Source organism: Cryptomeria japonica, chromosome 10 (assembly GCF_030272615.1).
Source record: "Cryptomeria japonica chromosome 10, Sugi_1.0, whole genome shotgun sequence".
NCBI lineage: Eukaryota > Viridiplantae > Streptophyta > Pinopsida > Cupressales > Cupressaceae > Cryptomeria > Cryptomeria japonica.
In genome coordinates, this window is record NC_081414.1 from 350,228,770 (window position 1) to 350,300,858 (window position 72,089).

The window sequence follows — 72,089 nt, forward strand, 5'->3', positions numbered from 1 at the left end:
AACCATATGCAAATCAAGTAAATTAATGACTCGAACTTCTTGGAGAGAATTTCTACATAATATCAAATTCGCAGAATGAAAAATCATTATGGGAGACAAAGTTGTATAATATAAATCCTGTCAAAAAAATCAAAGGAGAAGAATCGACTCTACCTAAATGGTATGACGACAACTAAAAATAATCAAATCGATTTAACAACACAATTGTCTCAATTTCTTAAAAAAAAAAAGAATGAAGGGTGTTAGAAACATCTAAACAAATTTCAAGGCAAACTAATTATATGTAGTTCGACCTATTGAGAGTTTGCAAAGAGATGAGCTTGGGCAATTAACAAAAGAATCTTCTTGAAATCGATTTCCAACAAGCAAAGGGGAAGAGTTAATCCAAATCAAGGGTTCCCAAATATCAAGTTTGCAAGGCGTGGTCTGCAGAAGAGAGGTTTTAAATCATACAAAACTTTAAACTACCTAATTATATATATATATATATATATATATATATATATATATATATCGCCTCCTTCCTCTTACCAAGCAATACAAATTGGGAGTTTGACAAATAATATTTGCAGTCTTCTACTAAAAAGCCACACGACACTCCTGCCAGGCGTGGTGAGGAGGGGAAGAAGTGAAATTGGCCCTTCATGCAAAACAAGAACATCACACCTGCAATTTTGCTATGGTTCGCTGTGAATAAAGGAGGGAAGGGGGTGATTTTTTATCAGCTTCAAACCATACAATTCTTATAATTGCCTATCACCTACACTACCAGACATATAAAGAAAATACGGTGAGGAGTAAGGGAGGTGGTTTCCAGAATCTACAAACCAAAGATAAAATTAAACAACTCCAAATCGCCCCATAGCAGATTGATTTTTCTGCAGAGATAACCAAAATATTTTCAAGAAAAAAAAAAGGATTAGCAAACATATTGAAAGAAAAGAACATATATTTTTAAATCGCCTCATGGAGGAAGAGGGAAAGGTGTGATTTTCTCTTACAGTCAAGGTAAAATATAAGTCAGCAACACACAATTCTTTAAACCTATCAAATCAACCTGACGGAATAAAAAAATACATTCGAATCGAATTGAAAGAAAGCCTAGTTGTGATGAAGAGAAGCAATCTGAGGAGAATGAAGAAAAACAAAGAAGAATTGGATGAGGAAAATAGGACAGTCAACCCTATATTTATAATTGTTTTGGCTAAAATTGACTTAATGCATGAGATTTTTATTGAAATGCATGAATTATAACAAACTAAATTGGGAAGTTTAACTAACCTACTCAACTCATGCATTCATGGCTTTATCTTCTAAGATCTCAGTTTCGAATATTTAATTATAATTTTAATATTAAAACTACGCATGGTTATTATTATATTTTAATATTATATATATATATATATATATATATATTATTCTTTTATTATTTTAATAATACCTATGCATGTCGAACAATATTATTAATTTTTTTAATAATTTATCTTTTATTATTTTATTTTTTTAATTTAATATTAAACCTGCACATGCCAATTTTATATTTTAATATTATAATTTACTAATTACAACCTTTAAATTTATTTTTAAATTTTTATAATTCAATTTTGAATAAATTAATTATTACATTTTATTTATTTTATTTAATTCTTCAATCGATTTATTTATTTTAATTTTCAAAGTTTAATTTATTTAATTATTTAATTTATGTTTGCACAAGGTCCCATTTCGTGAGTTGTTGTCAGCGAGCTAGAAGACCCATCCTCGGTCATATGTCTGTCTTCGACGGTCAACCCTCTAATTGCCTCACACTCGACAAAAGATCATCAAAACACATTATATTCATCATTTCATTTTAAAATCTAAAAATAAAAATTAATAGCATTAAATATCATCTAACATCATTAAGCACATCCAAAAATCAAAACAATATCATTACGCACATTTATTAGCATAATAATGTCAATAGTATCAGTGTCTTGCAAGTAAAAGTAATCTAAAACTAAGTGGTCTAAATCGGGTCGTGACATCCTTCCCCACTAGGAAGAGACATTGTCCTGATGTCTTATTACAATAAAAACATGCATGAAAATAATAATAACTAAGTCCATCAAAGTAAATACGGGAAATAATGCTCAATATCCTCGGTGTTTTCCCATGTGGCACTATCCTCTAAATATTGGTCCCACTGGACCTTATACTGCATGATCTCTCTCTCATGCAACTGAATAGTACGTCTATCAATGATTTGAGTGGGTTCCACTAGCACCACCTCTGGGTCTTGTACCTGTAGTGTACGCCAATCAAGAATATGAGAAATATTGGGATGATAGGACTTAAGAAATGAAACATGAAAAATATTGTGGATCCAGACAAGATCAGGTGGTAAGGCAAGTCGGTAAGCAACTGGATTAACCACTTCGAGGATGTCAAAAGATCCAACATATCTAGGTGCCAATTTTGAGGACTTCCCGAAAGAAATAGAGCTCTTTTGAGGTCTCACCCTCAAAAAGACCTTATTCCCTTCTAAAAACTATCGGAAGGTCCTATTCTTATCTACATAGCTCTTTTGTCTATCAATTGCTTCCTTAAGTCCAGCCTTTATTGACACCATTTTTTCTTCCATCTCCTTGAGTAATTGTGGTCCAACTAAAACTTTGTCTTCTACTCGGTACCAGCTGACAAGTGTTCTACACTTACGCCCATAAAGAGCCTCAAATGGTGCCATGCCTATAGAGGAGTGATAGGAGTTTTTGTATGCAAACTCAACTAAGGCAAGAAAATCCTCCCATTTGTATTGCTGATCCATACAGTGCATCCTCAATAGTTCCTCTACTACCTGATTTACTCTCTCAGTTTGCCCGCCTATCTGAGGACGATAGGTTGTGCTAAAGTTTAACCTTGTCCCTAAAGCTGCATTCAAAGTGGTCCAAAACCATGAAGTCATTCTTACATCCCTGTTTGAAATTATTGTCTCAGATACCCCATATAATTGAAAAATCTCCTTAACAAACTTTTGTGCCAGAGCTACTGATCCATCCTTAAGATTACTAGGTATGAAATGAGCTACCTTAGTCAACTTGTCTACACAACCAATATCATGTCATGCTTATGCCTGGACATAGGTAGTCCTTGAATAAAATCCATACTGGTCACTTGTCATTTATAATTTGGCACATGGTGCAAAAATAATAACCCTACCGGATGCATATGCTCAGCCTTAACTCGTTGGCATTCAAAACATTACCTCACATAGGCTATCACATCTTTCTTAAGTCTCAGCCAAAAGTATAAGGGTTCATGACTGCAACCATCTTATTCACTCTAGGGTGTCCAAAATAAGGAACATTGTGCATTTCCTCCATGATCAAATCCCTTAACCCTCCTTTGTTGGGAATGTACATTCTCCTCATTTATCTAAAAAGTCCATCTGGTTCTAAGGTGTATCCATCAAAATGGTGGTCGAAAGGATTAGTCTCTAAGGCACTTTTGACTAAGTCATAGTGCTCACCCCCTTGAAGATTATCCAACACCTGTTGTCTCAAGGTAGTCCTTGTAGTTGTTATCACTGTGAAGTGCCTTCTCCTGCTTAAAGCATCAACCACTCTATTTTCTCTCCCTTTGATGTAGTCTATCCCAAATCATACTCACTTAAGAATTCTAGCCATCTTCTCTGCCTTGCATTTAGATTTGGTTGGGTAAAGATGTACTTCAACCCTTGATGATCAGTTTTTAGCTCAAATGGCTTACCTAAAAGGTAGTGTCTCCATATTTGGAGAGCAAGGACAATAGCGACCAATTCTAAATCATGTGGTGCATAGTTGACTTCATGTTGCTTCAACTTCCTGGACTCATAAGCCACCACTTATTCATTCTACATTAATACTTCTCTTATTCCTTCTCTTGACACATCAATGATAACTGTGAATTGTCCATTTGGGTCAAGTATGGTGAGTATGGGTGTTGAGGTTAACTTATGTTTTAATAATTTGAAGGCTTTCTCACATTCCTCTATCTAATCAAATTTTCTTCCCTTCCATTGGAGTGCAGTTATAGGAGCTACAACCTTAGAGAACCCTTCTACAAACTTCCTATAATATCCAGCTAACCCCATAAAGCTATGGAACTCACATACATTTCGAGGGGCTGGCCATTCTGTGATTGCTTTGATCTTCTCTGGATCAACGAAGACTTCATCTTCAGAAATGATATGCCCCCCAAGTAATGGATTCTTTTGGAAGAAGGTACATTTGGACAATTTACCATAGAGCTTGTGTTCCCTTAATCTTTGCAAAACTATCCTCAATTGCTTCTCATGCTTCTCTATTTATTTGGAGTAGATAAGGATATCATTTATGAAAATCAAGACAAAGTCATCTAGACAATCCCTATGGACATTGTTCATAAGGTTCATAAAAGTTGCTGGAGAATTTGTCAATCCAAAGGGTAACACTATGAACTCATAATGTCCCTAGCGAGTCCAAAAGGTCATCTTATGTATATCATCATCCCTTATTCTAAGCTAGTGGTATCCGAACCTGAGATCAGTCTTGGAGAACACTATTGCACCTTTCATCTGATCAAACAACTCAGCAGTTATAGGGAGTGGGTACCTATTCTTGATGGTGACTTTGTTCAACATTCTATAATCAATGCATAAATGGAGGCTGCCATCCTTTTTCTTGACAAATATTATGAGTGCTCCCTGGGATGATACACTTGGTCTAATTAGGCCCTTGTCCATTAACTCTTGCAACTGTACCTTTATCTCATACAAATCCATAGTGGTCATTCTATAGGGTGCCTTAGATTGAGGTTTAGCCCTTGCGTGTAGATCACTGGTAAAATCAAATTCCCTATTGGGTGGCAACCCTGAAAAATTCCTTCAAAAAGACATCTTGGTCTTGAAAGATAGGTTGTGTATCAAGTCCAATTTTATCCTCCCTTGGATCCTTGATATGAACTGCATAGATTTCACAACCCTTCCTTTGGGCCCTCTCAAGTTCCATTGCTGAAATTTGTCTAAGTTGCAAAGTCTTCTTTACCCCTTGTATCTCCACTTGATTTCCTAAATCATCAAGGCACTTTATAAGTTTATCCTTGCAATTTACTATGGCCTTATGCTCAATCAACCAATTTATTCCTAGGATGACAGCATAACTTCTTGATGGAGCTACATAGAGATTTACTTATGTTAGTAAGTTGGGAAGTTGCAATTCATTGCATGCCAAACATCTGTCTACCCTCTGCTCTGCCCGATTTCCATATTGGACATTATGAGGTTTTGACATATAACCAAGCTTAATATTTAATTTAGATACAATCCTAGGATCCACAAAACATTCAGTAGCACCTGCATCTATAAGAATGGAAATTGCATAACCAAAAAGTTTACCATTAAATGAAATAGGTGAAGCTTGGAAATTTGCTTGATGGTTGTCAACTATGGCATGAATCTGGTGTTACGGTTGCCTCTACCCTCCTATCTCAGTTGTGCATTGATCGCACTAGTTAGCATAGTGGTTTTCTCCACAAATGAAACATCCACCTCTAGGTCCATTCTTATACTCTGGCTTATCCTTCCCATTGTTATTCTTGTTGTTGTACCTATTATTGCCATAGTTATTGTTCCCTTTGTTATTGAAGTTATGTCCCTTACTATCCCTTGTATTGTTCTTCTTCAAGTTTTTGATATGTTGAGTTCCACCCTTCTTATTATTATTTTAAAACTTCCTCTTTTTGATTTCTAGGTTTTTGTTCCTAGCTTCATATATCTATATTAATTTTTGTTCTTGCATAGTTGCCTTCTCAAATGTTGTTGCCATAGTTTTAGGACTATGCATTTCAACTTCCACTCCTATCTGAGGTTTTATTCCTAAGATGAACTTACAGACCTTGAAATTCTCATTCATCTGATATTGTGGTACATACTTCAGTAGGTGAGAAACTTTTCCCAGTATTGAGTTACTATCATGTCTCCTTGAGTCAATTTCTGAAACTAATTTATCTTACTATTAAAGAAGTGTTGTGGAAGCCACCTCCTTTGGAATAGTTGGAGGAAAATGTCCCAAGTAAGTTCTCCGAGTTGAAAGTTATTATGTGCTCTCTCATTGTCCCACCAAGTAGCGACTTCACATGAAAGTTGGTAGGCAACCCATATTGCTCTAGTCTCATCAGATAAGTCTCTAAGCTGAAAATATTTTTCCATCTCTATAATCCATGCCTTTGCTCCATCACCTATGGTTTTCCCATCAAATATGGGTGGAGTAACTTTCTTGAGGTCTCTTCCTAGTTCTTCTGATATCTTCCCTTTGCTAGATTCCTCTTCCACCTTAGGTTGCCTCACTTCTTCTATCCTAGGTCCTTCATTGGTAGGTTCTTCATTGGAAGCTAGCTCATTCCTAGGAATCCCATTGATAACCCTTTGCATTTCTTTCTCCATGTTATTCATTCGGGTCTCTTGATGGTTGAGGAGCTCAAATATATGATCCAACCTCTCACTCTAGAGTTATTGTGAGGTCCACTACTGCTAGGTCCAACTTTGTTCCTTTTTTTCACCATATTGTCCTATTAAGTACCCTAAAAGTTCAAATAACTAAGTCTTAGGATAGAAGGCACAAGGTCCTAGAGTTTAAACCCTAAGCTTTGATACCAAAATGTAAGGACCCACTAGTCCTAACCCTAATTTAACTTGCATAATTTGAACCGTAATTACAATCTAATTAAATTCCATTAAATGCACATGCGGGATTTAAGTTAACTGACATGCATGCAAATAATTAAGTGAAACTTAACATTCATGTGGAGCACGTTTTACATGCAAAACTTATCATGCAACATAGAAATAGTGAAGTAGAAGTGAAGTTCACATGAATTATCATGAAATTAAATTAACATGCAAAAATCATAATTAATGTGCCATAATAAAGTTAACTAATCGAAATTAAATGCAAACATGCATGCATACATGAAAGGAAAATTAACCAAAGAAAACAAACTATGCACAAAAAGACGCATGGGTGAACCCACAATAATGGGTTACACTTTTTTGCCAAGTTTGACACTTCAATTTTCATTTTTTTTAAAAGCCTCACATTCGGACACTTATTACTGCTAAACCATAAGGAATTTACAGATGATGTGAACTAGTGATTTGTGACATTTTGTGTGTAGATTCTAAATTTTTATTTTTTTTTAAATTTGAATCAATTTATTTTCATTTTTCTATCTCCCTCAAAAACTAGTTTTTTACAAAAAAAAATATTTTTAAAGAGTGATACTCATTTGGTATGGCATAACTTTTTTTCTAAAATATATATGAATGTGATTCTTTTGAATTTAGTTTCATGACATACATATCTAATGTTTCCAATCGGTTTCATAACATTATCTTCAATATTTCATATTTTATTAAATTTTGAAGTCGAGTTAACTGTAATTTTGACATATGTTCATTTGGTTGATCATAACTTGTTGTGTATGTATCCAAATTCAATTTTTATTTTTTTTGTTGGAAAGAGGACTTCAATACCTAGTACACAAATATTTTTCATAAAAAAATTTCACTTGTTTTCTATTTTTCCATAACCGTTGAACTCGGAAGTTGATGTTTGGTATGAAACCTATGTTTAGTTAATCTATAAAAAAAATTCATAAAAAACTCTTTATATATTAAAATAATAGTCATTAGAAAGCTTGCTTCGAGTAACACTATCATGCATTTGGGTTTGTCAAAATTCATCCATTTGAGCCCCCAATTTGAGCTTCGAACGCCAAAAATTTGTAGAAACCATGAGAGGTTTGGGGGGGGTCCAAAACCAAGCACATTCAATAGAACATATGGTCTATCAAAGGGAGTTCAATCGAACCCCCCTTCTATCGAACCCCCTAATGAAAATTTTGTGTTTTATGCCTTTTTGGGTTCGATTGAAAGTGGGTTTCGATCGAATGTGTTTTTCACATTCGATCGAAAGGGGGTTTCGATAAAACATGGCTAAAATCGAGTTTTGGACAAAAGAGTCAATTTTTTTCGTCTGAAAAAGTGTAACACACTATTGTGGGTTCACCCGCATGTTAGTGGATTAGTAGGTTAGTGGTTTTTCTCTTCTTTCTATTAGTTACATATTACATGGTGACTTTCTATCACATTTACATCATTGGACCTCATAGGTCTTTTACATAACTTTTACATGTGACCATTATGATCATTTATAATAAAGATACATTATAATATACATCTTTCAATTATTACATATATTTTCTTTGATTCTCTATCTCTAGATGTGTCATCTCCATTTCCATCAAACTCACCTCCATCTGCAAATCTGGAAGATTGACATATGACCAAGCATTTTATCCACCCAACCAAATGAATCTCACGCTTCCCGAATGCTCATGATAAGCTCTTGTCCCTCAGGACAGAGTATCCTCGCAAACCAAAACCAACTAGCAGGATTGGAACCTGTGCATGTATGTAGAACTAACAACCAAACTGTTGAACTAGCTACATGTGTTATGGCAAGGAGAAAAATTAATAATTTATTGGCCAATTTAACCCTATTGGGGTAGGTGAAAGAAAACACCCTTCCCTAGTTAATCCATAATCAAGAACACTTTTCCAGTCATCCATCATAGACAGAAGAATTAAATTAACCCCTCCCGGATTAATAACATTTATCTTTTTATATTTTATTTTGTTCATAATCATTTCCTTTATCCAATAAATAATCAATTCCTTTACATACATATTTGTGTATATTTATTAATCTCTTTGTTTTTATCGGTTATGATAAGAAAACCAAATCTTAAAGTTAATCAAAAGGCATAATAAGGAAATATAATTATAGATTTCAATTTGAGTAAGGGAAAAAATGGCAAACTATCTGCAAATCAAGTAAATTAATGACTCGAACTTCCTGGAGAGAATTTCTACCTAATACCAAATTTGCATAATGAAAAATCGTCATGGGAGACAGAGTTGTATAATATAAATCCTGTCAGAAAAATTAAAGGAGAAGAATCGAATCTACCCAAATGGTATGATGACAACTAAAAATAATCAAATCGATTTACCAATAGAATTATCTCAAATAAAAAAAAAGAATGAAGGGCGTTAGAAACATCCAAACAAATTTCAAGGCAAACTAATTATATGCAATTTGACCTATTGAGAGTTTACAAAGAGATGAGCTTGGGCAATTAACAAAAGAATCTTCTTGAAATTGATTTCCAACAAGCAAAGGGGAATAATTAATAGAAATCAAGGGTTCCCAAATATCAAGTTTGCAAGGGGTGGTCTGCAGAAGAGAGGGTTTAAATCATACCAAAATATTAAACTGCCTAATTATATATATATATTGCCTCCTTCCTATTACCAAGCACTACAAATTGGGAGTCTGGCAAATAATATTTGTAGTCTTCTGCTAAAAATCCACACATCACTCCTGCTAGGCATGGTGAGGAGGGGAGGAAGAGACATTGGCCCTTCATGTTAAACAAGATCATCACACCATGCAATTTTGCTATGGTTTGTTGTGAATAAAGGAGGGAAGGGGGAGATTTTTTACCAGCTTCAAATCATACAATTCTTATAACTACCTATCACCTACATTGCCAGACAATAAAGAAAATACAGTGAGGAGTAAGGGAGGTGGTTTCCAAACTCTGCAAACCAAAGATAAAAGTAAACAACTCCAAAGCGCCCCATAGCAGATCGATTTTTCTATAGAGATAACCAAAACAATTTCAAGAAAAAAAATATTAGCAAACACATTAAAAGAAAAATAACATATTTTGTAAATCGCCCCATGGAGGAAGAGGGAAAGGTGAGATTTTCTCTTACAGTCAAGATAAAATATAAGTCAACAACATACAATTCCTTAAACCTATCAAATCGACCTGACAAAATAAAGAAATACAGTTGAATCGAATTGAAAGAAAACCTGGTTGTGAGGAAGACAAGCAAACTGAACACTCACTCAGCTTTTCCAAGTTCGATTTGAGTATATGATTTCCTTCAAGCTATCTTGCAGATTGAGAGCAATCACAAGAGAATGAAGAAAAACAAAGAAGAATTGGACATGAAAAATAGGATAGTTGACCCTATATTTATAATGTTTTGGCTAAAATTGATTTAATGCATGTAAGATTTTTATTGAAATGCATGAATTTTAACAATATAAATTGGGAAGTTTAACTAACTTACTCGACTCATGCATTCATGGCTTTATCTTATAAGATCTCAGTTTCGAATATTTAATAAAAATTTTAATATTAAACTATGCATGGTTATTATTATATTTAAATATTATATATATTTTATTCTTTTATTATTTTAATAATACCTATACATGTCGATCAATATTATAATTTTTTTAATAATTTATCTTTTGATCTTTTATTATTATTTTTTTCTAGTTTAATACTAAACACGCCCATGCCAATTTTATATTTCAATATTATAATTTACTAATTACAACCTTTAAATTTTTTTAAAAATTTTCATAATTCAATTTTTGAATAAATTAATTATTACATTTTATTTATTTTATTTTATTCTTTAATTGATCTATTTATTTTAATTTTTTCTAAGTTTAATTTATTTAATTATTTAATTTATGTTTGCACAGGGTCCCATTTTGTGAGTTGTTGTTGATGAGCTAGAAGACCCCTCCTCGATCATATGTCCACCTTCGATGGTCAACCTTGCAATTACCTCACACTCGACAAAAGATCGTCAAAACACATTATATTCATCATTTCATTTAAAAATCTAAAAAAATCATTAGCATTAAATATCATCAATATCATCTAACATCATTAATCACATCCAAAAAGCAAAACAATGTCATTACGCACATTTGTTAGCATAATAATGTCAACAATATCAGTGTCTGGCAAGTAAAAGTAATCTAAAACTAAGTGGTCTAAATCGGGTTGTGACATGGGTATTGCACAAAGTAGTCACTTACACATCTGTTTCAATATTGTATGAGAAGTGTTGTATGAAAGGTTTTGCTAGACCACCCCATGACTTGATCCTAGGTGGAAGTTGGGAGAACCATTCCATAGCTTGTCCACCTAAACTTTGTGGGAACAACCTCATTAAGTATGTTTCTTCTCTTTATACCTCAATGCAAGTTGTGAAAAATTCTCTTATGTGTGCCTTAAGATCTCCCTTGCCTTTATACTTAACAAATTTTGGTGTCATGAAATATGGCGGAAATGGAATGCTTTTGTCAAATGGATAAGGACATATGTCTTTCATTGTGAATTCTTGCTTTTATGCATTCATATTTGTCATTTGTTTGTGCAAATCCCTAATTTGTTGTTGTAAGTCATTCTTAGGTGGTGTCTTATCTCTTTGAGTTAGTCCCATGCCTGAGCTACTGAGCGGAGGATGAAGGATATAATGCATGTATGGATGATATTGGTCATAGATGTATTCATATGGAGGAGGAACATAGTTGTAGCTAGCATATGGACCACTTGGTATGGTATTATAATACAAAGCACTAGGTCGAGGTCGATTATACATGTCATGACTATGAGGATAGGAGGTATCGTAAGAATGATCTTAGATATTGCCCCCAAATCTGACGTGGGGTCCCCTTGTGTCATGATTTTGAATGTTCCCTTGAGTGTAATTGTATGCACTGGTATGATCATGGGTGTTATCATGGGTATGAGCATGTGTATTAGCATTTCTTACTCCATGTAAGAGGACAAATGTGGGGTTGTTCATGATAGTTCCTAGCAAAATTGGTGTGAGTATGAGTGTTGGTAACTTATGGTTTTTGAAATAAGGATGGGGGTGACTCAGGTACAAAACGTTCTCTTCTATTACCACCATTATGTCCTCTAGAATATGCATTTGTTTGATTCACTTGATTAGGATCCTCCTCTATAATTTGTGACACATCAAAATTATGAGGTATTCTTGTTCCACTTTGTGTCATGACTTGAAAGAAGTATTATCTATCTCTTCTCATGATTTCTTCAACCATTCTACTGAACCTCATATCTATGATAGTTTCTTCAATATCTGCGGAAGTAATAGATGCATTGTAATGTTGTCATTGTTGTTCTCATTATCATTGTCTAGTATATTTCTGCGATTCTCAAATGGATTGTAAAATTCATCTCCTTCAAACTCATAGGTACTCATGTTGAGGGATATTAGAGCTTCTTCGACTTCTCTTTTAGACTTTTGGGAATGGGTTTCAACCATGAACAAAACCTTGGCTAAAATGAGAGATGGAAGAAAATGTGAAGACTATGGAAGACCAATAAGGAATATGAGATGGAATAAATATAGGGTTGTCTTGCAATGTAGAAGAGTGTAAGTCCGAGATAAATGTGATCTGAAGTAAGGTGTGGCTTCCAAAGAGATGATAGATCTCTTGATGAGGTAAGTTGACCTTGACTAAAGAGGATAAAGTGGGACCCTAAGATGATAGATCTAATGTGGGAACCACCTAGTGATGTTGTAGTATGTTTACAAGATATGATTAGGACCACAAAGCAACCTTTTGACTCTAGTTTGAAAAGTGTGTATGAGGACTACAAATGATGATTGGAAATGACTGAAAATGTGTGACAAAGTCGTGATAAAGACGAGTTGACTAAAAATGAAGCCCTAGAGGAATTTGTCTTAGAAGCTCTTTTGATCTCGGAATAGAGACAAACTATGAGTTCACAAACACAATTTTAAATAGATGCAGACGTGTTTTTGGCAAATCTTGCAATCTGTCTCAATTTTTTGCAATTGTTGGGTGTGACTAGATCTTAGTGTTAAATGTTTTGTGGCAAGAAAACACAACAAACAATGAAGACACAATGTCTAAAGGTGTTATTGTCAAGTTTTGATTGAAATGTGTATTTCCAATAGGCTGAATCAAGCTAATTTCCATGGCTCTAGCACAATCAAAGACACATCAAACAATTTCTTAACCTAAGGTGAATGTTCTCATGGCAGTAACTTCAGCCCATAACTTGGAATATTTGTCGTTTAAAGTGTAGGGATGCCTTGATGGGTGTATTCACTAATTTTGTCTTTTTTGTGAGTGGACAGCTAGGGGCCTCCAGGACTGGAAGAATGACCCTATCACCCTCTACCTAGAAATCTACAAGTAGCTTATGCTAAGTCGAGGATTTCTGTCTCATCTCATGGGAGCCTTATGGTGAGTATCTTGGGGGGGGAAACCAACCATACCCTTGCATTGAAATTATCATGATGTTTGGTCAAAATAGGGGGGCACTACTCTAAAAGTGTCTAGTCATGTTTCGGGGTACTGGTGGCTATACATGCGACATTTCACTCAAATTAATGAGGCATCCTAGTCCTTGCCAGTTTTTCACGTCACACAAACACTAGAGACAAATGTCAGTATAACACATCGACACCAGGTGATAAAAGATTGTCGTCTAAAATGACAATCTTTTATATAGCGTACCCAAACAAAATAACACTTGGGTCGTTCCCCCTCATAAGATGGGAGGCAAGCCCTCTAAAAGATAATAAAAATTTATCTTACACCCAAGGTCCAATGGAAGGCAAGCAGAGAGGATACTGTTGTTATCACTTTTAGAGTTCTAATCTAGACACAAGCATGCCAAAGGTATAAGACACTTCAAGCAACTTAATTAACCCTCGACAAACAAATAAAAGATCAAGAAAACATGTGAGCCTAATTAGACTAGGAATTGAAATGAAAAGACATAAACTAATTACCCCTACAATAAAAATGATTAGTAGTTTTTGATAAATTACCCCCACCTGCAAGCACACTCGTTAGGTTAATTTTAGAAAATTCAAATCCAAATGTGGAAAAGGAGGCCTTCAATAATATGTTTTTTTTTTAGTCAACAAGATATTTGTTGGAAATTTGGAGGAATTAATTATGTTTTGCATTGATGTTTTGTCATTGATGTCAACACTAGTTATTTTGGTTGCTTTACTGGTATCCTTTTGGTCCCGGTAAGATGTTTGGTTTTTGGTTGGTAAGATCATGATGATCCGGTATACTCTAGTATGTTTTGGCTTATGGAATTGGCTTACATCTATTATTCATGCTACTCAAATTCATGTTCAGTCAGTTGGTTTTTATTTGGTGATTGGATGCTATCTTATATGCTGATAAGCTTGGTTTGTTGATACGGTGAGGGTTTCACTGACAAAGCTTTGTTGAAGATCTTTTGATGTTATGCATAAGTGGTGTTGGTGCGGCTTCTAGTAAAGATTCAAGATGTTGATGGTGAGCGTGTTCAAGACTTGGCTAATTGGGATCATTGCTTTAGCGTGTGCGGACCTAAATTGGGTTTGGTATTATCTAGGTTATGGACTGACTTAATGTAACGTGTTGATTGGTCTTCTCGATGTTTTTTCGGGATGACTTATGGGTTGGATGATATTTGTTTGGTCTCAAGATGACATGTTTTATAATTATATAATTGGTTTTATTATCTAGTGGCCGACCTAGTTGTTTGTGGTCAAGGGTTTGTATATATATATGTGTGTATGATCTCATTGTAAATCATGATAGATAATGAATGGAATGGTATAGAAGCGAATAATATAATAATCATTCATGCAAAGGATTTAGTTGATCATTAGTGATCGAATTGGGTTTATGTGAGAGGATTAAGTCCTCCGGTATTGAGCTTAACCGAAACTATACTCAGGCATAGGATGCTATTATTGTAGTTCATTCTTTCTTCCGAATTGTAGTTTGGATTTTTATGTAGTCAGTGAGACTCCTTTCATAATGAGCAGTGTGCTCTAGGTTGTTGGCCTTCCTGCAAGTGCACGACCCTCAATTTGTAATCACATAATTACTGCAAAAGTATTATCTGACTGTGGGTAGGCTTCCCACCATGGTTTTTCCCTTTACCGGGTTTTCCACGTACAAATCTTGGTGTCATGTGGATGGTATCTATTCTCTAATTGTTGCTTGTGCATAATTGGTATATCGACTATTTCGGTAATTGGTTTATGTATTCTGGTATTGATCTTATGTGCTTCGATAATAGAGTTTTAATTGCTTAAGGTTTCGGTAATCTGGTGACAATTGATTCACCCCCCCGCCCCCCTCTCAGTTGTCCTCCTGTTATTTAAATTGTCTAACTATATTGATTTCTTTTTTCAATGATTTTTACCTCAAAAATTAAAATGCAAAGAACAAGCCACTGCTAAAATTCTGAGATATTTCTGAAAATATAATTTTTGTAGGAAAATACCTTGATTCAAGCCCTAGAAAGCAAATTTATTGAAAAAAACCCTAATTTCTAAAGATCTAATTTTTCACGAATTATTTTGCATCCAAATTAAAATCATTAAAAAAAGACCCCATGTAGAATTCTGAGACCTTTCTAAAAATGTAAGATAATCCAAAAAAAATCACTAATTTGCTCCCAAAATTAATTTTTATGAAAAATCATAAATAATTCAAATTTGATCCCAAAAATCTAAATTTTGGATTGACCACTTTTGATACCATTCCAAACATAAAAAAAAATTGGTGTAGAAATTCCCAACCGTTTATGAGATCTGATCAAATATTTCCAAAATCCTAATCTTGTATCCAAAAACCTAGTTGCACAAGCTTATTCTCCAAATTGTTTTACAAAACAGTAATATAGGTTTAGAAAAACCATGAAAAAAAATAAAAAACATAGATCTAATAGATATCCATGTCCCACCGGGCATGCCAAAATGTGTGAGGTGAAAAATGATGATGACAAACTATTGCAAAACCATAAAGATCCAACCACAACAATCCTAATTCTACAATAAAAACATTCACCATACACCAATGAAGAAACCTAAAAACATGCAAATTAACAAATTGAAACAATAATACAATTCACATGCCAAGTATGGTTTGATCTCCATTGTCTCCTATCTCCATTGATCTTGTTTGATATATGTAATGGTGCAAAAATGGTGAATGATAGATCAAGAGGAAAACTACCCTTTCCCTCAAAGAGAGATGAGAGTTTCACTATTGATTATCCTTCAAACACTTTTCACCATGTTACATTAGAAAGAGGAGAGAATAATTCACTAGATTCAATCTCTCCACATGAAGATGGTAGATTGAATTCTGAATGAATTGGGAATGTTAAGTTGATCCCCTCTTCGTTGTTTGAAATGGAAAGGAATTGATTAAATTATGTAGTGCAAAAGTGACAACGAATTTATTATAGCTTGAGATCGGAATATGGAAGTTGTACACCTGGATCTGACAGTATTATGTCGAGATGAAGTTGCCCTGCGAATTTGAGGAAAAGTTGCCTGAACCGTGGCGAGAACGTACACGGTCCTCCGAAAAATCTGTGAAACGAAAAAGGGTTTTTCTGCCTTTGCAAATGAAGCCCGAATCCAAAAGTATAACTACACACCTGCAACCTACACACAGAAAAGAGAGGAAAATGGGTTGGGATTGGGGGTTTGCCTTTAGGTCAAACCCCAGTTTTGGAATTAACCAAGTAATGAAAGAAAGTACTTGCAAGTAGCTATAAATGAAAGACTGAATTGTAAATCATCTCAAGGGAGGTTGTAGTAGCAATGTTGATAGAAATGTTTGTGTGGAATTGAATGTTGAAATCAATATCCTCTTCAATGGTTGAATCCTTGACTTGAATGCAACACCTAGCCTTGAAGGGAGACTTGAGAATGCTTAATGCTGAAAAAGAATGCTTGAATGCTTGATCACTTGTGCACACTCCAATCTTATCCAACTTCAACTTATTGAACTTATGCAAATAAGAGGATGAATGCCCCTTAAATACATGTTAGTGTTGGCATATGTGCAGAGTTGGTTGACATGATGATAATGTATGTTGTCATTGATGTCAATATGCTGAAGTATGAACTGGTATATTGATGAAAGCAAATTGGCAAGAGAACCGGTATGATGGTATGAAGTGAACTGGTATGATAATGTGAAGAACCAGTATGATGATGTGAATCAGTATATGCGAAATGGTGAACCGGTATGTTGGAATGTGAACCAGTATCAAGGTTTCATTTGATATGACTACCAGTTGGTAGTCTCAGCTTCAGGGTTTCCGGTTGATGCATTTCAAGTCTATGTGATTCGACCGACGACATCCTGTGATGGGTTAGTGTTGAAATGAAGATCAGATGGTGTTGCCACATCAACCTTGTGCGCGTGAAGGATTTCCTTGAGGATCTTGCATGAAGAAGATTGATCCTATCTACCTCGGGAATGTGTGAATTCTCAGTAAACGGTGGAGAGCGCATGATGGGTTATCAGCTTCCAGAAGTGGCAAAGAACGAACGATGGAGAATGTCTTGAGATTTGTTCAAGATTGTTTTACACTATGCAATGTGATTGAATGGCTAGGATTGAACCGACTATATTGATAACCTAGATGCTTAGGGTTTTAGGATTTAGCTACCGACCTAATTGTTGTCTATAAGGTTGATGATGATTTGCATTGTGAGGTTGTTGGCAAATGGTTGTGTGTGTATCCAAGTGAAGAGATACTTGATTCTTGCCAAACCGGTGCAGTGAGTAGAGATCTCCAGAATGTGATTGCAGAAGTAAAGGAACTAAAGTAGATCTGCCTTGGCATTTAGTGTTGTTATCAGATCAGTGTTTTACCTATTGACTTCTAACCATTTTGGCAGTTGGAAAATCCTTTAACCAGGTAGCTTTAACAGGCTTTTTGTAAATCCTTTAACAGGGTGACTCAAAATCATTGAGTTCTTCAAATCCTCTTGCGAGGTAACCTTTAACTGGGTATTTAGCCATCCCTTAACTGGGTAATCCCTAGCAGGATCGGTTCCTAGCAGAACCTATTGTAAGAACCGGATTAGGCTCCTAACAAAGTGGACTTCAAAAGAGTTCAAAGAACAACTTGTGGGTATTCATCCCCACCGTGGTTTTTCCCAGTTGGGTTTCCATGTGAAATATCAGTGTGTTATGTGTGATGCTTTTTCATGTGATGTCTTAGTGTTTTTTGTTAAGTGGTAAAGCATGTTGATCTAGTGGTCATTATATTTCTGATGATGTATTACTTGCTTATGTATATGGGTGAAGTGGAAATGAGTTATTAGGTTTTGTAGTCACATAAATCTGTCTGGTTTAATTAAATGAATATTTCGTATTTATTTGATTAAAAATCCACTAGCCATTAGTTAATTAAATCAATATTTAATTAATTCATCTTCAAACATTCTCCTATTAATTAAATAAATTATTTAATTTATTTTAATTAATTCATTAAACCAAATTCACATCCGATTAAATGAATAAATCATATTTATTTCATTTAATCCTCTTTCCTCTTTTAAATAAATTAAATAAAACATTTATTTAAATCATTTATCCCCCCCACTTGCATTTTCCTACAAATGCAACTTGCACACATTTATTGAAATAAATTAATTTTATTTTAAGTAAAATTTTATTTTCCCTCCCCCACCAAATCCACTTGCATTCCTAAAACCCCCTTCTAGATTCTTCTAACCTCTTCTTATTTAAACTAATCCATCTCCTAATTGTTGTCACATTCCTAAGCAACTTGGAATCACTTCTCAAAGACTTCAAAGTCTTTGAAAAGCATTTAATGCTTTGTGTGTTCAAACAATTTAACCTCTAAAGTCTTCCAAAACCACTAATGGCTCTTACATGACCATTAATGGCTCTTACATAAGTATTTATGGTTAATTCAACTTGCACTCATGTGTCTCCTCAAGCATTTATTGCTTTGACCATGGTTATCCCTTTTGCCTTTACACAAGAGTTTATCCATTGGATAAAAGCTTTATTCTTTGAATAAAGAATTTATTCATTCAACCTAACCTTGACCTTAACTCCCAAGTTAACTCTCAGGTCATGTCAAGCATTTAATTATTATTCTCTCTCCTCTCAACCTATCTCACATTGACACTTGTCATCCTAGGATTGGGTTGAAAGCCTTCACATGGATTGAATATCATTCAATCCTGACCTTTGTTGAGATTACTCAATCTCAACCATCCATTGCTCCATTTTACCTATAAATAGAGCTCACATTCCTCATTTTCAAATCCTCAAGCATTTAGCATTCATAGTCATAATCCTGAAAACTTGTATACATCTAAGTTATAGAGAATTTTAGAGAGCATTTAGCATAAATCACTAAAATAAATCATTTTGGCCTAAAATAAATCATTTTAGCATCATAGCATCCAATATTAGTTTTTATTCACATTTGCATAGCATTTTAGAGTAAAACATTTCAATCATGAACCTCCATAAGCATCCATAGTGCAAAAACCTACTGAGAGCTACACTAGTTTGGAACTTGGAGAGGAGAGGAACAAGGAAGGAGAAACTACCAGCATGGTAGAGAGCATATGGAGAAGTTTAGTTAATTTTTGTAGATTCCTTAAGTTTTCTTTTTGTTTAGTAGTATCTTTCTTGATATGCTTGCTTAGGATAGTTTTTAATTGGTGATTTCTAACATTAACATCTAACAAATGATTTCTTTTGTTTCTTGTGTTGTGTTTATCCTAACCAACATTGTCCATTTTGCAATGCACCATTTGGTGAACCCGACGTGAATCCAAACACCCAAAAACATTTTTTTTAACACAACTAACTTGTTTGAATGTTGAGTTTGACACATAGGTCGTGCTTTAGCGCTTTTGATCGCGTTGTAGCGCTATTGCAATTTGACATTCTAGCGCTATTGTATTTGCAATAGTGCTATTGTCTCAACTTTGGCGCTATTGACCATTATTTAGCGCTTTTGTGGCTTAAATAGTGCATTTGTGCTTGTTTTGGCACTTTTGTATTTGTTGTCTAAGTTTTACTTTTAGTGGTTTTGTCTTCATATTAGTGCGTTTGTGTTAAATAGCGCTTCTGTTTGCACATAGAGTAGCGCTATTGTAACAGAACGTTGTTAAAAAAGACCATGTAACCAAAAATATAATTTTTCTTAGGCTTGTGGAAGTCCTCCATGGGTTCGGATTTTCCTAACCATTCATTTTTTGTGCAGGGTTTAAACTAACTCATTTTTGTTGTTTAAAGTTAAAATTTTCATTTGGTGCTCTAAAATTGAACAACACAAACTTTATTTCTTACAAGTTAGGATCAATCTTGTTTTGGTGCTCTAAAATTGAACAACATAAACTTCATTTCTTGCAAGTTAGGATCAAAATTTATTTTAATGCTCTTAAAATTGAACAAAAACAAATTCATTTATTGCAAGTTAGGATACACTCTCTTTTTGGTGCTTAAAACAAGACAAAAACAAATTTCCTTTTATTTGCATCAAACTTAAGCAAAACTCACAATCAACACTTCAAATTTTGGTGTAAGTAAAAAGAACAATCAACTTGTCTTATTTTACAAAAATGATTTGCTTCATACATGCGTGCTCTTATTTCAGTTGACCAGGATTTCAAATTCTAGTTTACTCAAACACATTGCTTTTGAAGTTAAAAAGAACCTCATGATTGTTGGAGCAACATCTCCAAATAGATAAAAAATCATTGCAATGACAAGTTAAAAAGGAACAAGTGTATTTTGTGTTTGACACACTTGTGCAAAAGAGTTGGTCGAGTGGTCCTACTTCTAACACGCACTATCCTCTCCCTTGGCTTTCGTGGTCCTAGGTGCAAGAGAAAAGTGTTAGTAATACTCAAGTTTTATCTTTTTAAAGAGAGGTCTGCCAAGAGACACATCACTCTTGGGAACGACCTCGCGCAGTAAATCCTTCGAGCCACTATAGAAATCAGGTGTGAGTGAAAGTTGTAGCCTTTAGTATAGTTGTTCCTACAGTGTAACTTGCCGAAAAGACAAATGGGCCCCACCACAAGTTACAAAGCTCTTAAGTGAGTCACTGCAGAATGAACTTATGTCCAAAAACATCAAACATTACTAAACACCTTTAAGTAGTAGTCCACCCATTCTATTGATTAAGGATATTTGTGATACAATTCAGTGCAAGAGCATAGATGGTTTTGCTCCCAAGATACTCACCATACATGTTTCCTTGAGTAGAAACATAGCTTTTTGAAAAGTCACTCGTGGCTTGATGAAAGTGATGATTCCCCCATCATAGGGATCATCTATTTGTTATGCTCATGCAAGACTTAGTATATCACATCCTTACCTGCCACAGTGGGATTCATAAGGTATGTAATACCAAAGTTGAAGAACTATCAAGATGTGGGCTGAATTTATCGCAACTGGCCATTTGACCTTAGGGATTAAGAGTGTTTGAAGTGTTTTCATTTTTTAGTCAAGACCAGTGCAAATTGAGCCGACTTCAGGCTTTGGAAAACACTTAAAAATAAACTTAAAAGGAAAGGGTCATAAAAAATCCAAGGATTGGGTTGATCTAGACCCATACTTATTTGTGCCTTTTGAGGCAACATTCTTGTGTTTGTGTGCTTGCTTTGCTTTCTTGTCAAAGAAAGAATTAAAAAAAAAAAAAATTCTAAAGAACAAGTATTCATCCAACATAAATATTTCCAAACACCAACAAAAGATCAAAAACAAAGAGCGAGAGTATCAAACTATATGACCATTCTTCACATCTTGAGAAAGAAGAATCTTCATCAAAACATCAACTTGAAGAAAAGACCATTGAGCTCAAAGGCTCTTATCAAAAGAAGGAAATTCTTCTATCTTAATAGACAAATCTTTGTCTCTCATAGAGCCTTCTTACGTCACATGCATCTTTATCTTAAAGAGAAATCAAACAAATTTGATCAAGAGTCATTAAACGTAGAGCTTTCACACAATATCGAGCTTTGAGTTATCACAAAAACAAAGGAGGCAAGATCAATCCTGACTTCTTTCCAGACATTTGCATCACATATAACGTAACTCGGGAAGAACCACCAACTTCTGAAAGAGAAGAGGAAGAATTTGTCCCATATGTGACACAAAGCTTTTATTGAAGTTAAACATTTCATCCATTGTCATATCCATATCTCATCAACTCCATTCCAACTCTCAATACACCCTAAGGTTTTTGTCCTAAGTTCTATTCTAAATATTGCTTGAATCAAACACAATACATCACTTTTTAGAGTGTCTCTACATCTAAGATAAACTTGTCCTAAGAGACATTTCTACGCGGGTTAAAACTAGCCTATGAGTGAAACCTCTTATTACTAGGTAGTTGAGTCTGTAACACATCTCAGATTCCTCTAAACCTTATCACATCAAACCTTATCAAACACAACAAGCAATCCAAGAAAGAACTTTGGTACCATCTACCTTTAAGTGCTAGAGATTCATATGCCACACACCACACCAACCATAAATCTCTCATTTTCATCAACAACCCATCATCATTTTCACCCAACTTCAACAAAAACTTATAAACAAAATGGCTCATACCAGATCATGATCTAGACAACAAGAAAATGAAGAAGAAGAGGAAGAAAATATCAATGAATTCCAAGAAGCCCTTGGAGGAAATGTAAATGATGGAAATCCAGGCACTCCTACTCCTGCGGCAATAGAAAGGGCACAACACAACCCTCTCTTCAATAGGATTTTTGATGAGATACTCAAGAGTAATGTTGATACTCACTTTTTAAAACTTGCTCAAGATGGAGCCAAACTCCCCTTTGACTTTGATCTGGCACAACTAAGACAAGCATCAGAACGCCAAAGTTGTAATGAGGATGAAAGAGGTCGAGAACACATTAGATACACCTTTCATCAAGGTAATCCTCCTCCTCCTCCTCCAAGTGAAATAGACATGTTGGGGCAACAAGTCGAAAATCTAACCCAACAACTTCATAGTGGTGTTAAAAAAAATCAATTCTCACTCAATGACATTTGTCCCTATCCCTTTGATAGGAATCTTCATCTGCCACCTTTTCCGTGAGGGTTCGAAACACCCCAAGTTTGAAAAGTATAGAGGAAAAGGAGATCCTTGTAATCATGTTAGAGAATTCCATTCAGTTTGCCTCGAAGTGGCATATGAGGATACATACTGATGCTCTACAAAAAGGCAAGTGTTAGATTAAAACCTGTGGTAGTATAACACACAAAAACACACAAGAAATCGTTAGTATTATTCAACCAAGAACTAATATAAGCAGCATATCAAAAGAGATACTAAGATCATGCTAACATATTTAACAAATGACATAAATATAAGAAGGCATCTCCAAATGCCTTTTAACATGTTCTTAGCTCCTTCTCCTTGTTCCTCTCCTCTCCAAGTTCCAAAATAATGTAGCTCTCAGCAGCTTTTTGCACTATGGATGTTTATGGGGATTTAAGATTGTAAATGATCTCAAGCTTATGCTATGCAAGTGTAAAACAAACTAATTAAACATGTTATGAAAAAGAACTAAGATTTATTTTAGTCCAAGATAACAATATGTTAGAGATTTATGCTAAATGCTCTCTAAAATTCACTATAGATTAAATGCATACAAGTTTTCAGGATCTGGATTATGAAGAATGGGCTCTATTTATAGAAAAAATGGAGCAATGGATGGTTGAGATTGAGTAATCTCAACAAGGGTCAGGATTGAATGATTTGAGATCCATGTGTGGGCTTTCAACCCAATCTCAGGATGACAAGTGTCAATGTGAGATAGGTTGAGAGGAGAGGGAATAAGCATTAAATGCTTGACATGACCTTGGGAGTTAAGGTCAAGGTTAGTTGAATGGATAAATTCTTTATTCAAAAAATAAAACTTTTATCCAATGGATAAACTCTTGTGCAAAGGCAAAAGGGATAAACATGGTCAAAGCAATAAATGCTTGAGGAGACACATGAATGCAAGTTGAAATAACCATAAATGGTTATGTAAGAGCCATTAACGGTCATGTAAGAGCCATTAGTGGTTTTGGAAGACTTTAGAGGTTAAATTGTTGAACACACAAAGCATTAAATGTTTTTCAAAGACTTTGAAGTCTTTGAGAAGTGGCTCTATGTTGCTTAGGAATGTGACAATAATTAGGGGATGGATTAGGTTAATTAGGAAGGGGTTAGAAGAATCTAGAAGGGGATTTAAGAATGCAAATGGATTTGGTGGGTGAGGGAAAATAGGATTTTTAATTAAAATAAATTAATTTATTTCAATAAATGTGTGCAAGTTGCATTTGTAGGAAAATGCAAGTGAGGGGATAAATGATTTAAATAAATATTTGATTTAATTTATTTAAAAGAGGAATAGAGGATTAAATGAAATAAATATGATTTATTCATTTAATTGATTTGAATTTGGTTAAATGAATTAATTAAAATAAATTGAATAATTTATTTAATTAATAGGAGAATGTTTGGAGATGAATTAATTAAATATTAATTTAATTAACTGATGGCTAGTAGATTTTTAATTAAATAAATAGCAAATATTCATTTAATTAGAATGGACAGATTTATGTGACTACATTTGCCTCTCTTTGAGACGGTGCGGTTTATCACGTCGTTTAAGAGAAATAAAAACTGGTGTGAAGAAATATGCCCCATAAACGTTAATTTAGTGGATGGTATGCCCCCTCGAGAGATGGGCCGAAAATTTTTGAAAAATCGGGCGATCTCTCGAAGAGGAATGAAAATTGGCAGGGTGGTAGAAGAGAAGAAGTTAGCAACGCGGGTGAAAAATAGAAGAAATTACAGGTAAAATGGAAAAATGGGAGGCTCGGGAAGTTCACGGGGACCACGGCGGTGAGTGGGGGAAAGTTACGGTGATTGCGAAGAGTTTAAATGGGGAGAAAGGGGTGAAAATAGGATCATTTGTTATCGCGACCAGTGTGAAACCAAAGCTCTGATAGTGACGTTTGAGAAGAGCGAGCAACAGTCAGGATGTCAGTACCTATTGCAGAGCACCGTTTCGAGCGAGTCCGTCGATTCTAGCGACTGGACGACTATAGACCAGCGGTACGCAAATTTAAATTTTGGATGTCATGCATTTTTGATATGTTTTTTGCTGAGTCCAAGTTGAGTCAGGACAATAGCACTGAAACTATGTTTTGGCACTTTTGTCCAATTAACTAGCGCTTTTGTGTCGCAATGGCACTGTTGTGTTGTTGTTTGGGCGCTGCTAAAAATACTAGCGCTATTGCAAGCATGTTTAGGCGTTTTTGTTTGATGAGCACTATTGAGGGGTCATTTGAGTGCTTTTGTCTTTAAGCAGCGCTATTGCATAGTTGTTGTAGCACATTTGTAGTTTTAGCGCTTTTGCATAGCTGATTAAGCGCTTTTGTTAGGGGTGTAGCGCTATTGTTGAGAAGTAGCACTTTTGTTTGCAAAATAGCACTGTTGTTTGCAAAATAATAGATGCCCCAGTTTGTGTGAAAAAATCTCCCGATGCCAATGATGGATGGATAGGGATGTGAAGTGAGAGTTGTTTTGAACCATAGCAACCTCGATGAGACTTACGTCATTAGGATAAATGTCTGTTGAAGTCTAGGTGTGCCATGATTGCTTACCTGTTGAAACCCGAAGATACTTGATCAAAGTATCTATTGATAGTCTAGGTTTAAACTTAAGAAAGTTTGAAAACAAAACAACGGATGATGATTGATTGATTCCCGTGTGCAGGAGACTCTACACGTGTTACAGTTACACGAGAGACATCCAGCGACACAAGGGTTGCGGGATCGACTGATAGAGGCCGAGATTGATTGTATTGCAGCGACTGGGCTGTACGATGTGATGCATATGCCTGTGATTCAGATGAATCACGGGTTGATTATAGCTTTAGCAGAGCGCTGACACAGTGAGACATGCACATTTCACCTTGCACAGGGGGAGATGATAGTGACTTTGGAGGATGTGTGGAGTATCCTTCATATTCCCATTCGAGGTGAGCTAGTCACTTATGACAGATCATGGGGGACTGTAGCAGTTCAGCGAGTCTTTGATGAGGACGTGTTTATTGATGATGGTTTGATCACCTGGGAGGATATCGCTGCATTTTACGAGCCTCTACCAGCAGTTTTGTCAGGCATTGTGGGAGGACTCCTGCACCCAGATAGGCAATCACATGGTCTGGCCGTTAGTTGGGGGCAAGTGATCGAGATGATGATTATAGAGGGGACTCAATTTGCCTGGGGACCGTGCATGTTGGTGCACTTATATCAGGAGCTGCATGAGGTGGTATACCACGGGAGGGGCTCATTAGTAGTGGGAGTGACGCTACTGCACATTTGGGCATGGGAGCACTTACCAGTGACCCGACCAATGAGTTTGAGATTTCAGGCAGTAGACCAGCCCTATATGTTTATGTACAGTGGTATGATGAATCAGCCCCACCTGGGGAAGTTAGAGTGGTGGCGGCGGACATTGGATGATCTGGATGCTATGATCTGGAGACCTTATTTGGAGTGTGAGCCATGGGAGGATGATGCGGAGGCACTGCCATATGTTTTTATGACCCGATTTCTCATTGGGAGGACATCTTATAATGTAGAGAGATAGGTGTCGGGCAGGGTTCTGAGGCAGATTGGACGGCAGCAGGGACTGGTTAGGGGATCAAGAGAGTATGCGAAAGTGGTCCGAGAGATGTATGCATGGGGGCCAATACTTCCATATGATCAGGCATTGGCGGAGTTTTGGACGCTTCAGGCGAGGCCATGGGATATATGACCGAGGGTGGTGGATGTTGGGGTGTCAAATGAGTATACATAGTATATGGCAGCTCATCCGATTCTACGGATATCTAATCCACCAGAGCCGATTCCTTCTTTTGAGGATGAGAGGGGACGGAAATGGAGGCGGGGAGGAGGTCGAGGACCGATAGCAGTGTGTGGGGGAAAAAGCGAGACTAGGTTAACATGCCCTAATCCTACCTCTTGACACACATTACGGAATACGAAAGAGCCTAGAGATATCGCACAATTGGCTACTTCTTTTGGTGAAAGAGAGAGCCACGGGATATCTATTAGGATTTCTATTCCCTTGTTGAAATTGTAAGATTAAGTAATGCAAGTTCAAACCCTAATCCCAAAATGCAAGTATGAACCAATAACAAGATTGCAGAATTGAGATTAAACAATGAACAGCTGTAAATGTAAGGATAAAATAAGAATGCAGATATGTACCCCGAGTCAAAATCAGACTAAAAATGTTCAGGACGGGGGCACGGGTGCCACTGTCCTGAAAACTACACCGGAAACCACTGTTCTGCACTCTGAAACACTGTCTGGAAACTATCTGCAAATTGTCTGTCCAGAGGACCAGGGCGCCCAGCGCCTCTGTCCCAAGGACCAGGGCGCCCAGTGCCCCTGTCCTGGCAGGACCAGGGCGCCCAACGCCCCTGTCCCAGTCTCCTGCTCTGCAATTTCACACAGAGTGTTGTTCCAACTTTCTCTCTCCGGATCTGTATCCCGCGGCGTCGTCTGAATCCCGAAACCTGCAATAATATCTAAAAAAAGGGGGAGGGGCAGCTATATAGGGTTTTGCCTTAGTCAAACCCATACTTCGGTGATTTCCACCTCCACGAATAGCCAAGTTGTTTTGTAAAATGTATTGTGTGTGCAGACCTAGTGTGTGTGCAAGGTCCAAAAATGCAAGAAAGCAAACTAGAGCAACCTAGAAAGTAAACCCTAATTGCTTGCAAATGATAATGTAAATGCTCTAAATCAAGATGCAATGTGATCTAAAGCATGAATAAATGATGTATCAAAGCTTATGCAAAGACATGAAAACAATACGAAATCATACCCAACCCTCAAGGGAGGAGTACAAGCCAATCTTCAGTCGGTAATCTCCTATTGTTCTTCAATATCTTCCAAGCCCTAAGTGGATGAATGAATTTGATAGATGCTTGATAGAATGATGTTGAATGTTGTTGAAGTCCTCAAATATCTGCTCTTTCGCTGCATATAAAGTTCCTGGAAACAAAAATCCCCCCCCTTCAAATGAGGAAAGAGAGCTTTTATGTATGAAACCCTAGGTCGTAAATTCGTATTTTGGCCGACCTAGAGATTGAATAGCCCGCCAATTTCTTGGGGTTAAGCTTTATTTTATGATTGGATAGTGCTCCCGAAATTTCGGGAAAAATGTCCGAGACCATGTGCACCGGGCGCCACGGTCCTGGCAACTTTTCACCAAATTTTCAGGGCCGTCGGATATGATGATTTTAGAGAGAATCTCGAAGTTACAGGTGATTTCGAGATGCTTTGACCCCGAAACCAAGCTCCCAAGTTCGGAATAGGACTTAATTAGGGTTTTTGATTGAGTGATGTGTTAGAGGAATAAAATGCGAAGGGCGCGCTTTAGTGAAAGGGCCCAACTTTGTGATGTAGAGAATGATGAAATAGGACCTTAGACCTAATTAATTTGATTAATTAAGTGCTTAAGGAGAAATGCAATGCAAAATGCAAAATGCACTAAGGCGGGTGCTAAACTAGGTGTGAAATTGTACCACCCTAGCGAGTGCGTACAATTTACGATGCTACATTTAGCCCCCACTTTAGCGGTCATATGAGTACTACGTGCATATGCAAGCTAAAGTACAGAAAAGTAAACATTATTTGAAAAAGGATATATCCATAAGTTGTCGGACGAAGCCCCCAGCGGTATCTGCAGTACACAGTTAGGAACTGCACCCTACAAAACACACGTTAGATCACAAAATCACCTAATGCTTACTAGGGAAAGTGATGAAATCTGTGAGTAGCTATATGCCCCCCCCTGTTTCGACTTGCTTATTATGGAGGTGAAACAGGGTAGCATGTTTACTTGCGACAAATTGTGTAAGAGAGTGTTGATGAGGAGTGTTCGCTAAATAGGCTTCATCAGAGCACTTTTTGGAACATCCTGAGAGTAGGAGAAGGAAAATACGATTCCAACGCAACAAACGGCTCGAAAATCGCATCTCCCAAACTCAAGTTATGATGAAATGAGAGGAAAATTAGGGTTTCAACAAGTAAGAATAAACAATGAGAGTATATACCTCGAAAGTGACACTTGTATTCGTCACTTTGTCGATTTCAGAATACTATTCAGTGTAGCGGAGCCCACCTAGCCATCACCATGCCTTCACGACGACCGGAGCGTCCCACGAGGATCGAGATCCTGCGCCAGGCCGTGATCGACGACGAGCCACTGGACGAGGTGAGTTGACTGAACGTTTGACTGTTGATTTTTTGCATTTTTGACTTTTCCATGATCGTATGCGGGCCTCGAAGGCTGACCAGGGCCCACCCAGGGCGCCATGGTCCCTGAGGGGCGCCCTAGTCCCCCCAGGGCGCCATGGTCCCCCCAGGGCGCCATGGTCCCTGACAGGGGTGCCATGGTCCCCCTCAGGGCGCCATGGTCCCCAATCAGGGCCTGGCGAGAGGTTACAAGGCTAGCATACAATGTACAACAGTTTGCATTTGCGATTTCAATGATCGAGTACTGATTATCATCATGTTTTCGTTTGCAGGGTCTCCCGTACATGAGAGAGCACACAGCGGGACATATTCTTCGCACTTTGCGAGATCAGATTCCGCGGCTGACTCAGTCAGAGAGAGACACACTGTCGATTGTGGGATTGTGGTACGCGATTCTCATGCCGGCCATTCAATTTCATCCTGCGATGCTGATGGCCTTGATGGAGCGATGGGATCCTGACACATGCACCTTTCACCTTCCAGTAGGAGAGCTGACGGTCACACTCGAGGATGTGCACCATATACTTCGTCTTCCTATCAGAGGAGCGACAGTTACATACGCAACCGATCGGTCAGCGGAGGATCATCAGAGAGAGTAGGTGTATTGCATAGGGAGAGTCATGCCGAGCGAGATGAGAGGTCGCATCATGGTCAGCTAGATCTTACATCCTACAGGGGAGGTACCACTTCTGAGACGCCTTATGATAGCCATCATAGCACTAGCCGTCTGCCCTAATGGGCGAGGCACGCACATGCATGGGGGTCTCACATGGTGTATCAGAGCGATAGAGAGACACAGGAGATTTTATGCATGGGGTCGGAGTATGCTTGCACATCTCTATCACGACCTTGAGGAGTATGTATTCGGACAGGGGTTCAGTTTGATGACATGCACACTTCTGCAGGTGTGGATTTTAGAGCACTTCACATGCACCAGGCCCGTCGGCTTTCCACTGAGTACAACGAGCGAGCGACCTAGGGTGTTTGCTTATCCACTTACCAGCGAGTGGAGATTTGGAGATTTATTATATTGGAGAGTGGTTGTTGACAGACTGACATCCGAGGTGATAGTGTGGAGACCTTACCTACTGATGCACAGATGGGATGGGATGGAGAGACAGTTAGCATGTCTACAAAGGAACCGCCTACTGAGAGGACGATATGCACACATCATAGTCCCTTTCTACTTTGACCGAGTACGGAGGCAGTTCGGACTAGAGCAGTGTGTTCCAGCCGATGTGCCCATCTATACTCGACACTCACGGGTCCTTCCCAGACCTAGAGCAATAGCGAGACCGATGGTAGATGATATTGAGACAACAGACTTAGAGGGATCTGATCAAGATGTAGTCACTGACTATTCTGCAGAGCTTGGAGCACAGCGTAGATATGTTTCATGGTTCATGAGATCATATCCAGGTCCTATCTTTCCACCAGATCATCCGACAGGCTATCCAGGCCCATGGAGACATGGAGATCGAGACGAGGACGAGGGATCCGGGTCAGAGGAGCCAGAGGAGGGAGAGGGTCATGAGGAGGCGGGAGATCCTAATCCACCTGCAGGTGATCAACCCAGTGACGAGGAGGAGGAGGATGAGGATGCAGATAGAGAGGAGGACGAGGAGGATGCAGGTGATGATGCGGATGAGGACGAGGAGGAGGATAGAGATGATGAGGAGGAGTCGGATGTAGCTCCCCACCATTCAGGAGACGATACCATAGCTCTGGATCCACCTCTCATTCCCCAACAGGGGGAACAGGAGGCGATACGGAGACCTGTCACCAGTACCGTCCAGCCTACACCCATCGTGGATAGAGTATACAAGCGAGGGGAGCCTAGCGGTTCTCAGTCACAGATACTACCATATCATGATCCCTACTGGCGTGAGGGAGATCCAGGTATAGTAGGTTTATATTGATTGATTAATGTTTTGATGATATAGAATGGTACTAACAAAAATCTGTTCTACTGCCACAGCTAATGTGCAGGAATGGCATTCCTTGATTCAGCAGGCAATGACAGACATTTCCATGATAGCACAAATCCCCAGTTCCTCACAGATTGCCTATAGGCCTCAGGGGAACGCGGGTCGGCATGAGGATTTGTTTTTCCCATTCTGAGTACAGGTAGATATATGGAGGGAGAGAGAGAGATTCCTATCAGAGGACCTCCAGCAGGCGCGGCAGAGAGAGAGAGTCCTATCAGAGGACCTCCAGCAGGCGCGGCGAGATCTAGCAGTGGCTCAGACCGAGGCTACCACCTATCGTGCGATCCTTATGGATAGGGATCGTAGGAGTTCCTCTCGGAGTCACTCACGATCTGTATCGCGCTACACACCCATGGGTCCACCTTCACGGCCAGACCAGGAGGGAGCATCTAGTCGACACTCTCCAGCCACTAGCCCTAGGGATAGGAGATGATTTTATGATATAAAAGAGAGGTCACATTTTGGATATACAGTGACCTATTTTTGTATACGATCCACATATATATATATACATGCTTCTCTTTGTCTCAAATGCGTTATCTTTAATGCTTAAAACAATATATGTTTTGTTTTGATTAAATCTAATACATTTGGTAAATGTACATGTATGCTCAGAATTTAATTTCCATGTGATTGATTTCTCAATGCTCCATGATTAATTGATACATGTGTGACTTAATTAAAATATTTAATCAAGTGCTACATTGATGATAAGGAAGAAATATGCATTAAGTCTAAGAATCATATAACTAATGTGATTTAATTTTGAACTTAAGCACAACATGATACGATCCTACTTAATACATAAAGACACTGCATAATATGCTAGCATAATAGGAATGTAAATCTTTTACAATTTACATAAATGAATTCAAGACAAACTATAAAGTAAGAAGACATGCTTGTCAGGAACGAAGCAATATAGATTAAACAACATAACATTTAATTCTACTTTGCTTTAATTAAGAAATACTAACATATTATCCAATGTTGAAGAATTGAAAAAGAAGATAGATGAAAAATGAAGAATTAAACATAATATCTACGCAAGTGCATAGCATTAATAGGTTCTTTAAGAGGCGTACCGTCTACATCCGCTATTTTGTAAGCACCTGATCCATAATCCTCAATAACGATATATGGTCCAAGCCAATTAGGACTAAATTTTCCCTTTTCGGTAGGCAAGGCATTCACATTGCGCTGGTTCTCATAAAGGACTAAGTCACCTACTGAGAAGGAACGTTGAATAACCTTGTCATTATAGCTTCGTTGTAGAGTTTTGTGATGCGTTTGAATATGCTCAAGAGCGTTTATGCGCTGTTCATCAAGCATCTCTAGCTGTTGAAGTCGTTGTTCCCTATAAGAGTCATCATCTACTATACCTTTGAGAGAAACCCTAAGTGATGGAATCTCTAATTCTAAGGGCATAATAGCATCAGCACCATAAACAAGATTATAAGGAGTAGTTCCCGTAGCAATTCGTACACTCGTTCGGTAAGCCCAAAGAGCATAGATTAGCTGGTTACTCCAATCCTTACCATGCTTATTTACGGTTTTACGAAGAATTTGTTCAATTATCTTATTGGATGATTCAGCTTGACCATTTGACTGAGGATAGTAAGGTGTAGAAAATCGATGTTTGATATGATACTTCTCGAGGAATTTCTTCACATCCTTGTTTTTAAATGATGTCCCATTATCTGAGATAATAGTGGAAGGTATCCCAAATCGAGAAATGATGTTTTCTAGGAGAAATTGACAAATCACTTCAGCAGTAGTAGAGCGAAGGGGAATAGCTTCTACCCATTTCGTAAAGTAATCTGTTGCGGTTATAATGAAGGTGTGTCCTTGAGATGAAGGAGGAGAAATTTTTCCAATAAGATCCAAACCCCATGCGGAGAAAGGCCAAGAAGCTACTTGAGAACGAAGTTCTTGAGCAGGAGCATGAATCAGATTATTGTGTTGTTGACACTGATGACATTTTTTAACAAATGAAAAGGAATCCTTTTGCATAGTTTGCCAATAGTATCCCATACGAAGCAACCTATGAACCAGGGATTTGCCCCTAAAATGCCCCCCACAGGCACCTGAATGTGCCTCTTCAAGAGCAACGGGGATTTCTGACTTGTTAAGACAATGAAGGAGAAGACCATCATAACCCCTTCGATAAAGGACATTAGAAAGGATGATATATCTAGCAGACAGCTTGCGGATTCTAGCCCTAGTGTTCCTATTAGCAGAATCAGGAAAGGTACCATCGGTCAAATATCTTACGATATGCGAGAACCATTCATCTGAGTCTTCAAAGTCACAACATGTTACCAAGCCAGAATCATCTTCAATAGCCGGAGAAATAAGATTGTGAATAACGAAATTAAGATCGACCATAGGGTCCTCTAAAGATACTAGAGAAGCCACACATGCCATTGCATCCGCATGTCAATTATCTTTTCGAGGAACGGGTTCCATGGTATAAGAATCGAAATTTTGTAATAAAGAGATAGCAAGGTCTTTATATTGTGATAATTTGTCTTGTTTTGCTTGATATATTCTTATTACTTGTCTTATAATCAATTGCGAATCTCCATAGATATGTATGTGTTTTATGTTCAGAGCTAAGGCTGCTTTTATTCCCGCTATAAGAGCCTCATACTCAGCAATGTTATTGGTACATAGGAAATTTAGACGATATGATAAGGGAATAGGTTTCTTTGTAGGAGAAACTAGAACGACACCTGCCCCCGATCCCGTACGACACTTAGAGCCATCAAAGTATAACTCCCAAGTTTCATCTTTCTCTATAGAAAGAATGAAGTCGTCAGGAAAGGACTCAGGGTTAGGGAAGGAGAAAGGTGAAGGAGCCTCAACTAAGTGATCGGTCAACGCTTGTCCTTTAATTGCTCTTTGTGAAACAAATTTAAGGTCAAATTCAGTTAACATCATAACCCACTTAGCTAGACATCCTGATAAATCAGTTTTAGAGAAAAGATGCTTCAAAGGATCAAATTTTACCATGACATGGACTTCTGAATTTAAAAGATAATGTCTCAATTTCTGAGTCGCAAATACCAAGGCCAAGCATTGTCTTTCTATCGCAGAATATCGGGTGTCATAATCGAGTAAGGTACGACTTATGTAATAAACCGGACATTCCTTACCATCTTTATCATGTTGTGCTAACAATGCTGCGAGAGCATGAGAAGAAGCAGCTGTATACAGAAGGAAGGGTTTAGAAGGTTCGGCAGGTTGAAGAATAGGAGGACTAGCCAAATACACTTTTAAATCTTCAAACGCCTGTTGACAATCCTCATTCCATTGAAAAGTGATATCCTTTTTAAGAAGTTGAGTAAAAGGAAAGGTACGATCCGCAAGTTGAGACACGAACCTACGAATAGCTTGAATCTTTCCTTGTAAGCTTTTAAGTTGAGAAACATTTCGAGGAGGTGGCATGTTAACGATAGCATCTATTTTCTTAGTGTCCACCTCAATCCCACGATGCGAAACTATGAATCCTAATAGTTTTCCACTATCCACACCAAAAACACATTTTCGGGGATTCAAGCGCATGTGATATTTACGAATTCTTTCAAAGATTTGACGAAGGATTTTAACATGATCTATGCGAAGAAAGGATTTGGCCAAAATATCATCAACATAATCCTCTAAAATCTTATGCATATAATCATGAAAGATAAGGGTCATCGCTCGTTGATAAGTTGCACCGGCGTTTTTAAGTCCAAAAGGCATCATTATCCAACAAAACGTTCCCCAGGGAGTGGTGAAAGCGGTTTTGAATTGATCTTGAGGGTTAATAAAAATTTGATTGTAACCTGAAAAACCATCCATGAAGGATAACAAGGCATGTCCTGTCGTAGAATCAACTATCATGTCAATGTTTGGAAGAGGGAAATCATCTTTTAAAGAAGCCTTATTTAGATCCCGAAAGTCAGTACACATTCTTATTTTGTTATCTGGTTTAGCCATAGCGACAATATTTGAAATCCATGGGGAATAGTCAATAGGGCGGATAAATCTAGCCTCTAATAATTTTTCAATTTCAGCCTTAACAAGCAGAGCCACCTTAGGATTCATTTTTTGAATCTTTTGTTTCACGGGCTTAGCGTCAGGAACTAAGACAATATTATGAGTAACGATCTTAGGATCTATACCAGGCATGTCAGAATATGCCCAAGCAAAGATCTCAGGGAATTCATGCAATAGTTCTTCATATTGTTTCTGTTCCTATTCATCCAAACATTTCCCAATTTTAATAACTTTCTCTTTGTTGCAAGGATCCATCTTAACATCAAGGGTATCACTTATGAGAAGATTACTTTGTTGAGGAGTGTCCTTTAACTGAGGGAATTCTTTCACAATCTCATCATTATCAATCTCTTTTCCAAAATAGGCTTCAGTGTTCAAACAATAAGGGAATCCCCTATTGTGATGATAACGAGGAAGAGTGTCATAGGCTCCCAAGAACTTAGCTAAAGCATCGTCGGTAGGGAAGATATCCAAAGCATAGGCACACGAAGGATCCCCATCAATATACTCAGGATGTTGTATTGATGGAGATGTAGAGATAGCATTAACACTAATGCATGGTCTTCTAGAAGCTTTAGTACGTCTGCAGGGATAATTGTGAAAATTAGTCTCTAGAGGAACTCTTATCCCTTGTTCATTAGCACCACCACCTTTTCCATGATACCCATGCTTAGCGAAAATACGAAAACCACGACCATAACGATCAGCCATTTCAGGAAGAGAGGGTGGTTTTTCATAAGACAAAGAATCAAACTCTTCATAATTAGAGATGTGAGAAGAAGAAGTTTGAGAAGCGGCCACAAAATTATTACTCATAGATTCAGGTAAGGTTGATTGATTTTTAGCTTTTTCAACTTTATGATTTTCAGCTTCTTCCTTCTTTTCAATTTTAATTTCTCTAGAAGGAACCTTATATTCACCTACAAAGGTAGGGTTAAAATCAAGAGATCCCCAATCATCCTCTGCAAGAACCTTCTCAGGATCCAAATCTTTTTTATGTGTAGTTTCAAGTCGAGAAGGATCTTCTTCAGGAGTTCCAGACTCATCCAAAGGATTTTGATCATCGGAGAGCGAAGACTCATCGATAGGTTTCTTGTTTAAAGAGTCATTACTAGACGAGGATGGCTTAGAAGACTCTCCTTTGCAATTAGATGTTTGTAGACAAGCTTGAAAATTAGTATCACCCATCAAAGTGTATGTCTTATTGTTATAAACGAATTTAACTTGTCTATGCAATGTAGAGGGGACAGCTTGCATGCTGTGAATCCAAGGCCTCCCTAATAACAAGTTATATGTTAAATTTCCTGGCATAACATGGATAGGAGTAGGCAAAGTAACAGGTCCCACTGTGAGAGGTAAGGTGATGATACCTAATGAAGTCTTAGCCACATTGTCAAAACCACGAATGGGACGAGAGTCAGGCTCAATAAGAGATGTATCCACATTCATCTTATGCAATAGATTAATGCTACACACATTAAGACCAGAGCCATTATCTACTAGTGTTCGTCTTATAGCAGTGTCTTTCATGACAACCACAATCATCAAGGGATCATATTGTTGTTGAATTTCATTTGTAGGCAACTCATCTTGGGTAAACACAATTTGAGCTTTAGGATTCATCACAGAGTTAACAAAAGATGTTATATTACTAGACATATTCGGTGGAGGAACATTCAAATCTTTCAAAGCATCTTGTAACATTCCATGGTGAGTGGAAGAAGTTTGAATCAAATCCCAAAGGGATATCTTAGCAGGGGTAGCTTTAAGTTGTTCTATGAGATCATATTCCTTACCCATAACTTGCGAGATACGGGGAGCTTGAGGAAGAATTGGTTGAGGATTAGGAAGAGAGACTGGAATAACAGGAGGAGGATTAGGTTGCCTATTATTTCTGGTATGATAGGTATGGGCAACCGCATGATAACTCTCTCTAGTTATTTGCTTAGCATAATTGTAAGGACTTATAGGTTGTCTTCCTTGTACAGTGATGATTGGTTTATTCGGGGTGTGAAAAGAATCATGATCATACCTTCCTTGAACAGTAAGGAGAGGTGATTTAAGAACTTGAAAGGTGGGAGAAGGATAAGCACCTTGGACTTCAAAAAGAGGCTTGTTATGTTCATTCAAGTTTATCATGTTAACCAATTTAGAGGTCTTGTTTTTGTTTATAGGTTTCGACAAAGCCACAAAGTCATCAAGAGCATCATCCAACAAGGCATGATCATATCGGTTAAAAGGTTTGTCTTTTGATTCAAAAGGAGACATCTCCTCATAGAGGGGATTATTGAAAACAACCATGTTACTAGATTCAGGGGAAGAGTTGATAGGAATGTATCCTTGAGAGGAATCATTCGACTTATCTTTCTCATCACACCTAAATGGCATAGTAACAAGGTTTATGAGTTTTTGGTAAAATGAAGGTTTAGCATCCTTAGGGTTTAAAAACTCATCTAAAGCTTCATCTAATTCATCTTGGCTATACTCATAATAATCATCAAAAGCATGAACATTTTGCAAATAAAAATCTGACATTTTGAAAAGATTGCATAAAATTTAAACACACAATGCAAAGAAACACAATAAAAAAAAAATTTCTCTTTAATGAAAATGAAATGAAAACACACTAAATCTAGATCTAGATCTAACAAATGTAATGCAAGAGGAAGCAATGATAGATTCACGTCGGGTTCACCAAAATGTGTGGGGGAAAAAGCGAGACTAGGTTAACATGCCCTAATCCTACCTCTTGACACACATTACGGAATACGAAAGAGCCTAGAGATATTGCACAATTGGCTACTTCTTTTGGTGAAAGAGAGAGCCACGGGATATCTATTAGGATTTCTATTCCCTTGTTGAAATTGTAAGATTAAGTAATGCAAGTTCAAACCCTAATCCCAAAATGCAAGTATGAACCAATAACAAGATTGCAGAATTGAGATTAAACAATGAACAGCTGTAAATGTAAGGATAAAATAAGAATGCAGATATGTACCCGGAGTCAAAATCGGATTGAAAATGTTCAGGACGGGGGCGCGGGTGCCACTGTCCTGAAAACTGCACCGGAAACCACTGTTCTGCACTCTGAAACACTGTCTGGAAACTATCTGCAAACTGTCTGTCCGGAGGACCAGGGTGCCCAGTGCCCCTGTCCCAGGGACCAGGGCGCCCAGCGCCCCTATCCCAGTCTCCTGCTCTGCAATTTCACACAGAGTGCTGTTCCAACTTTCTCTCTCCGGATCTGTATCCCGCGGCGTCGTCCGAATCCCGAAACCTGCAATAATATCTAAAAAAAGGGGGAGGGGCAGCTATATAGGGTTTTGCCTTAGTCAAACCCCCGCTTCGGTGATTGCCACCTCCACGAATAGCCAAGTTGTTTTGTAAAATGTATTGTGTGTGCAGACCTAGTGTGTGTGCAAGGTCCAAAAATGCAAGAAAGCAAACTAGAGCAACCTAGAAAGTAAACCCTAATTGCTTGCAAATGATAATGTAAATGCTCTAAATCAAGATGCAATGTGATCTAAATCATGAATAAATGATGTATCAAAGCTTATGCAAAGACATGAAAACAATACGAAATCATACCCAACCCTCAAGGGAGGAGTACAAGCCAATCTTCAGTCGGTAATCTCCTATTGTTCTTCAATATCTTCCAAGCCCTAAGTGGATGAATGAATTTGATAGATGCTTGATAGAATGATGTTGAATGTTGTTGAAGTCCTCAAAGATCTGCTCTTTCGCTGCATATAAAGTTCCTGGAAACAAAAATCCCCCCCCCTTCAAATGAGGAAACAGAGCTTTTATGTATGAAACCCTAGGTCGTAAATTCGTATTTTGGCCGACCTAGAGATTGAATATCCCGCCAATTTCTTGGGGTTAAGCTTTATTTTATGAATCGACCGTGCTCCTGAAATTTCGGGAAAAATGTCCGGGACCATGTGCACCGGGCGCCACGGTCCCGGCAACTTTTCACCAAATTTTCAGGGCCGTCAGATATGATGATTTTAGAGAGAATCCCGAAGTTACAGGTGATTTCGAGATGTTTTGACCCCGAAACCAAGCTCCCAAGTTCGGAATAGGACTTAATTAGGGTTTTTGATTGAGTGATGTATTAGAGGAATAAAATGCGAAGGGCGCGCTTTAGTGAAAGGGCCCAACTTTGTGATGTAGAGAATGATGAAATAGGACCTTAGACCTAATTAATTTGATTAATTAAGTGCTTAAGGAGAAATGCAATGCAGAATGCAAAATGCACTAAGGCGGGTGCTAAACTAGGTGTGAAATTGTACCACCCTAGCAAGTGTGTACAATTTACGACGCTACAAGCAGGTGGAGGAGGGAGAGGAGATGGTGGGGGTGGAGGAGGAGATGGTGGAGGTGGGGGAGGAGGAGGAGGAGATGGTGGAGGTGGTGGGCAGGTCCAATGGAGAGGGAGAGGCGGATTGCCACTGTGGATATCATAGGGGCCGTTGGTGCCGAGAGGAGTCAGATTAGGTGGCCGAGGTATGGAGAGGGAGATCCCGATGGATAGAGGGGAGGGAGCTACTAGAGAGGCACCTATGGAGATAGGGGAGGGAGCGACATGGGGTGGTGATCCTTGGGAGCATATGCTAGCTCTTTTGCATACTCGACTGACAACAGCTGAGACACAGGTGGAGGATCTAGAGGCAGAGGTTGCAGCGAGAGATGTGCAGCTATTTGCACGAGAGTCGGAGCTAACTGTAGTGCTATGGGAGAGAGATCAGGCTATTGACAGGGTGGTCCAGTTGCAGGAGAGAGTGAGGGTTTTGGAGGGAGTACAAGGACAAGGGCCATCTATAGAGGCATTGACGAGGGAGGTACGGAGAGCAGGTGGAGAGGTCGATTATTGGCGGGGCCTATATGAGCAAGTGGTACCATCTAATCAGCGAGCACTGAGCTATTCATAGATGCGACATGCCAAATCAGAGCGATCCCAAAGAATGCAGAGAAGTGGAGGTGTGATGGGTCCTCTACGGAGAGATAGGTCAGGGGGTGCAGGAGCTAGTGGGAGTTTGATGGGGCCTCCATGGAGAGATAGATCAGATGGTGCGGGGACTAGTGGGGGAGTAGGTGGTGATGGTGGTGCAGCATCTGGTCAGAGTGGCATCTGAGAGAGCATTGTGCATATATGTATTTTATTTTTGGACTGTATCTTGGATGGCTCTTGGTAGACGATTTTTTTGTAGACTTCATTGTACTCTGATACATGAGATGATATATATGAGGAGATCCCATATTTTAATTATATGCATATTATGATGTATGGATGCTATGCAGAATGGTGTTTTTATGAGTTTATTGCTTAGATGGATACGTGTATATGTATGCATTTATGAGATGATTCCTATATGCATGTTTTTATGATGATTTATGATTTTGGATACTGACATATGAATGCAGGTTTATACATGTGTGCATGTTTTGTTTGATGTAATGCTTTATGTATGTAATGCCATGATGATGATGTATGCTCATGATGATTTATGAATAGGATTTTGGTGTTTCCTGTTTGGTATAATGATGAGATAATGATATGCAATGATGTTAATGCAAAGAATGAATGGTTTATGTATGGACATGCAATTATGTTAATGCAAAGAATGAATGGTTTATGTATGGACATGCAATTATGTTAATGCAAAGAATGCATGGTTTATGTATGGATATGCATCTAGATGTTTTTAGATGAATGTAATATGGATAAACAAAATGTAAAGTACAAATGTTTATATGATGATATCTAAACGAATGCATATGTATAATGGATATATAAAATGGTATGAACCAGTGTTTGGAGACAAATGGTTTTATGATTTTAAATTCCTAAATATGATTAAGTAAAAATGATAATGTGATGATAATGCAACTTATGGTTTAATAACTGCACCTTAATGCAATTAAAAAAGGATAATGAATGCAATGTAAATGAATCCTAAAATGAGCATAATAAGATACTTAATAATGGATGAATGAATGCACCTTTTAACTAATGAATAGCTAAATGAATGGGTGCAACGATAAATGAGAAAGGATGATAAAGGATGATAAAATGATAATTGATAACCGACACTAGATGAATGCATAGTAAATGGTTAATACAATCAAGGACATTTTGATCATATGAATCTAATCATCATGATTATGCAATGATGCAAATGATTAATGTCAATAAATTAAATGAACTATATGCAATTTAATTAAAAATGACACGAATGTACTTGATGCAAAATGTAACTAAATGCAATGATGATATGACCATGATGAATGCAAGTTTTTTGAGACTTTGCATGATGCATTGATGATGTATCAGAGTACTCGATCATGATTGTATCCAAGACCAGCTCAATTCTTACATAACTGTCCATATTAACCTGGTTTATATTTGCATACAAATCATACATATGAATGAGTGAATGGATGGGTGATATGCAACGAAATGCAATATATAAACAGATGAGATGAAATGATGATCCATAGTGCTCTATTTTCATCATTGAGCTTTAAAATGTTGTAAGAAAATACAAGCATCTTGACATAATGATTCAACATGACCAGAGTAGTTCTTACATGGATTTGATATAGCAAGTTAATACAAATGACTTGATATAATGGGTCAAGTTGACCAGAGTATTGCTTGTGGAACAGACAAGGATCATCTAAGTTTATGCATGACTTGGATCATCCTCCTTGATCTTGGGCTGATCATATCCTAAGACAAGTTCATACCTTAATAAGAGACAAAAACCTTTATCCAAATTGGATGAGGAGGAACCAATGAAGGAGCATTATTCGGTAAGCAAACAATATGTACATAAAAAATAAAGAATATGGATCCTTGATAATGGTTCATGCTCATATGGTCGAGGTATACATTGTAGTCAGCAAGCCGTAGTGATCTATTACTACATTTTGCATAAGATCATGTAGCTTAATGAACTTCCCACGTAGACACCATTAATACATGCCCCAGAACTTCATCGAAATAATGCACCGAAGATACACAAACAATGTTGTAAGATCCTAATATAGATAATCAAATGAATTACTCACAAATCAACCAAGTATTTGATAGCTTAACATAGAATTTTCTTGTCAAAGAAAATGTCGTTTTGTCTTTGTTTTAGTAAGGAAGGATGCATCCTTGTTGAAGATAGTTTTTTGAGTGTTGATGTTGATTGTTTGGTCGATTGGAGAAGTGGTCATCGTGTGAGAATTGTTCAATGTTTGTTTGGTATCTGCTTGGATGAGTATGTACAATGTGTTGCCATGTTTTTATTTTGTGATTTTTGATGTTTTCTGATGTTTTTGGATTTTGTGATTGTTGTGAATGTTTTTGGTATTTTGTGATTGTTTTGAATGTTTTTGGATTTTGATGATTGTTTTGAATGTTTTTGGATTTTGTGAGATAGTTTTACAATGTTTTTGGATTTTGCGAGATAGTTTTGAATGAAGAACTTAAGGAATCACAAAACAATGTAGAATCCACTTCTATCAATAAGTTAAGGGCATTGCCCCCAGTTTAGACATGATTATGCAAAAGCGAGATGCAAGACGCATGGAGCACTATCTCGATTGCAAATTAATAACAAGCCATGGTTTGGATGAATGGATATGGATGCAGTGAATGTGATCACAACAAGTTTGAAAGACAATGGAGCTATAGCCTTTACGAGTGGCGCCTGTTTGCCACGTTTTCACCATCGCACTTACCCAAGGTGCCACCAGAGTAGTTGTTCATCGTTTGGATGCATGATTTTTCTTTACTCTTTTTGGTGTTTTTGTATTTTCTTCAGGACATTTTATCTGGATGTTTTTGGTATTTTTGCCAATATATATGAGAGCCTGATACTCTGTACAGCTTTTAGGTATAAAACCATTTGAGGTGCATGATGTTGATCGGATCTGCTAGCAGTTCTCCTTTTGACATAGCCAACTAATATGCCTTAGACCCAAATACAACAGTGACAACATATGGACCCAACCAATTTGATTCAAACTTTCCTTGATGTTCTCGGTTGGGCTGGTTACGAGGATTTTCTCGAAGAACAAGATCATTTACCTCGAATGTACGAGGTCTAACTCGATGATTATAGCTTTTGCTCATGCGCTGTTGATAGGCTTTGAGGTGATTGTATGCAGCTTGTCATTTCTCATCAAGTAGCTCTAAGTCTTGGAGACGTGATACCCTGTAGGCTTCATCATCTATTAGATTATGCAAGGAAACTCGTAGTGATGGTATCTCAACCTCAATAGGTAAGATAGCTTCTGCACCATAGACCAGTGAGTATGGAGTTGCGCCTGTAGGGGTTCGAATGCTAATTCGATATGCCCATAGTGTTGGATTCAATTGAATGTGCCAATCATGACCAACATCATTGACTGTCTTCTTTAGGATCCTCAATATGTTTTTATTTGATGCTTTGGCCTGACCATTTCCTTGTGGGTAATAGGGAGTGGAAAAGCAGTGTTGGATGTGAAATTTCTCACAGAGTTCGCGGATATCCTAATTTTTGAAAGGAAGACCTTTATCTGTGATGATGGACATGGGTACACCATACCGGCAGATTATGTAATTAAGGATGAATGAGGCGATCTGCTTGTCGGTAACTTGGGTAAGTGGAACAGCTTTGATCCACTTTGTGAAATATTCAGTGGCGGTAATAATGAATTTATGGCCGTTGGATGAAGATGGATGGATTTTACCCACAAGGTCAAGGCCCCATTGACAAAAAGGCCATGGTGTTGTGATTGGTTGCAATTCTTGTGCTGGTGCATGTATTAGGTCTCCATGAATTTGGCATTTCTTGCACTTCCTGACAAAGTAGTAGGAGTCTTTTTCCATAGATGGCCAATAGTATCCATTGCGCAGGAGTTTCTTGGCTAGTGATGGACTGCTTGCATGAGTTCCACAAATTCCTTCATGTACCTCTTCCAAGGCCTTTGTTATCTCATCTTGTTCCAAACATCAAAGGAGAGTACCATCAAGACTGTGTCAGTATAGGGTTTCGGCAATAATGGTATATCAAGCAGTTTGGCGAATGAAGGTTTTACGTTGGTTATTCGATTGGTTACGAGGAAGGGCGTGATTGCGGAGATAGGTGTAGAACTCTTCGTACCACGGGGATTCGGAACCGACAAGGCGACATATCATCTTGGATTCGGGGATATCATAAGCAGGGATCCAAAGCTATTCTACCAAGAACTCATAGCATGTTGAATTTTGCGGAAGATCTAGGAGAGATGCGATGGTAGCCATAGCGTCAGCAGCTCGATTCTGATCTCTTGGTATCTATTCAAAGGTGATAGTAGTAAATGATGCCTTTAATTTGTCCACCATTTGCTTGTATGGCATGAGTTTATCATCATTGGTCTGTTATTCATCTGTTGCTTGTCGAATGACCAGTTGGGAGTCACCATAGACTTGTAATTCTTGTAACTTCCATTATATGGCTAGCCTTAGTCTTGTGATCAAGGCCTCATACTCTGCTATGTTATTGGTGCATGGAAATGTGAGCCTGTAAGACTTCGGGATGCTATCACCTTGAGGTGTGATAAACAAAATGCCTGCCCCCGAGCCATGCCTAGTGTACAAACCATCAAAGTATAGTTTCCATGGTTGTGCTGTTGTGATCGTGAATATCTCTTCATCTGAAAAATTGGAAATGAGGGGATGATCGCCTATGAGGGGTGCATCAACCAACTGATCTGCAATGACTTGTCCTTTGATAGCTTTATGGTCTACATACTCGATGTCAAATTCACTTAGAATCATCACCCATTTGGCTAAGCGGCCTATCAATGTTGCTTTGCTGAGTAAGTATTTGAGTGGATCAATCTTTGCAATGAGTTGTACCTTGTGTGTTAACAGATAGTGCCTTAGTTTAGTTGCTACCAGGATTACTGCTAGGTAAGCTTGCTCAATAGGTGTGTAATTGAGTTCATAGCCCACCAGTGTACGAGAGATGTAGTAAACAGCGCACTCTTTCCCTTCTCCATCATGTTGTGCCAATAGTACACCCAATGTTGTACTTGTTGCTGATATATAGAGTAACAGAGATGTACTTGGATCTGGTGGGGTCAACAATGGCGCATTCATGAGATAATCTTTAAGCATTTGGAATTCTTGTTGGCATCTTGCATCCCATTGAAAGCAGATGTTTTTGTGTAGCAGATGTGTAAAGGGGTGACACTTATCTGCTAGTTGTGCAATGAATCTACGGATGGATTATAGTCGTCCTTGTAATGTCCTTAGCTGACTGATGTTCTTTGGAGGTGGCATGTCCATGATTGCTTTTACCTTTGCTGGGTCGACCTCAATGCCTTTGCTTGAGACAATGTATCCTAGAAGCTTCCTAGAGGTTACTCCAAAGACACATTTCTTTGGGTTGAGTCGAACATGATATTGTTCCAGTCTATCAAAGATTTTATCTAATATGTTGAGATGTCTTTCTCTAGTGAGTGATTTTGCTAGTAAGTCATCTACATAATCTTCCATCATAGTATGCATCATGTCATGGAAGATGGTGGTCATTGCTTGTTGATGGGTTGCTCTTGCATTCTTTAGACCGAAAGGTATTACATTCCAACAGTATGTGCCCCATGGACATGTGAAGGTTGTCTTATGTTGATCCTCTGGTGCGATCTTTATCTGATTGTATGTTGAAAAGCCATCCATGAGTGAAAGCATGGCATGTCCTACTGTTAGGTCCACTATGATGTCGATGTTTGATAGGGGGAAGTCATCCTTAGGACATGCCTTATTCAGATCTCTGAAGTCAGTACAAATACGGATGCCCCCATTTGGTTTGCCGACCGACAAAATATTGGATATCCAATCTGCATAATCAATTAGTCTAATAAAACCAACATCCAGAAGTTTCTTGAGTTCTTCTTTGACTAGTATTGCAATCCGAGGATGCATCTTATGAAGCTTATGCTTGATAGGTTTGGCTCCTTCCGCTACGATGAGGTGATGCATGACTAAATCAGGATCAAGTCCAGGCATGTCTGCATATGACCATGCGAAGTTAATCTGGCACTTCTAAAAGAACTCTATGAATTTAGGTTGTTCCTCTAGAGTTAAAAGAGATGCCAGATGTATGAGGTGAGGATTTTTAGGAGTCCCCACATTGTATTCTTTGGTTTCCTCGATGAGAATCGTTGATCATTCCCATTGTGTGCTATAGGGAAGGATGTCAAACCTTTCATCCTCGGGCACCTTAGAGAGGTTTTCACCATTGGATACGCTCTTTATTTTTACTTTTGTTGAATCAAACAATGTCACGGTGTGGTTTTCACTGGAAGATCCATGTTTTATTGTTATATTTTTGCAGCTGAAAGGTTTGGCATCCACCCCAAAATATGTTGCGCTATTAAGTTCAATGGCGAATCCAGCTTTGTGATCCCCACTTGGTATGTTATCCCTTAATTCCAAAAATTCAATGATGGCCTCATCATTTTAGAAGTGGTCAAGACATGGGGGATTAGGTTGGTTCCATTTGATGAGTACAAGATGAATAATGGGCATTACTTCATCGATTAGGTTAAGTTCGTTAGATGTGTCAGTGAGGGTTAAGACATTATGGTGAAGGTCATTGATGGTACTCTCCCTATTAGAATCAGGCGTAGGATGTGACATAGGGTCCGTGGAAGATGTTTCCAGCTTAGGAACCCAAGAGGTCATTATCTATGCTTCTCCGTAAATAGGGATGTCTTTGCAAGGTGGAGGTATTGATGTGTCTTCCTCATCTGAAGTATTAAGCTGAATGGAATCAAATTCCCATTCATGTGAGTCAGTCTCTGAATAACTTTCCAGCATCTGATTACTATACCATACTGGGATGTCCTTTGTGTTAAATACTGCAGGTGTGATCGGTTGATGTACCTTTGTAGATGAAATGATCGGTGCTACAAGAAGGATGATCGGGATCAATGAATCCAATACGGGGAGTATCAGTAATGTTGACTCAGCTGCTTCTGCTGGAACTGCTGGTGTTATAGATACTGCTATGGGTTCTGATATAGTTGTTGTTGCTAATGGTGCTATTGATGTTATTGCTGCTACTGATGGGATTACTGGTTTGATTAGTGAGATGATTGGCATTGTAGATGGTTGTGTTGGGATTTTGAGCCTCGGTGGGGCAATTGCGATGGTGTTTGATGTTGCTTTGATAATGAAAGGTATCCTCTTTGCAATAGGCTGATATCGTGGTTTGCTGGGTTTTCCTTTGAATCTGAGTTTAGGAAAGATCTCCTTTCGAAAGCCTAGGCCTGCATTATCCTTGGGCTTTAATTCCGATAGCAGTGATTAATGTCTTCCTTGTTTGCAAGGTCCCAAAGCACTTTGACCATCATAACCCATTCTTTGCATAATGAGGAGGCCTTTGCCATACTAATCTATGGGAAGTGTAGCTTGCGGTATATCAGTGGTGATGGGATCTTTATAGATCCATTCCGCTAAGTCCTCATCTTTGGTGTCTTCTTCTTGACTCTTCCCAAGGATGAAAGTCGTCAAGGCACATGCTGGCATGATCAGTGGTTGCTGAAGTAAGTGTTGTGGTTTGCCATGTGTTCTAGGAGAAATGAGCATTTGTCCCACACAAAAGAGTTGACTTAAGTTGTATTCCCCAGGATCTTCCTCTGTTATTTTTATCTTAAGTTTTTCTTGCTTGGGTATAGTGGTGTTTTAATTGGCAAGAGAGGCTGGACTTATATATGATGTGAAGGAAATGGCTTCTCTATTGTTAGGAACGGTAACCTCTGGTTGATGACTGATATTATGACAATATGCAAAGGGATTTGCATCACCCAGGATTGTGATCTCTACACCGTTATGTGGGAACTTGATACATTGATGGTAGGTAGATGGAACGGCTTGCATGGCATGTATCCAAGGTCTTCCTAAGAATAGATTGTATGACAGAGGAAGGTCTAGAACCTGACAGATGATGTGTTTCACCATAGGGCCTACTCGGATTGGTAGTACCACAGCTCCTTTGGATGAACGCTCTGCATCGTCATAGGCTTTGATTGTGATCTTCTTACAGGGATCCACTAATTCTATTGCATATCCCAAAGCGGTGACCAACTGCAGTGTACAAATATTTAAGCTTGCTCCATTGTCGATCAAGACTCGCTTGATCCTATGTTGGTTGATAAAGCCTTCAATGTGTAGTGAAGTGTTATGAGGTTGCTAGAAGGAAGAGTTGTCACTTTTGGAAAAAGTGAGACAGGGTGATGACTTTAGACTTCCAACCATGGCTTGGAGTTGATCTGTATTTAGGTTTGCAGGGACTGACGCCTCTTGGAGAGCTTGATCCAAGATTGTTTTATGAGATGGAGATAGGCGCAATAGCTCTAAAACGGATATAAGCGCAGGCGTTTTGTCTAATTGTTCCACAAGATTGTACTGCTTTGGTATGGAGGTGGTGCCTTATGGAGCTGCCTTTATGGTAACCTTGTCGCGACATGTAACAACATTGCAATTGGAGCTGGGATTTTTTATGGTTATAGTTGCAATTTGTTCACTAGCATCGTACAGGTGATTTACAATGTAATTATACGCGGCCTGCGTATAATCAGTGGTATCAGTGCCTCTCCTGGAAGTAGAAGGACCCCTTTGATCTTGTGATGGAAGTGGATTTTTGAACATCAGATGATCATTGTTTGTCATCTTTGGGTCATGCCCTTCGATTTCAATTTCACCTTGGTCAATAAGATCCTGAATAAGATCTTTCAATCTGTGACAATTACTTGTCTTGTGTCCTCTCCCTTGACGGAAATCAAAATGTTCAGTATCCCTCCACCATGCAGGTTTGACTTGAGGTTCATAGTTTGATGTTTTAGGTAGAGTTACCAAATTTTGAGAAACCAGTTGTCGCAACACTGTTTTGATGGGTTCCCCTAAGGGAGTGTAGGTTCGCTTTTGTTTTTGTTGACGCAGTCTAGGTTCATCATGAGATGTGATGTGACCTTGATTTGAAGGAACAACTGTGTTAGTTTGAGGTGGGGAATTCTGTCCTGCAAATCGAACTACAGGTTGTGCACTTTTGATAGTTCTGGCGTCCACAACCCCGCCGTTGATGATATTTTTGTTTTTGTTCCAGAAGTTTGGTTTGTCACTATTGAAGCATGGGCGAGGACCATCCTTTGGTTCATTATAGATTTTGATAAGTCCTTTCTTGATGAGAGCTCGCTCACATTTTAAGCCCTTGGTGATCATATCATTAAAAGAGTCTATGTCTTTGAAATCCAGGTGAAACTCCATTTCTTCGTTTAAGTTGGAAATAAATATTTCCACTAGTTCTTGTGCAGGTAACTGAAGAGAACGTCTGCTAGACATTTGACGCCATCGTTGCAGGAATACTGAGAATAGTTCACCTGGTTTTTGTTTAGTGTTACACAGATCAGCCATGGTGATATCACGTTCAATGTTATGAGAGTAATGTGCCAAGAACTTCTGAACTAGCTCTTCAAAGGTCCTAATGCCACCTGGTAGTCAAGAAAACCATGATGTGGTTGTTCCTCCCAAGCTTTGGGGAAAAAGTCGCATTAGGTATGTGTCCTCATATGCCACTTCGAGGCAAGCTGAATGAAATTCTCTGACATGATCGCGAGGATCTCCCTTTCCTCTATATTTTTCGAATTTGGGTGTTTCGAATCCTCGTGGAAAAGGTGGCATATAAAGATTCCTATCAAAGGGATAGGGACAAATGTCATTGAGTGAAAATTAATTAGTCTTCACACCACTATGAAGTTGTTGGGCGAGATTTTCAACTTGTTGCCGCAACATCTCTATTTCATTTAAAGAAGGAGGTGGTGGGTTACCTCAAGGAATGTTATATCTGATGGGATCTCTACCTCTTTCTTCTTCATGGTGACTTTGTCATTCTGATGTTTGTCTTAATTGGGAAAGATCAAAGTCAGAGGGGAGCTTGGCTCCTTCTTGAGCGAGCCTTAAAAAGTGAGCATATGCATTGCTCCTGAGTATTTCATCAAAAAGTTTGTTAAAGAGAGGGTTATGCTGGGCCCTTTCTATTGCTACAAGAGTAGGATTACTTGGGTTTTCGTCATTCGCATTTCCTCCAAGTGCTTCTTGAAATTCATCGATATTTTCCTCTTCTTCTTCAATTTCCATTTCTCGTTGCCTTGACCGTAATCGGGTTTGAGCCATTTTGTTTATGAGTCTTTGTTGAAGTTGGGTGAAAATGATGATGAGTTATTGATGAAATGAAAGATTGATAGTTGATGAATTGTGTTGCATGTGGATCTCTAGCACTTAAAGGTAGATGTGACCGAAATTCTTTCTTTGAATTGCTTGTTTGTTTTTGATAAGGTTTGTTGTGATAAGGTTTAGAGAAATCTGAGATGTGTTACAGACTTAACTACCTAGTAATGAGAGGATTCACTCATGAACTAGTTTTAACCTGTGTAGATATGTCTCTTAGGATGAGCTTATCCTAGCTGTAGAAACAATCTAAAAAGTGATGGGATGTGTTTGATTCAAGCAATATCCAAAAGAGAACTTAGGACAAGAACCTCTTAATGTTTTGAGAGTTGGAACGGATTGATGATGAAGTGATGATGTATGAATGAGATAATGGATGAAATGTTTTAACTTCAATAAAAGCTTTGTGTCACAAATGGAACAAATTTTACCTCTTCCCTTTCAGGCGTTGGTGGCATTTCTCGAGCTATGTTGTATGTGATACAAATGTTTGGGAAGAAGTTGGGATTAATCTTGCCTCCTTGGTTTTTGTGATAACTCAAAGCTCTATATTGCATAAAAGCTTTGCGGTTTAATGATTCTGAATCAAATTTGTTTGTTTTGCCTTAAAGGTAGAGACGCATGTGACATAGAAAAACTCTATGAGAGACAAAGATTTGTCTATTTAGATAGAAGAATTTCCTCCTTTTGATCAAAGCCTTTGAACTCAATGGTCTTCTTTTCAAGGTGACGTTTTGATGAAGATTCTTCTTTCTCAAGATGTGAAGAATGGTCATAAAGTTTGATACTTTTCTCTTTGTTTTTGATCTTTTGGTTGTTTTTTGAAAGATGTTTGGTTGGATGAATACTTGTTTTGATTTTTGGATTTTATGATGTTTCTTTGACAAGAAAACAAAGCAAGCACAAAAAACACAAGAATGTTTGCCTTAAAGGCACAAATGAGTATGGGTCTAGATCAACCCAATCCTTGGACTTTTTATGACCCTTTCCTTTAAGTGTTTTTTAGGTGCTTTTCTTTCCAAAGCCTGAAGTCGGCTCAATTTGTACTTGGTCTTTGACTCAAAATGAAAACACTTCAAACACTTTGTATCCCTAAGGTCAAATGGCCAGTTGTGATAAATTCAACCCACATCTTGATATTTCTTTGACTTTGGTACTACATACCTAATGAATCCCATTGTAGCAGGTAAGAATGTGATATACTAAGTCTTGCACGAGCATAACAAATAGATGATCCCTATGATGGGGGAGTCACCACTTTTATCAAGCCACAAGTGACTTTTTAAAAAGCTATGTTTCTACTCAAAGAAATATGTATGGTGAGTATCTTGGGAGCAAAACCATCTATACTCTTGCACTGAATTGTATCTCAAATATTCTTAATCAATAGAACGGGTGGGCTACTACTTAAAGGTGTTTAGTAATGTTAGATGTTTTTGGACATAAGTTCATTCTGCAGTGACTCACTTAAGAGCCTTGTAACTTGTGGTGAGGCCCATTTGTCCTTTCGGCAAGTTACACTGTAGGAACAACTATACCCAAGGCTACAGCTTTCGCTCTCACCTGATTTCTATAGCGGCTCGAAGGATTTACCATGCGAGGTCCTTCCCAAGAGTGATGTGTCTCTTGGCAGGCCTCTCTTAAAAATATAAACTTTGAGTGTTACTAACACTTTTCTCTTGCACCTAGGACCACGAAAGCCAAGGGAGAGGATAGTGTGTGTTAGAAGTAGGACCACTCGACCAACTCTTTTTGAACAAGTGTGCCAAACACAAAATGCACTTGTTCCTTTTAACTTGCCATCGCAATGTGTTTTAACTATTTGGAGATGTTGCTCCAACAATCATGGTGTTCTTTTTAACTTCAAATTCAAAGTTTTTGAGTAAACTAGAACTTTGAAAATCCCGGTCAACTTAATTTGAAGCATGTATGCATGAAGGAAAATTGCTTTGCAAAAATTGAGACAAGTTAATTGTGAATTTTATTTGCACCAAAATTGAAGTGTGGATTGTAAATTTTTGCTTAAGTTTGATGCTAGAAAATAATTTTGTCTTGTTGATTTTAAGCACCAAATGAAAAATTAAGCCGAAACTTGCAATAAACAAAGTTGTTTTGTTCAATTTTAGAGCACCAAATACAAAATTTGATCCTAGCTTGCAAGAAAGCAAATTTTGTTTTGTTCAATTTTAAAACACCAAAAATAAGTATTTTTTTTTGTTTTTTTTTAATTTTCAAGGAAGTTGGCTTTAGACCTGCACAAGAAATGAACAATTAGTAAAAACTGAACCTATGGTGGGCTTCTACAAGCCTAAGAATTTTTACTTTTTCGGTTACAGGGTCTTGTTTACAATGTTCAGTTATAATAGCGCTACTCTGTGTTTAAACAGAAGTGCTATTTAACACAAACGCGCTAATAAAGACACAACAACACTAAAAGTAAAATTTTGACAGCAAAAGTGATAGAGCTAAAACATGCTCAAAAATGCCAAAACGAGTTCAAAAGTGCTAAAACAAGGTCAATAGCGCCAAACTTGGTACGATAGCGCTATTGTAAGAACAATAGCGCTAGAATAACAAGTTGCAATAGCGCTACAACGTGATCAAAAGCGCTAAAGCGCAACCTGTGTGTCAAGTTCAACATTCAAACATGTTAGTTGTAAAAAAAGAATTATTTTTTTAGGTGTTTGGATTCACGTCGGGTTCACCAAATGATGCTTGGCAAGTGTTAGATTAAAACTTGTGTTAGTATAACACACAAAAAAACACAAGAAATCGTTAGTGTTATTCAACCAAGAACTAATCTAAGCAGGTATATCAAAAGAGATACTAAGATCATGCTAACATATTTAACAAATGACACAAATATAAGAAGGCATCTCCAAATGCCTCTTAACATGTTTTTAGCTCCTCCTTTGTTCCTCTCCTCTCCAAGTTCCAAAATAGTGTAGCTCTGAGCAGCTTTTTGCACTATGGATGCTTATGGGGATTCAAGATTGTAAATGATCTCAAGCTTATGCTATGCAAGTGTAAAACAAACTAATTAAACATATTATGAAAAAGAACTAAGATTTATTTTAGTCCAAGATAACAATATGTTAGTGATTTATGCTGAATGCTCTCTAAAATTCACTATAGATTAAATGCATACAAGTTTTCAGGATCTAGATTATGAAGAAATGGGCTCTATTTATAGAAAAAATGGAGCAATGGATGGTTGAGATTGAGTAATCTCAACAAGGGTCAAGATTGAATGATTTGAGATCCATGTGAGGGCTTTCAACCCAATCCCAAGATGACAAGTGTCAATGTGAGATAGGTTGAGAGGAGAGGGAATAAGCATTAAATGCTTGACATGACCTTGGGAGTTAAGGTCAAGGTTAGTTGAATGGATAAATTCTTTATTCAAAGAATAAAGCTTTTATCCAATGGATAAACTCTCGTGCAAAGGCAAAAGGAATAAACATGGTCAAAGCAATAAATGCTTGAGGAGACACATGAGTGCAAGTTGAAATAACCATAAATGGTTATGTAAGAGCCATTAATGGTCATGTAAGAGCCATTAGTGGTTTTGGAAGACTTTGGAGGTTAAATTGTTAAACACACAAAGCATTAAATGCTTTTCAAAGACTTTGAAGTCTTTGAGAAGTGACTCCATGTTGCTTAGGAATGTGACAATAATTAGGGGATGGATTAGGTTAATTAGGAAGGGGTTAGAAGAATCTAGAAGGGGATTTAGGAATGCAAGTGGATTTGGTGGGTGAAGGAAAATTGGATTTTTAATTAAAATAAATTAATTTATTTCAATAAATGTGTGCAAGTTGCATTTGTAGGAAAATGCAAGTGGGGGGATAAATGATTTAAATAAATATTTGATTTAATTTATTTAAAAGAGGAATAGGGGATTAAATGAAATAAATATGATTTATTCATTTAATTGATTTGAATTTGGTTAAATGAATTAATTAAAATAAATTGAATAATTTATTTAATTAATAGAAGAATGTTTGGAGATGAGTTAGTTAAATATTAATTTAATTAACTGATGGCTAGTGGATTTTTAATTAAATAAATAGCAAATATTCATTTAATTAGAATGGACAGATTTATGTGACTACACATACCTAATGTGACTTTTTCCCCAAAGCTTAGGAGGAACAACCACATTATGGTTTTCCCGATTACCAGGTGGCATTAGGACATTTGAAGAGTTAGTCCAGAAATTCTTGGCACATTACTCACACAAAATTGAACGTGATATCACCATGGCTGATCTATGTAACACTAAACAAAAACCGGGTGAGCTATTTTTAGTCTTTCTGCAAAGATGGCGTCAAATGTCTAGCAGACGTTCTCTTCAGTTACCTGAACAAGAACTAGTGGAAATATTTATTTCGAACTTAAATGACGAAATGGAATTTCACCTCGATGTCAAAGACACATACTCTTTCAATGACATGATCACTAAAGGCTTAAAATGTGAGCAGGCTCTCATCAAGAAATGACTTATCAAAATCTATAATGAGCCAAAAGACGACCCTCGCCCACGCTTCAATAGTGACAAACCAAGCTTCTGGAACAAAAACAAAAATATCGTCAACGACGGGGTTGTGGATGCAAGAACTATCAAAAGTGCACAACCTGTAGTTCAATTTGCAGAACAGAATCCCTCACTTCAGACTAACACAGTTGCTCCTCCAAATCAAGGTCGCATCACATCTCAAGATGAACCCAGACCGCGTCAACAAAAACCAAAGCGAACATACACTCCCTTAAGGGAACCCATCGAAACAGTACTACGCCAATTGGTTTCTCAAAATCTAGTAACCTTACCCAAAACATAAAATTATGAACCTCAAGTCAAACCTTCCCTGGTGGAGGGATACTGAGCATTGTGATTTCCATCAAGGGAAAGGACATAATACAAGCAATTGTCATAGATTGAAAGATCTTATTCAGGATCTTATTGACCAAGGTGAAATTGAAATCGAAGGACATGACACTAAGACAACAAACAATGATCATCTTATGTTTAAAAATCCACTTCCATCACAAGATCAAAGGGGTCCATCCACTTCAGGGAGAAACACAAATACCACCAATTATACGCAAGCCGCATATAATTATACTGTGAATCACCTATACGATGCCAGTGAACAGATTGCAACTATAACCATAAAAAATCCCAGCTCCACTTGCAATGTTGTTACACGTCAAAGCAAGATTACCATCAAAGCGGCTCCATAAGGCACCCCATCTATCCCAAAGTAGTATAACCTTGTGGAACAGTTAGACAAAACGCTCGCACTGATATCTATTTTAGAGCTATTGCGCCTATCTCCATTCCATTAAACAATCTTGGATCAAGCTCTCCAAGATGCGTCAGTCCCTACAATCCTAAATACAGATCAATTCCAAGCCATGGTCGGAAATCTAAGATCATCACCTTGTCTCACTTTCTCGGAAAGTGACAACTCCTCCTTCCAGCAACCTCATAACGCCTCACTCCATATTGAAGGGTTTATCAACCAGCATAGGATCAAGCGAGTCTTGATCGACAATGGAGCATGCCTGAATATTTGTACTCTACAATTAGTCACAGCTTTGGGATATGTAATAGAATCAGTGGATCCCCGCAAGAAGATCACAATCAAAGCCTATGATGATGTTGAACGTTCATCTAAAGGAGCTGTGGTACTACCAATCCAAGTGGGCCCTATGGTGAAACACATTATCTGTCAAGTTCTCGACCTTCCTCTGCCATAAAATCTATTGTTAGGAAGAACTTGGATACACGCCATGCAAGTCGTTCCATCCACCTACCATCAGTGTATCAAGTTCCCGCATAATGGTGTAGAGATCACAATCCTAGGCGATGCAAACCCCTTTGCATATTGTCATAATATAAGTCATCAACCAGAGATTACCATTCATAACAATAGAGAAGCCATCTCCTCTATATCATACGTAAGGCCAGCCTCTCTTTCTAGTTCAAACACCACTATACCCGAGCAATAAAAGCTTAAGATGAAAATAGCAGAGGAAGGTCCTGGGGAATACAATTTAAGCCAACTCTTTTGTGTTGGACAAATGCCCACTTCTCCTAGGACACATGGTAAACCTCAACAATTACTTCAACAACCACTAATCAAGCCAGCATGTACTTTGACGCCTTTCATCCTGGGAAAGAGTCAAGAAGAAGAAACAAGAGATGAAGACTTAGCAGAATGGATCTATAAAGATCCCATCACCACCAATACTCTGCAGGCTAAGCTTCCCACAGATCAATATGGCAAAGGCCTTCTCATTATGCAAAGAATGGGTTATGATGGTCAGAGTGCTTTGGGACCTTGCAAACAAGGAAGACATGAACCGCTGCAACCAGAATTAAAGCCCAAGGATAATACAGGACTAGGCTTTCAAAAGGAGATCCTTCCTAAGCTCAGATTCAAAGGAAAATCTAGCCAACCACTATATCAGCCTATTACAAAGAGGTCACCTTTGATTATAAAAGCAACATCAAACACCATGGCAACTACCCCATCAAGGCTAAAAATCCCAACACAACCATCTACAATACCCATCATCCCACCAAACAAACCAGTAACCCCATCAGTAGTAGCCATAACATCAATAGCACCATTAACAACAACAACTTTATCATAACCCACGATAGTATCTACGACACCAACAGTTCCAGTAGAAGCAGTAGATTCAACACTATTGATACTCCTCACATTGGATTCATTGATCCCCATAATCCTTCCTACAGCATCAATTATTTCATCTACATAGGTACATCAATCGATCACACCTACAGTGTTTAACTCAAAGGACATCCCAGTATGGTATAGTAATCGGATACTGGAAAGTGACTCAGAGACCGACTCACATGAATGGGAATTTGATTCCATCCAGCTCAATACTTCAGATGAAGAAGACGCATCACTACCTCCACCCCACAAAGACATCCCTGTTTATGGAGAAGCATAGATAAAGACCTCTTGGGTTCCTGAGCTGAAACTTCTTCCATAGACCCTATGTCACATCCTACGCCTGATTCTAACAGGGAGAGTACCATCAATGACCTTCACCACAACATCTTAACCCTCACTGACACATCTAACAAACTTAACCTAATCAATGAGGTAATGCCCATTATCCATTCGGAACTCATCGAATGGAACCAACCTAATCCCCCATGTCTTGACCTTTTCCAAAATGATGAGGCAATCATTGAATTTTTGGAACTATGGGATAACATACTAAGCGGGGATCACAAAGCTGGATTCGCCATTGAACTTAATAGCGCAGCATACTTTGGGGCGGATGCCAAACCTTTAAGCTGCAAAAATATAACAATAAAACATGGATCTTCCAGTGAAAACCACACTGTGGCACTATTTGATCCAAAAAAAGTAAAAAGAAAGAGCGTATCTAATGGTGAAAACCTCTCTGAGGCACCGGAGGATGAAAGGTTTGACATTCTCCCTGCTAGTACACAGTAGGAATGGTCGACAATTCTCATTGAAGAGACAAAAGAATACAATGTGGGGACTCCTGAAACACCTCACCACATACGTCTGGCATCTTTTTTAAATCCAAAGGAACAAACTAAGTTTGTAGAGTTCTTCCAGAAGCGTCAGATCAACTTCGCATGGTCATATGCAGACATGCTTGAGCTTGATCCTGATTTAATCATGCATCACCTCACCATAGCAGAAGGAGCCAAACCTGTCAAGCAGAAGATTCACAAGATGCATCCTCAGATTGCAGTACTAGTCAAAGCAGAACTCAAGAAACTCCTAGATGTTGGTTTTATTAGACCAATTGATTATGCAAATTGGATATCCAATATTGTGCCTGACGGCAAACCAAATGGGGGCATCCGTATTTTTACTGACTTCAGAGATCTAAATAAGGCATGTCCTAAGGATGACTTCCCCCTATCGAACATCGACATAATAGTAGACCTAACAGCAAGACATGCAATGCTTTCTCTCACGGATGGCTTTTCAGGATACAATCATATAAAGATCACACCAGAGGATCAACATAAGATAGCCTTCACATGTCCATGGGGCACATACTGCTGGAATGTAATGCCTTTTGGTCTCAAGAATGCAGGAGCGACCTATCAACGAGCAATGACCACCATCTTCCATGACATGATGCATACCATAATGAAAGATTAGTTCGATGACTTACTAGCAAAATCACTCACAAGAGAAGGTCATCTAGACATATTGGAGAAAATCTTTGATAGATTGGAACAATATCATGTTCAACTCAACCCAAAGAAATGTGTCTTTGGAGTAACCTCAGGGAAGCTTCTAGGATACATTGTCTCAAGCAAAGGCATTGAAGTTGATCCAGCAAAGGTCAAAGCAATCATGGACATGCCACCTCCAAAGAACATCAACCAACTAAGGACACTACAAGGGCGGCTTCAATCTATACGAAGATTCATTGCACAACTAGGAGATAAGTGTCACCCCTTTACACACCTGTTACACAAGAACATCCGCTTTTAATGGGATACCAGATGCCAACAAGCATTCCAAATGCTTAAGGACTATCTCATGAATACACCATTGTTGATTCCACCCGATCCAAGCAGATCTTTATTACTCTATATATCAACAACAAGTATAGCATTGGGTGTACTATTGGCACAACACAATGCAGAAGGGAAAGAGTGTGTTGTTTACTACATCTCTCGCACATTGGTTGGTTGTGACCTTAATTACACACCTATTGAGCGAGCTTGCCTAGTAGTAATCTTGGCAGCCACTAAATTGAGGCACTATCTGTTAACACACAAGGTAAAACTCATTGCAAAGATCGATCCACTAAAGTACTTACTCAGCAAAGCGGCATTGACTGGCCGCTTGACCAAATGGGTGATGATTCTAAGTGAATTTGACATCGAGTATGTAGATCGTAAAGCTATCAAAGGACAAGTTATTGCAGATCAGTTGGCCGATGCACCACTCATAGGCGATCATCCCCTCATTTCCAATTTTCCAGATGAAGAGATATTCCTAATCACAACAACACAACCATGGAAACTATACTTTGATGGTTCATACACTAGGCATGGCTTGGGGGCAGGCATTTTGTTTATCACACCTCAAGGTGACAACATCCCGAAATATTATAGACTCACATTTCCATGCACCAACAATATAGCAGAGTATGAGGCCTTGATCACAGGACTCAGGCTAGCCATACAATGGAAGTTACAAGAACTACAAGTATATGGCGACTCCCAACTGGTCATTCGATAAGCAACTGATGAATATCAGACTAAAGATGACAAACTTATGCCATACAAACAAATGGTGGATAGTCTAAAGGCATCATTTACTACTATCACCTTCGAGCAGATACCAAGAGATCAGAATCGCGTTGTTGACGCTATGGCTACCATTGCATCTCTCTTAGATCTTCCACAGAATTCAACACGCTACGAGTTCTTGGTAGAACAGCTTTGGATCCTCGCTTATGATATTCCCGAATCCGAGAGGATATGTCACCTTGTCGGTTCCAAATCCCCATGGTACGGTGAGTTCTATACCTATATCCGTGATCATACACTTCCTCCTAACCAATCGAATAACCAACGTAAAACCTTCATTCGCCAAACCGCTCGGTATACCATTATTGTTGAAACCCTATATCGATGCAGTCTTGATGGTACTCTCCTTTGATGTCTGGAGTAGGATGAGATAACAAAGGCCTTGGAAGAGGTACATGAAGGAATTTGTGGAACTCATGCAAGCAGTCCATCACTAGCCAAGAAACTCCTGCGCACTGGATATTATTGGCCATCTATGGAAAAAGATTCCTACTACTTTGTCAGAAAGTGTAAGAAATATCAAGTTCATGGAGACCTGATACATGCATTGGCACAGGAATTGTAACCAATCACAACACCATGGCCTTTTTGTCAATGGGGTCTTGACCTTGTGGGTAAAATTCATCCATCTTCATCCAACGACCACAAATTCATTATCACTGCCACCGAATACTTCACAAAGTGGATCGAAGCTGTTCCACTTACCCAAGTCACCAGCAAGCAAATCGCCTCATTCATCCTTAATTAAATCATCTACCGGTACGGTGTACCCATGTCTATCATCATAGATAATGGTCTTCCATTCAAAAATCAGGATGTCTGTGACCTCTGTGAGAAGTTTCACATCCAACACCGCTTTTCCATGTCCTATTACCCACAAGGCAATGGTCAGGCCGAAGCATCAAATAAAAACATATTAAGAATCCTCAAGAAGACAGTCAATGATGTCGGTCGTGACTGGCACGTCCAATTGAATCCAACACTATGGGCATATCGAACTAGCATTCGAACCCCTACAGGAGCAACTCCCTACTCACTAGTCTATGGCGCAAAAGCTATCTTACCTATTGAAGTTGAGATACCATCTCTACGGGTTTCCTTGCACAATCTCATTGATGATGAAGCATACAGAGTATCCCTTCTCCAAGACTTAGAGCTACTTGATGAGAAATGACAAGCTGCATACAATCACCTCAAGGCCTATCAGCAAAGCATGAGCAGAAGCTACAATCACTGCATTAGACCTCATACATTTGAGGTAGGTGATCTTGTTCTTTGAGAGAATCCTCACAACCAACCAAACCGCGAACATCAAGGAAAGTTTGAATCAAATTGGCTGGGTCCATATGTTGTCCCTACTATATTTGGGTCTGGGGCATATCAGTTGGCTACTACAGAAGGAGAACCGCTAGCAGATCCAATCAACAACATGCACCTCAAACAGTTTTATACCTAAAAGCTGTACAGAAAAACACCAATAATATTCAGAAAATTGTCCTGAAGAAAATACAAAAACATCAAAATAGTAAAGAAAAATCATGCATCCAAACGGTGAACAACCACTTTGGTGGCACCTTGGGTTAGTATGATGGTGAAAACCTGGCAAACAAGCGCCACTCGTAAAGGCTATGGCTCCATTGTCTTTTAAGCTTGTTGCGATCACATTTATTTCATTCACACATCCATCCACCCAAACCATGGCTTGTTATTGATCTACAATCAAGAAAAGTACTTAATGCATCTTGCATCCCGCTTTTTCATAGTCATGTCTAAACTGGGGGCAATGCCCTTAACCTATTGATGGAAGTGGGTTCTACATTGTTTTGTAATTCACTGCATTCTTCATTCCAAAACTATCTCACAAAATACCAAAAACATTGGAAAATATCTCACAAAATCCAAAAAAACATTCAAAAATCACAAAATCCAAAAACATTGGAAAACATCGAAAATCAAACAAAAACATGGCAACACATTGTACATACTTATCCAAGCAGATACCAAACAATCATTGAAAAATACTCGCACGATGATCACTTCTCAAATTGACCAAACAATCAACATCAAAACTCAAACTGTCTTCAACAAGGATGCATCCTTCCTTACCAAGACAAAGACAAGATAACATTTTCTTTGACAAGAAAATTTTGTTTAAGCTATTAAATACTTGGTTGATTTGTGGGTTATTTAGTCATATCAGGTTCCTACAACATTGTTTGTGTATCTTCAGCACATTATTCCGATGAAGTTTTGGGGCATGTACTAATGGTGTCTACGTGGGAAGTTCACTAAGCTACGTGATCATAGGCAAAATACAGTCATAGATCGCTACGACTTCCTGACTACATCGTATACCTCGACCATATGAGCATGAACCATTACCAAGGATCCATATTATTTATTCTTTATGTATGTTGGTTACTTACCGGTCCAATGCTCTTTCTTTGGTTCCTCCTACCTCATCCAAATTGGATAAAGGTTTCTATCTCTTATTATGGTATGAACTTGTCTCAGGATATGATCAACAAAAGATCAAGGAGGACGTTCCAAGTCATGCATGAAAGGAGATGATCCTTGTCTATTCCGCAAACAATACTCAGGTCAACTTGACCCATTATATCAAGTTGTTTGTATTAACTTGCTATATCAAAATCCATGTAAGGAATACTCAGGTCATCTTGAATCATTATGTCAAGTTGCTTGTATTTTCTTACAACATTTTAAAGCTCGAAGATGAAAAATAAAGCACTATGGATCGTCATTTCATCTCATCTGTTTATATTGCATTCCGTTGAATACCGTCCATCCATTTACTCATTTATTTACATAATTTTGCATGCAAGTGTGAACAAAGTTAAATATGAGTCGTTATGTGAAAATTGAGTTGGTTTTGGATACAATCACGACAGAGCACTCTGATACATCATCACGTGCATCATGCAAAGTCTAAACAACCTTGCATTCATCCCATCATCATTTCATTACATTTTTAGTCGCATTTGCATTATTCTTTAGCCATTTATTAGCGTGCATTTATTAATCATTTAGTTGCACTTACCCCATTTAGTTCATTCTCATTTTACTTGCATTAGTATCATTATATCATTTCATTATTACACTCATGACATTTAGATTCACTTACATAAATAATTGTCCTTATTTTGCATTTCCTACCATGATTACTCATTACTATACATTCATTTTAAACATCTGTTAGTGATCATCATTTATCATCATTTCCACACTCATGTATCATACATTTGTTTAGGTGTCCATAATTGCATACATTCATTTATCTATTCATTAGTTAAAGTGCATTCATTCATCCATTGTATCTCACTTAGGATTCATTAGATTGCATTCATTATCCCTCTTAGTTGCATTACGGTGCAGTTATTCATTAAACAGGAGTTGCATTATAATCACATTATCATTTTACTTCCTCATATTTTGACATTTAGAAATCATCATTTAAACATTTATACTTTACATTTTGTTTGTCCACATATAAATTCATTTTTAAACCATCTAGATGTATATACATAAATAAATCATTCATTCGAAAGCATTTGCATTAACATCATTACATATCATTATCCCATCCTTATGTTAGTATAAAGAACAAACTACTATCTATACCATCATAAATCATCATTTTATTATGCATACATAAACATCATGGCATTGCATACATCTGACATTCTATCCCAAAAAAATCAAAATGCACACATATATCAACCCGCATCCACATGTTAGCATCCAACATCATACAACATGCATATAGAAATCATCTCATAAACACATACATATAGCAAAGTACAAGTATCCATCTAAGCATAAACTCCATACATATCAAAATGCATATCACAAAAATATGGGATCTTCTCATATATATCATCTCATGTATCATAGTACAATGAAGTCTACAAAATCGACTACCAAGGGCCATCCAAGACATAGTCCAAGATAACAATATAAATACATGCATGCAAAAATTCTCTCTTAGATGCCACTCTGACCAAATGTTGCACCACCATCACCACCTGCTCCCCCATTAGTCCCTACACCATCTGATCTATCTCTCTGTGGAGGCCCCATCAAACCCCGACTAGCTCCTGCACCACCTGACCTATTAGAGGACCCATCACACCCCCACTGCTCTGCATCCTCTGAGACCGCTTTGATCTAGCCTGCCGCATCTGTGAATAGCTTAGTGCTCGCTGACTAGCTCGCACCACCTGCTCATATAAACCTCGCCAATACTCTATCTCAGCCTGTGCTCGTCAGACCTCCCTCACCAAAGCCTCCATAGACGACCCCTATCCAAGTACTCCCTCCAAGGCCCGCACTCTCTCCTGCAACTGAGTCACTCTCTCCACCGCACCATCCCTCTCCCGTAGCACTACAGTCAGCTTTGACTCTCATGCAAATAGCTGCACACCTCTAGCTGAAACCTCCACCTCCAGATCCTCAACTTGTGTCTCGGCTATTGTAAGTCGAGTCTGCAGCTATAATATCATATGCTCTCGAGGATCTCCAATGGCTCCCTCCCCTATATCCATAGGTGCCTCACCTATAGTTCCCTCTCCAGTGGCTCCCTCCCCTCTATCCATCGGTACCTCCCTCTCTCCCATACCTCTCCCACCCAATCTAACTCCTCCCTGCATCAGAGGTCCCTGTAATATCTGCAATGGAAAACCACCTCTCCCTCTCCATTGCACTCGCCCACCACCGACACCTCCACCTCCGAATCCACCACCTCCACCATCCCCCCTCCTCCTCCTCCATCACCACCTCCTCCATCACCACCATCCCCTCTCCCTCCTCCATCTACTATAGGTCCTCGACCTCCTCTCCTCCTCCATCTTCGTCCCCTCTCCTCCTCAAAATCTGGAATCGGCTCTACTGGATCTGATATCCAAAGTATCGGATGAGTCGCCATATACTGTGTATACTCCTCTTACACCCCTGCATCTACCACCCTCAGCCATATATCCCATGGCCTCTCCTATAGCATCTGAAACTTGGCCAAAGCCTGATCGTAGGGTAGTACTGGCCCCCATGCATACCTCTCTCGTACCACCCTGGCATACTCCCCTGATCCACTAGGCAATCCTTGCTACTGTCAAAACTGTCTCAAAACTCTGCCTGACAACTGTCTCTCCACATGGTAGGTTGTCCTCCCAATGAGGAATCGGATCATGAATATATACGAAAATGCCTCCGCATCATCCTCTTAGGGCTCACACTCAATATAAGGTCTCCAAATAACTGCATCCAAATCATCCAGCACCCGTCGCCACCACTCTAACTTCCCCAGGTGGGGCTGACTCATCATATTACTATACATATACATATATGACTGGTCGACTGCCCGAAACCTCAGACTAATTGGTTGGGTAACTGGTAGGTGCTCCCACGCCCAAATATGCAGCAGCGTAACTCCCACTACCAAAGAGCCCCTCCCTCGGTATACTACCTCATGCAGCTCCTAATATAAGTGCGCTAACACGCACGGTCCCCAGGCAAATTGGGTCCCCTTTGTCATCATCTGCTCGATCACCTGCCCCCAACCCACTGCAAATCCATGTGATCGACGATCTGGCACAGTAGTCCCCCCACAATCCCTGACAGAACTACTGGTAGTGGCTCATACAATGCAGTGATATCCTGCCAAGCTGTCGAACCATCATCAATATAAATGTCCTCATCAAAGAATTGTTGCATCGATAGGGTCCCCCATGCTCTATCATATGTAACCAGCTCACCTCAAATGAGAATATGCAGGATGCGCCATACATCCTCCAGTGTAACAGTCATCTCCCCCCGCGCCAAGTGAAACGTACATGTCTCACTATGTCAGCGCTCTACCAACGCTGTCATCAAACCGTGATTAATTTGAATCACAGACATATGCATCATATCGTACAGCCCAGTCGCTGTAATGCAATCCACCTCAACCTCTGTCAGCCGATCACGTAGCCCTTTGTGGTGGGATGTCTCTCGCGCAACTATAAGATGCACAGATCTTCCTACACAAGTGCAATCAACCATCATTATCAGTTGTTTTGTGTCAAACTTTCTTAAGTTTAAACCTAGACTATCAACAGATACTTTGATCAAGTATCTTCGGGTCTCAACAAGTAAGCAATCATGACACACCTAGACTTCAACAGGCATTTATCCTAATGACCTAAGTCTCACCAGGGCTGCTATGGTTCAAAACAACTCTCACTTCACATCTTCATCCATCCATCATTGGCATCTGAAGATTATTTGTTCAAAAACTGGGGCATCTATTTTTCTACACAAAAGTGCTATTTTGCACACAAAAGTGTTATCTCCTAACAATAGCGCCACTACCCTAACAAAAGCACTTAATCAACTCTTCAAAAGTGCTCAAACTACAATAGTGCTATATCAACTACACAATAATGCTACCTCTCAACAACATCGCTCAATCAACTACCCAATAGCGCTAAAATAGCTATGCAATAGTGCTAACCTTGACAAAAGCATTCAAACTACTACGCAATAGTGCCATAGCAGCACAATAGCACTAATTAATTTAACAAAAACGCCAACACACGGTTTCAGTGCTATTGTCTTGACTCAACTTGGACCTAGCTAAAAATACATCAAAAATGCAGAAAACTCAAAAACTCCAATTCACATACCGCTGGTCCGTAGTCATCTGGCTACTGGAATCGTCAGACTCACTCTAAACGATGCTCTGCTATAGGTACTGACATCCTGACTGCCTCTTGCTCTTCCAGAAAGTCACTATCAGAACTATAATTTCACTATGGTCGCAGATGCAAATGAATTTGTTTTCACCCCTTTCTCCCCATATAAACCCTTCACCGTACCCCTAATTTTTTCCCCGCTCACTGCTGTGGTCCCCGTGAACTTCCTGAGCCTCCCATTTCTCCATTTTATCTCTGATTTCTTCTATTTTTTCACCAGTGTTGCTAAAATCTTCTCTTCTACCACCCTGCCAATTTTCTTTCTTTTTTGCGAGATCGCCCGATTTTTTTAAATTCTTCGGCCCATCTCTCGAGGGGGCATACCACCCATTAAATTAACATTTTATGGGGCATTTCTTCACACCTATTTTTCTTTCTTTGAAACAACGTGATAAACCGCACCGTCTCAAAGAGGGGCAAATGTAGTCACATAAATCTATCTGGTTTAATTAAATGAATATTTCGTATTTATTTGATTAAAAATCCACTAGCCATCGGTTAATTAAATCAATATTTAATTAATTCATTTTCAAACATTCTTCTATTAATTAAATAAATTATTCAATTTGTTTTAATTCATTCATTAAACCAAATTCACAGTCAATTAAATGAATAAATCATATTTATTTCATTTAATCCTCTTTCCTCTTTTAAATAAATTAAATAAAACATTTATTTAAATCATTTACCCCCCCCACTTGCATTTTCCTACAAATGCAACTTGCACACATTTATTGAAATAAATTAATTTTATTTTAATTAAAATCTTATTTTCCCTCCCCCACCAAATCCACTTGCATTCCTAAAACCCTCTTCTAGATTCTTCTAACCTCTTCCTATTTAACTTAATCCATCCCCTAATTGTTGTCACATTCCTAAGCAACTTGGAGTCACTTCTCAAAGACTTCAAAGTCTTTGAAAAGCATTTAATGCTTTGTGTGTTCAGACAATCTAACCTCTAAAATCTTCCAAAACCACTAATGGCTCTTACATGACCATTAATGGCTCTTACATAACCATTTATGGTTAATTCAACTTGCACTCATGTGTCTCCTCAAGCATTTATTGCTTTGACCATGGTTATCCCTTTTGCCTTTGCACAAGAGTTTATCCCCTAGATAAAAGCTTTATTCTTTGAATAAAGAATTTATTCATTCAACCTAACCTTGACCTTAACTCCCAAGTTAACTCTCAGGTCATGTCAAGCATTTAATGTTTATTCCCTCTCCTCTCAACCTATCTCACATTGACACTTGTCATCCTAGGATTGGGTTGAAAGCCTTCACATGGATTGAATATCATTCAATCCTGACCCTTGTTGAGATTACTCAATCTCAACCATCCATTGCTCCATTTTACCTATAAATAGAGCTCACATTCCTCATTTTCAAATCCTCAAGCATTTAACATTCATAGTCATAATCCCGAAAACTTGTATACATCTAAGTTATAGAGAATTTTAGAGAGCATTTAGCATAAATCACTAATATCTTGTTATTTTGGCCTAAAATAAATCATTTTAGCATCATAGCATCCAATATTAGTTTTTATTCACATTTGCATAGCATTTTAGAGTAAAACATTTCAATCTTGAACCTTCATAAGCATCCATAGTGCAAAAAGTTGCTGAGAGCTACACTAGTTTGGAACTTGGAGAGGAGAGGAACAAGGAAGGAGAAGCTACAAGCATGGTAGAGAGCATATGGAGAAGTTTAGTTACTTTTTGTAGATTCCTTAAGCTTTCTTTTTGTTTAGTAGTATCTTTCTTGATATGCTTGCTTAGGATAGTTTTTAATTGGTGATTTCTAACACTAACATCTAACAATTGATTTCTTTTGTTTCTTGTGTTGTGTTTATCCTAACCAGCATTGTCCATTTTGTAGTGCATCAGGTTTTGTGAAGATCTAAGTGTTACCGGTTTATGTGTTTCATAGTCTCACTGTGTTTTACCAGTAGTGCCCCATTTTAGATCGATGATACTGTTTACCAATTAGTGCAGTCTTTACAGTCAAAGTGGTTTAAGGAAGTTTTTGTCTATACTGATTCACCCCCCCTCTCAGTATCTATTGAGTATTTATTGTTCATCATTATTCATCAGTTAGTGGATTTTATTTTCATCATGGGCCGACGTCGGGGGAGTTTCCCGCCCGATGCACAACCAACAATGCAACCCTAGGAAGGGTCCTGCCCTAAAATAGGGTAGGGACACGGGCGCCACGCCCCTATCCTACCCCTTTCTCCAGGGCAGAGTGCGGACGGGGTGATGCAGAGCCCAAGGAAGAAGTTATTTCTGAAGACTGAGCAATCTCCAGTATCCAATTAGGCTAGAGGATTCGAACTACCATGCCTGAGGACCCTAATGCAGTCAAAAATTGCCATGGTCGCTATTATATGACACTATAATATATTTGCTCTCAGATTTTGTATGTGCACAAGAGCTCAACAAATAACAGATTGTGGTTGTAAAGTCGCTTGATCGCAAGAAGGCTTGATAGACGCATTTTCTAGATGGTTGATTAGACACATTAGTTAAATGCATTAGGATTAGAAGGATAAAATATTTCTCTTATATAGAAGACACTTTAGAAAATGGAGGGAGAAGATTAAGAGGTGAAAAAAAAATGGTCAGCTAGGATTAAATAGTAGGTAAAATAAATAATAAATTAATGAAGGGGGTAGGTAGAGAAAAATTAAGAGATAAATGACATGTGTCATGAAGAGAAAAAGCTAATGAATTAAATAAATAAATAAAAATTTATTTAATTAATAAAGGAAGTGGGACCAATTAAATAAATAAAAATGTTTATTTAATTTAGGAAAAAGATAATTTAAATTAATTAAATATTTATTTAAATAAGAAAATGCTAGAAGAGGATTAATAAATTATTTTAATAAATAAAATCTATTTAATTAATAGAAGACTTAAGATAAAATAATTAAATAAATAAAATATTTATTTAATTAAGCTAGGACAATTTTAGGTGTCTACACTTTGAACAACTTTTTTCTTACATTTTTTTGTCCACTACTTGTGGACAAGAAGGTAGTAAAAGTTGTCCAAGTGAAGTTTTGTAATAGTGGCCTTCACACATACATTTTTTTGTCAGAAAAGCTTTCATCAGTAATAGAAATATCTACTGGATTTTCAAATCTGTGAGAGGAAGGTGGCTTTGTGATAAGGAAATGTAGGGTTGGTCAAGCCCTTTCTTTGCATACCATGTTTGCAATGTTGAGGTCTCCAACAAAGTTGGATCGATTAAAATTGTAGTTGAAAAGATAGTATCAAGTGATTTTCCATTCCAAGATATTATACGACCAGACTTGATCAAAAGAATGGGAGGATTCGATTCTCAGGACATATCAAAGATTTGTTTCCTTCAATTTGACAGTGGCAACCCCAAAATGTAATATCTATGGTACAACTCGACATGTCTATGATTGTAGCAGCTTACTTTATTGTGTCGGTGCCATCTCTTTTACATATGGTTGATATAGGGGAGATGGATAAAACTATTCTAGTGACATCTACAAGGGAATTAATAGGAAATGACTCTAGTGAATCTATGCTCTTAATGCAGAAGTTATGCTTGGGTATGGTAGAGCCTATGCATGTGGAAGGACTTATCGTGGAAGAGTTGTGGAGGATTATTTCAAAAGGTTTTGTGGAGCTACTATATTTGGTGTTGGCCACTTTAATATGACCGTTGGAGATCACATAAAGACTATCATAGTGAATAATATGGTAGAAGATATCAACAAGTTCATTAAAACAAGTCACGTGTATTTTAAAACCTAACTTGTCTACAAAATCAAATCCAAAAACTTTCTCATCACATCCTGCATTTTTAAATTCATGAATAGGGGTTTTTGCTAATGCTCAACCTTCAATGGACCATTGTTTGTGATATGGGGTCAATGTTTTAATGGGAATAGTTGGGAAATGGTTCAATGGGTCTTTAGAACTATTTGATGGAAGGTAGGTAGTAGCTTGGAGAAGTGGAGTTGGAGATCCAATGATTGTTGCATTATTTGAAGTTATGTCCAAGCTAACAATTAGGATATCCCTGCAATAAAATGAGATGTCTATTTAGTAAGAAGGTGTATAAGAACAAACAAGAATGAAAAATAATATTGGGAAAATATGGACATATGTGTATTTGTTGAACATATTAAAAGAATATTATCTAAAGAAAAGAAGAAAACCTTTGATTAAATCTTCTTCCAAAACAAGATTGTTCATTTGGTTAGAAAGCAATGTCGGATGGGTGTGCATACCATCAGAGAGTTGTAGTCGATATTTGATATTTGCAGAGTGAGGTTGTTGAATTTAATGTATAGTTGTAACTTGTAAAGAAGGGTCAACAAGAGACATACCTGCAAGGATGTTTGCAATGGCATTTGTAGTTAATGTTTCCATCATTCAATTCAAACTCAGTAGAAGATATTGGCCTACGAATAAGTTGAAATATGACAATTAGATTGCAACAAATAAATTGCAGTCAACATGAAGTTGAAATTGAGTGGGAATAGCATGTTTGTTTATGTAAATTGAAATATGTTCATTTTTTTTTCTACAAATGTAGTTTTCAAAAAAGAAGTCTTCGAACCAGCATTCAAGTTGAGATTGATTTGTTTGAAAAGAATAATTGTTTTAATAGTTATTGAGGTTACCAACCAATATTTCCTTGTTTTTAAGTATCTTTATAAACTATAATATAACTCTTTAATTCCTTGTTAAGCTAGGTTTAAAAGAATAGTTCACCAAACTTAACTCATCTCATCTAAGCTATGTTTAAAAGATGGAGAGCATATGATGAGTTGTATACATCTCATTGAACATGAAACAAACTTTTAAGAAATAATTAAGTTAAGTTAAAAATAGAGCATATGATGAGTTTTATACATCTCATCTAATTTGTTAATGAGTTCTATGAGTTGTATATATCTCATCTAAGCTATTTTTAAAAGATGGAGAGCATACTAATGTAATAGGTTTGGTTAGGTATTATGATTTTTTTTTAAAGTATTCCCTATGATACAACTCATCTAAGCTATTTTTAAACTATTTGGTTCAATAAATAAAGTTCTAAGATGCATTAATATGAATCGACATGTATGAAGAAAACTTTTAAAAACTTTTAAATATGTAATGAAATGAAGAAGCTTGAATATGTACTACATGCATATGCCCGACAAACCAATGTATATAAGAAAAAAATTATTAAGTTGGTAAGCCTTACAAAACAGGCCTCATTATGTATTATGTCAAGAATTTACATTAATAGATTAGGTAGGTCACATAATAGCAAAATAGAAGTTTGTCTATTTACTTTTGAGTATCTATACTGATAGTGGTAGACCAAATATAAGTGTATGATAATTACATTGCGAGAAGCTAAAATAGCTAATCACATATTTTTTAAGTATGTCTCATATGCATCAATGAAATAGGAGGCGGAGGAGTCTTCATCATTTGAATAGAGTCGATGATAGTATGGCTCCTTAAGGAAAGTGAACGGCCCATCTAATTTAGTGCAACTGGTTTGGAATGTTGACAACGTCTCTTGAAGTTTTTCAATATCCAATTCTTCCACAAGAGGCGTT